The following is a 71,698-nucleotide window of genomic DNA, read 5'->3' as shown; positions in this document are numbered from 1 at the left end:
ACGAGCAAAATCGGCCCCAGAGCAAAAGCCACAGACGCCCGTCGACAGCCAGCGGGATCGAGGGCTACCGGCCGGCACCCGTCTCCACACTTTGCCATAACTATCAGCACCTAGTGCTCTGCATCCCTGTAAGCAGCTACGCAAATGCACAGGCCTCGAGGCCTCTCCAGATCCAGAGGTAGCGATGCGCACCGAGAGGGATCCATGGCTGTGCATGCGGTGCCCCGGCGATCGGTAGGCAAATCGACGCTCGGCAAGGCCCGTCGGCGTGAAAAACGGTCCGTGTCGATGGGCTGCGGCGCCTCCCGAGAGCCCCAGAGCAAAAGCTAGGCATGCCTGCGGAGAAGCAGCCGATTTCCCGCCTCTCGACAGGGTTCGATATCGATAATCGATATCGAACCCTGTCGATAGGTCTGGAATCGGACAGGCATCGATGCCGCTCAATATGCAGAGCGCTCGATGTCCATCCCCTGCCAGGGTTGCCACGAGCAAAATCGGCCCCAGAGCAAAAGCCACAGACGCCCGTCGACAGCCAGCGGGATCGAGGGCTACCGGCCAGCACCCGTCTCCACACTTTGCCATAACTATCAGCACCTAGTGCTCTGCATCCCTGTAAGCAGCTACGCAAATGCACAGGCCTCGAGGCCTCTCCAGATCCAGAGGTAGCGATGCGCACCGAGAGGGATCCATGGCTGTGCATGCGGTGCCCCGGCGATCGGTAGGCAAATCAACGCTCGGCAAGGCCCGTCGGCGTGAAAAACGGTCCGTGTCGATGGGCTGCGGCACCTCCCGAGAGCCCCCGAGAGCCCCAGAGCAAAAGCTAGGCATGCCTGCGGAGAAGCAGCGGATTTCCCGCCTCTCGACAGGGTTCGATATCGATAATCGATATCGAACCCTGTCGATAGGTCTGGAATCGGACAGGCATCGATGCCGCTCAATATGCAGAGCGCTCGATGTCGATCCCCTGCCAGGGTTGCCACGAGCAAAATCGGCCCCAGAGCAAAAGCCACAGACGCCCGTCGACAGCCAGCGGGATCGAGGGCTACCGGCCGGCACCCGTCTCCACACTTTGCCATAACTATCAGCACCTAGTGCTCTGCATCCCTGTAAGCAGCTACGCAAATGCACAGGCCTCGAGGCCTCTCCAGATCCAGAGGTAGCGATGCGCACCGAGAGGGATCCATGGCTGTGCATGCGGTGCCCCGGCGATCGGTAGGCAAATCGACGCTCGGCAAGGCCCATCGGCGTGAAAAACGGTCCGTGTCGATGGGCTGCGGCGCCTCCCGAGAGCCCCAGAGCAAAAGCTAGGCATGCCTGCGGAGAAGCAGCCGATTTCCCGCCTCTCGACAGGGTTCGATATCGATAATCGATATCGAACCCTGTCGATAGGTCTGGAATCGGACAGGCATCGATGCCGCTCAATATGCAGAGCGCTCGATGTCCATCCCCTGCCAGGGTTGCCACGAGCAAAATCGGCCCCAGAGCAAAAGCCACAGACGCCCGTCGACAGCCAGCGGCATCGAGGGCTACCGGCCGGCACCCGTCTCCACACTTTGCCATAACTATCAGCACCTAGTGCTCTGCATCCCTGTAAGCAGCTACGCAAATGCACAGGCCTCGAGGCCTCTCCAGATCCAGAGGTAGCGATGCGCACCGAGAGGGATCCATGGCTGTGCATGCGGTGCCCCGGCGATCGGTAGGCAAATCGACGCTCGGCAAGGCCCGTCGGCGTGAAAAACGGTCCGTGTCGATGGGCTGCGGCGCCTCCCGAGAGCCCCCGAGAGCCCCAGAGCAAAAGCTAGGCATGCCTGCGGAGAAGCAGCCGATTTCCCGCCTCTCGACAGGGTTCGATATCGATAATCGATATCGAACCCTGTCGATAGGTCTGGAATCGGACAGGCATCGATGCTGCTCAATATGCAGAACGCTCGATGTCCATCCCCTGCCATGGCTGCCACGAGCAAAATCGGCCCCAGAGCAAAAGCCACAGACGCCCGTCGACAGCCAGCGGGATCGAGGGCTACCGGCCGGCACCCGTCTCCACACTTTGCCATAACTATCAGCACCTAGTGCTCTGCATCCCTGTAAGCAGCTACGCAAATGCACAGGCCTCGAGGCCTCTCCAGATCCAGAGGTAGCGATGCGCACCGAGAGGGATCCATGGCTGTGCATGCGGTGCCCCGGCGATCGGTAGGCAAATCGACGCTCGGCAAGGCCCGTCGGCGTGAAAAACGGTCCGTGTCGATGGGCTGCGGCGCCTCCCGAGAGCCCCAGAGCAAAAGCTAGGCATGCCTGCGGAGAAGCAGCCGATTTCCCGCCTCTCGACAGGGTTCGATATCGATAATCGATATCGAACCCTGTCGATAGGTCTGGAATCGGACAGGCATCGATGCCGCTCAATATGCAGAGCGCTCGATGTCCATCCCCTGCCAGGGTTGCCACGAGCAAAATCGGCCCCAGAGCAAAAGCCACAGACGCCCGTCGACAGCCAGCGGGATCGAGGGCTACCGGCCAGCACCCGTCTCCACACTTTGCCATAACTATCAGCACCTAGTGCTCTGCATCCCTGTAAGCAGCTACGCAAATGCACAGGCCTCGAGGCCTCTCCAGATCCAGAGGTAGCGATGCGCACCGAGAGGGATCCATGGCTGTGCATGCGGTGCCCCGGCGATCGGTAGGCAAATCAACGCTCGGCAAGGCCCGTCGGCGTGAAAAACGGTCCGTGTCGATGGGCTGCGGCACCTCCCGAGAGCCCCCGAGAGCCCCAGAGCAAAAGCTAGGCATGCCTGCGGAGAAGCAGCGGATTTCCCGCCTCTCGACAGGGTTCGATATCGATAATCGATATCGAACCCTGTCGATAGGTCTGGAATCGGACAGGCATCGATGCCGCTCAATATGCAGAGCGCTCGATGTCGATCCCCTGCCAGGGTTGCCACGAGCAAAATCGGCCCCAGAGCAAAAGCCACAGACGCCCGTCGACAGCCAGCGGGATCGAGGGCTACCGGCCGGCACCCGTCTCCACACTTTGCCATAACTATCAGCACCTAGTGCTCTGCATCCCTGTAAGCAGCTACGCAAATGCACAGGCCTCGAGGCCTCTCCAGATCCAGAGGTAGCGATGCGCACCGAGAGGGATCCATGGCTGTGCATGCGGTGCCCCGGCGATCGGTAGGCAAATCGGCGCTCGGCAAGGCCCGTTGGCGTGAAAAACGGTCCGTGTCGATGGGCTGCGGCGCCTCCCGAGAGCCCCCGAGAGCCCCAGAGCAAAAGCTAGGCATGCCTGCGGAGAAGCAGCGGATTTCCCGCCTCTCGACAGGGTTCGATATCGATAATCGATATCGAACCCTGTCGATAGGTCTGGAATCGGACAGGCATCGATGCTGCTCAATATGGAGAGCGCTCGATGTCGATCCCCTGCCAGGGTTGCCACGAGCAAAATCGGCCCCAGAGCAAAAGCCACAGACGCCCGTCGACAGCCAGCCGTATCGAGGGCTACCGGCCGGCACCCGTCTCCACACTTTGCCATAACTATCAGCACCTAGTGCTCTGCATCCCTGTAAGCAGCTACGCAAATGCACAGGCCTCGAGGCCTCTCCAGATCCAGAGGTAGCGATGCGCACCGAGAGGGATCCATGGCTGTGCATGCGGTGCCCCGGCGATCGGTAGGCAAATCGACGCTCGGCAAGGCCCGTCGGCGTGAAAAACGGTCCGTGTCGATGGCCTGCGGCGCCTCCCGAGAGCCCCCGAGAGCCCCAGAGCAAAAGCTAGGCATGCCTGCGGAGAAGCAGCGGATTTCCCGCCTCTCGACAGGGTTCGATATCGATAATCGATATCGAACCCTGTCGATAGGTCTGGAATCGGACAGGCATCGATGCCGCTCAATATGCAGAGCGCTCGATGTCGATCCCCTGCCATGGCTGCCATGAGCAAAATCGGCCCCAGAGCAAAAGCCACAGACGCCCGTCGACAGCCAGCGGGATCGAGGGCTACCGGCCGGCACCCGTCTCCACACTTTGCCATAACTATCAGCACCTAGCGCTCTGCATCCCTGTAAGCAGCTACGCAAATGCACAGGCCTCGAGGCCTCTCCAGATCCAGAGGTAGCGATGCGCACCGAGAGGGATCCATGGCTGTGCATGCGGTGCCCCGGCGATCGGTAGGCAAATCGACGCTCGGCAAGGCCCGTCGGCGTGAAAAACGGTCCGTGTCGATGGGCTGCGGCGCCTCCCGAGAGCCCCCGAGAGCCCCAGAGCAAAAGCTAGGCATGCCTGCGGAGAAGCAGCCGATTTCCCGCCTCTCGACAGGGTTCGATATCGATAATCGATATCGAACCCTGTCGATAGGTCTGGAATCGGACAGGCATCGATGCCGCTCAATATGCAGAGCGCTCGATGTCGATCCCCTGCCATGGCTGCCACGAGCAAAATCGGCCCCAGAGCAAAAGCCACAGACGCCCGTCGACAGCCAGCGGCATCGAGGGCTACCGGCCGGCACCCGTCTCCACACTTTGCCATAACTATCAGCACCTAGTGCTCTGCATCCCTGTAAGCAGCTACGCAAATGCACAGGCCTCGAGGCCTCTCCAGATCCAGAGGTAGCGATGCGCACCGAGAGGGATCCATGGCTGTGCATGCGGTGCCCCGGCGATCGGTAGGCAAATCGACGCTCGGCAAGGCCCGTCGGCGTGAAAAACGGTCCGTGTCGATGGGCTGCGGCGCCTCCCGAGAGCCCCCGAGAGCCCCAGAGCAAAAGCTAGGCATGCCTGCGGAGAAGCAGCCGATTTCCCGCCTCTCGACAGGGTTCGATATCGATAATCGATATCGAACCCTGTCGATAGGTCTGGAATCGGACAGGCATCGATGCCGCTCAATATGCAGAGCGCTCGATGTCCATCCCCTGCCATGGCTGCCACGAGCAAAATCGGCCCCAGAGCAAAAGCCACAGACGCCCGTCGACAGCCAGCGGCATCGAGGGCTACCGGCCGGCACCCGTCTCCACACTTTGCCATAACTATCAGCACCTAGCGCTCTGCATCCCTGTAAGCAGCTACGCAAATGCACAGGCCTCGAGGCCTCTCCAGATCCAGAGGTAGCGATGCGCACCGAGAGGGATCCATGGCTGTGCATGCGGTGCCCCGGCGATCGGTAGGCAAATCGACGCTCGGCAAGGCCCGTCGGCGTGAAAAACGGTCCGTGTCGATGGGCTGCGGCGCCTCCCGAGAGCCCCAGAGCAAAAGCTAGGCATGCCTGCGGAGAAGCAGCCGATTTCCCGCCTCTCGACAGGGTTCGATATCGATAATCGATATCGAACCCTGTCGATAGGTCTGGAATCGGACAGGCATCGATGCCGCTCAATATGCAGAGCGCTCGATGTCCATCCCCTGCCAGGGTTGCCACGAGCAAAATCGGCCCCAGAGCAAAAGCCACAGACGCCCGTCGACAGCCAGCGGCATCGAGGGCTACCGGCCGGCACCCGTCTCCACACTTTGCCATAACTATCAGCACCTAGTGCTCTGCATCCCTGTAAGCAGCTACGCAAATGCACAGGCCTCGAGGCCTCTCCAGATCCAGAGGTAGCGATGCGCACCGAGAGGGATCCATGGCTGTGCATGTGGTGCCCCGGCGATCGGTAGGCAAATCGACGCTCGGCAAGGCCCGTCGGCGTGAAAAACGGTCCGTGTCGATGGGCTGCGGCGCCTCCCGAGAGCCCCCGAGAGCCCCAGAGCAAAAGCTAGGCATGCCTGCGGAGAAGCAGCCGATTTCCCGCCTCTCGACAGGGTTCGATATCGATAATCGATATCGAACCCTGTCGATAGGTCTGGAATCGGACAGGCATCGATGCTGCTCAATATGCAGAACGCTCGATGTCCATCCCCTGCCATGGCTGCCACGAGCAAAATCGGCCCCAGAGCAAAAGCCACAGACGCCCGTCGACAGCCAGCGGCATCGAGGGCTACCGGCCGGCACCCGTCTCCACACTTTGCCATAACTATCAGCACCTAGTGCTCTGCATCCCTGTAAGCAGCTACGCAAATGCACAGGCCTCGAGGCCTCTCCAGATCCAGAGGTAGCGATGCGCACCGAGAGGGATCCATGGCTGTGCATGCGGTGCCCCGGCGATCGGTAGGCAAATCGACGCTCGGCAAGGCCCGTCGGCGTGAAAAACGGTCCGTGTCGATGGGCTGCGGCGCCTCCCGAGAGCCCCAGAGCAAAAGCTAGGCATGCCTGCGGAGAAGCAGCGGATTTCCCGCCTCTCGACAGGGTTCGATATCGATAATCGATATCGAACCCTGTCGATAGGTCTGGAATCGGACAGGCATCGATGCCGCTCAATATGCAGAGCGCTCGATGTCCATCCCCTGCCAGGGTTGCCACGAGCAAAATCGGCCCCAGAGCAAAAGCCACAGACGCCCGTCGACAGCCAGCGGGATCGAGGGCTACCGGCCGGCACCCGTCTCCACACTTTGCCATAACTATCAGCACCTAGTGCTCTGCATCCCTGTAAGCAGCTACGCAAATGCACAGGCCTCGAGGCCTCTCCAGATCCAGAGGTAGCGATGCGCACCGAGAGGGATCCATGGCTGTGCATGCGGTGCCCCGGCGATCGGTAGGCAAATCAACGCTCGGCAAGGCCCGTCGGCGTGAAAAACGGTCCGTGTCGATGGGCTGCGGCACCTCCCGAGAGCCCCCGAGAGCCCCAGAGCAAAAGCTAGGCATGCCTGCGGAGAAGCAGCCGATTTCCCGCCTCTCGACAGGGTTCGATATCGATAATCGATATCGAACCCTGTCGATAGGTCTGGAATCGGACAGGCATCGATGCCGCTCAATATGCAGAGCGCTCGATGTCCATCCCCTGCCAGGGTTGCCACGAGCAAAATCGGCCCCAGAGCAAAAGCCACAGACGCCCGTCGACAGCCAGCGGGATCGAGGGCTACCGGCCGGCACCCGTCTCCACACTTTGCCATAACTATCAGCACCTAGTGCTCTGCATCCCTGTAAGCAGCTACGCAAATGCACAGGCCTCGAGGCCTCTCCAGATCCAGAGGTAGCGATGCGCACCGAGAGGGATCCATCGCTGTGCATGTGGTGCCCCGGCGATCGGTAGGCAAATCGATGCTCGGCAAGGCCCGTCGGCGTGAAAAACGGTCCGTGTCGATGGGCTGCGGCACCTCCCGAGAGCCCCCGAGAGCCCCAGAGCAAAAGCTAGGCATGCCTGCGGAGAAGCAGCGGATTTCCCGCCTCTCGACAGGGTTCGATATCGATAATCGATATCGAACCCTGTCGATAGGTCTGGAATCGGACAGGCATCGATGCCGCTCAATATGCAGAGCGCTCGATGTCCATCCCCTGCCATGGCTGCCACGAGCAAAATCGGCCCCAGAGCAAAAGCCACAGACGCCCGTCGACAGCCAGCGGGATCGAGGGCTACCGGCCGGCACCCGTCTCCACACTTTGCCATAACTATCAGCACCTAGTGCTCTGCATCCCTGTAAGCAGCTACGCAAATGCACAGGCCTCGAGGCCTCTCCAGATCCAGAGGTAGCGATGCGCACCGAGAGGGATCCATGGCTGTGCATGCGGTGCCCCGGCGATCGGTAGGCAAATCGACGCTCGGCAAGGCCCATCGGCGTGAAAAACGGTCCGTGTCGATGGGCTGCGGCGCCTCCCGAGAGCCCCAGAGCAAAAGCTAGGCATGCCTGCGGAGAAGCAGCCGATTTCCCGCCTCTCGACAGGGTTCGATATCGATAATCGATATCGAACCCTGTCGATAGGTCTGGAATCGGACAGGCATCGATGCCGCTCAATATGCAGAGCGCTCGATGTCCATCCCCTGCCAGGGTTGCCACGAGCAAAATCGGCCCCAGAGCAAAAGCCACAGACGCCCGTCGACAGCCAGCGGCATCGAGGGCTACCGGCCGGCACCCGTCTCCACACTTTGCCATAACTATCAGCACCTAGTGCTCTGCATCCCTGTAAGCAGCTACGCAAATGCACAGGCCTCGAGGCCTCTCCAGATCCAGAGGTAGCGATGCGCACCGAGAGGGATCCATGGCTGTGCATGTGGTGCCCCGGCGATCGGTAGGCAAATCGACGCTCGGCAAGGCCCGTCGGCGTGAAAAACGGTCCGTGTCGATGGGCTGCGGCGCCTCCCGAGAGCCCCCGAGAGCCCCAGAGCAAAAGCTAGGCATGCCTGCGGAGAAGCAGCCGATTTCCCGCCTCTCGACAGGGTTCGATATCGATAATCGATATCGAACCCTGTCGATAGGTCTGGAATCGGACAGGCATCGATGCTGCTCAATATGCAGAACGCTCGATGTCCATCCCCTGCCATGGCTGCCACGAGCAAAATCGGCCCCAGAGCAAAAGCCACAGACGCCCGTCGACAGCCAGCGGGATCGAGGGCTACCGGCCGGCACCCGTCTCCACACTTTGCCATAACTATCAGCACCTAGTGCTCTGCATCCCTGTAAGCAGCTACGCAAATGCACAGGCCTCGAGGCCTCTCCAGATCCAGAGGTAGCGATGCGCACCGAGAGGGATCCATGGCTGTGCATGCGGTGCCCCGGCGATCGGTAGGCAAATCGACGCTCGGCAAGGCCCGTCGGCGTGAAAAACGGTCCGTGTCGATGGGCTGCGGCGCCTCCCGAGAGCCCCAGAGCAAAAGCTAGGCATGCCTGCGGAGAAGCAGCCGATTTCCCGCCTCTCGACAGGGTTCGATATCGATAATCGATATCGAACCCTGTCGATAGGTCTGGAATCGGACAGGCATCGATGCCGCTCAATATGCAGAGCGCTCGATGTCCATCCCCTGCCAGGGTTGCCACGAGCAAAATCGGCCCCAGAGCAAAAGCCACAGACGCCCGTCGACAGCCAGCGGGATCGAGGGCTACCGGCCAGCACCCGTCTCCACACTTTGCCATAACTATCAGCACCTAGTGCTCTGCATCCCTGTAAGCAGCTACGCAAATGCACAGGCCTCGAGGCCTCTCCAGATCCAGAGGTAGCGATGCGCACCGAGAGGGATCCATGGCTGTGCATGCGGTGCCCCGGCGATCGGTAGGCAAATCAACGCTCGGCAAGGCCCGTCGGCGTGAAAAACGGTCCGTGTCGATGGGCTGCGGCACCTCCCGAGAGCCCCCGAGAGCCCCAGAGCAAAAGCTAGGCATGCCTGCGGAGAAGCAGCGGATTTCCCGCCTCTCGACAGGGTTCGATATCGATAATCGATATCGAACCCTGTCGATAGGTCTGGAATCGGACAGGCATCGATGCCGCTCAATATGCAGAGCGCTCGATGTCGATCCCCTGCCAGGGTTGCCACGAGCAAAATCGGCCCCAGAGCAAAAGCCACAGACGCCCGTCGACAGCCAGCGGGATCGAGGGCTACCGGCCGGCACCCGTCTCCACACTTTGCCATAACTATCAGCACCTAGTGCTCTGCATCCCTGTAAGCAGCTACGCAAATGCACAGGCCTCGAGGCCTCTCCAGATCCAGAGGTAGCGATGCGCACCGAGAGGGATCCATGGCTGTGCATGCGGTGCCCCGGCGATCGGTAGGCAAATCGACGCTCGGCAAGGCCCATCGGCGTGAAAAACGGTCCGTGTCGATGGGCTGCGGCGCCTCCCGAGAGCCCCAGAGCAAAAGCTAGGCATGCCTGCGGAGAAGCAGCCGATTTCCCGCCTCTCGACAGGGTTCGATATCGATAATCGATATCGAACCCTGTCGATAGGTCTGGAATCGGACAGGCATCGATGCCGCTCAATATGCAGAGCGCTCGATGTCCATCCCCTGCCAGGGTTGCCACGAGCAAAATCGGCCCCAGAGCAAAAGCCACAGACGCCCGTCGACAGCCAGCGGCATCGAGGGCTACCGGCCGGCACCCGTCTCCACACTTTGCCATAACTATCAGCACCTAGTGCTCTGCATCCCTGTAAGCAGCTACGCAAATGCACAGGCCTCGAGGCCTCTCCAGATCCAGAGGTAGCGATGCGCACCGAGAGGGATCCATGGCTGTGCATGTGGTGCCCCGGCGATCGGTAGGCAAATCGACGCTCGGCAAGGCCCGTCGGCGTGAAAAACGGTCCGTGTCGATGGGCTGCGGCGCCTCCCGAGAGCCCCCGAGAGCCCCAGAGCAAAAGCTAGGCATGCCTGCGGAGAAGCAGCCGATTTCCCGCCTCTCGACAGGGTTCGATATCGATAATCGATATCGAACCCTGTCGATAGGTCTGGAATCGGACAGGCATCGATGCTGCTCAATATGCAGAACGCTCGATGTCCATCCCCTGCCATGGCTGCCACGAGCAAAATCGGCCCCAGAGCAAAAGCCACAGACGCCCGTCGACAGCCAGCGGGATCGAGGGCTACCGGCCGGCACCCGTCTCCACACTTTGCCATAACTATCAGCACCTAGTGCTCTGCATCCCTGTAAGCAGCTACGCAAATGCACAGGCCTCGAGGCCTCTCCAGATCCAGAGGTAGCGATGCGCACCGAGAGGGATCCATGGCTGTGCATGCGGTGCCCCGGCGATCGGTAGGCAAATCGACGCTCGGCAAGGCCCGTCGGCGTGAAAAACGGTCCGTGTCGATGGGCTGCGGCGCCTCCCGAGAGCCCCAGAGCAAAAGCTAGGCATGCCTGCGGAGAAGCAGCCGATTTCCCGCCTCTCGACAGGGTTCGATATCGATAATCGATATCGAACCCTGTCGATAGGTCTGGAATCGGACAGGCATCGATGCCGCTCAATATGCAGAGCGCTCGATGTCCATCCCCTGCCAGGGTTGCCACGAGCAAAATCGGCCCCAGAGCAAAAGCCACAGACGCCCGTCGACAGCCAGCGGGATCGAGGGCTACCGGCCAGCACCCGTCTCCACACTTTGCCATAACTATCAGCACCTAGTGCTCTGCATCCCTGTAAGCAGCTACGCAAATGCACAGGCCTCGAGGCCTCTCCAGATCCAGAGGTAGCGATGCGCACCGAGAGGGATCCATGGCTGTGCATGCGGTGCCCCGGCGATCGGTAGGCAAATCAACGCTCGGCAAGGCCCGTCGGCGTGAAAAACGGTCCGTGTCGATGGGCTGCGGCACCTCCCGAGAGCCCCCGAGAGCCCCAGAGCAAAAGCTAGGCATGCCTGCGGAGAAGCAGCGGATTTCCCGCCTCTCGACAGGGTTCGATATCGATAATCGATATCGAACCCTGTCGATAGGTCTGGAATCGGACAGGCATCGATGCCGCTCAATATGCAGAGCGCTCGATGTCGATCCCCTGCCAGGGTTGCCACGAGCAAAATCGGCCCCAGAGCAAAAGCCACAGACGCCCGTCGACAGCCAGCGGCATCGAGGGCTACCGGCCGGCACCCGTCTCCACACTTTGCCATAACTATCAGCACCTAGTGCTCTGCATCCCTGTAAGCAGCTACGCAAATGCACAGGCCTCGAGGCCTCTCCAGATCCAGAGGTAGCGATGCGCACCGAGAGGGATCCATGGCTGTGCATGCGGTGCCCCGGCGATCGGTAGGCAAATCGGCGCTCGGCAAGGCCCGTCGGCGTGAAAAACGGTCCGTGTCGATGGGCTGCGGCGCCTCCCGAGAGCCCCCGAGAGCCCCAGAGCAAAAGCTAGGCATGCCTGCGGAGAAGCAGCGGATTTCCCGCCTCTCGACAGGGTTCGATATCGATAATCGATATCGAACCCTGTCGATAGGTCTGGAATCGGACAGGCATCGATGCTGCTCAATATGGAGAGCGCTCGATGTCGATCCCCTGCCAGGGTTGCCACGAGCAAAATCGGCCCCAGAGCAAAAGCCACAGACGCCCGTCGACAGCCAGCCGTATCGAGGGCTACCGGCCGGCACCCGTCTCCACACTTTGCCATAACTATCAGCACCTAGTGCTCTGCATCCCTGTAAGCAGCTACGCAAATGCACAGGCCTCGAGGCCTCTCCAGATCCAGAGGTAGCGATGCGCACCGAGAGGGATCCATGGCTGTGCATGCGGTGCCCCGGCGATCGGTAGGCAAATCGACGCTCGGCAAGGCCCGTCGGCGTGAAAAACGGTCCGTGTCGATGGCCTGCGGCGCCTCCCGAGAGCCCCCGAGAGCCCCAGAGCAAAAGCTAGGCATGCCTGCGGAGAAGCAGCGGATTTCCCGCCTCTCGACAGGGTTCGATATCGATAATCGATATCGAACCCTGTCGATAGGTCTGGAATCGGACAGGCATCGATGCCGCTCAATATGCAGAGCGCTCGATGTCCATCCCCTGCCATGGCTGCCATGAGCAAAATCGGCCCCAGAGCAAAAGCCACAGACGCCCGTCGACAGCCAGCGGGATCGAGGGCTACCGGCCGGCACCCGTCTCCACACTTTGCCATAACTATCAGCACCTAGCGCTCTGCATCCCTGTAAGCAGCTACGCAAATGCACAGGCCTCGAGGCCTCTCCAGATCCAGAGGTAGCGATGCGCACCGAGAGGGATCCATGGCTGTGCATGCGGTGCCCCGGCGATCGGTAGGCAAATCGACGCTCGGCAAGGCCCGTCGGCGTGAAAAACGGTCCGTGTCGATGGGCTGCGGCGCCTCCCGAGAGCCCCCGAGAGCCCCAGAGCAAAAGCTAGGCATGCCTGCGGAGAAGCAGCCGATTTCCCGCCTCTCGACAGGGTTCGATATCGATAATCGATATCGAACCCTGTCGATAGGTCTGGAATCGGACAGGCATCGATGCCGCTCAATATGCAGAGCGCTCGATGTCGATCCCCTGCCATGGCTGCCACGAGCAAAATCGGCCCCAGAGCAAAAGCCACAGACGCCCGTCGACAGCCAGCGGCATCGAGGGCTACCGGCCGGCACCCGTCTCCACACTTTGCCATAACTATCAGCACCTAGTGCTCTGCATCCCTGTAAGCAGCTACGCAAATGCACAGGCCTCGAGGCCTCTCCAGATCCAGAGGTAGCGATGCGCACCGAGAGGGATCCATGGCTGTGCATGCGGTGCCCCGGCGATCGGTAGGCAAATCGGCGCTCGGCAAGGCCCGTCGGCGTGAAAAACGGTCCGTGTCGATGGGCTGCGGCGCCTCCCGAGAGCCCCCGAGAGCCCCAGAGCAAAAGCTAGGCATGCCTGCGGAGAAGCAGCCGATTTCCCGCCTCTCGACAGGGTTCGATATCGATAATCGATATCGAACCCTGTCGATAGGTCTGGAATCGGACAGGCATCGATGCCGCTCAATATGCAGAGCGCTCGATGTCGATCCCCTGCCATGGCTGCCACCAGCAAAATCGGCCCCAGAGCAAAAGCCACAGACGCCTGTCGACAGCCAGCGGCATCGAGGGCTACCGGCCGGCACCCATCTCCACACTTTGCCATAACTATCAGCACCTAGTGCTCTGCATCCCTGTAAGCAGCTACGCAAATGCACAGGCCTCGAGGCCTCTCCAGATCCAGAGGTAGCGATGCGCACCGAGAGGGATCCATGGCTGTGCATGCGGTGCCCCGGCGACCGGTAGGCAAATCGACGCTCGGCAAGGCCCGTCGGCGTGAAAAACGGTCCGTGTCGATGGGCTGCGGCGCCTCCCGAGAGCCCCCGAGAGCCCCAGAGCAAAAGCTAGGCATGCCTGCGGAGAAGCAGCCGATTTCCCGCCTCTCGACAGGGTTCGATATCGATAATTGATATCGAACCCTGTCGATAGGTCTGGAATCGGACAGGCATCGATGCCGCTCAATATGCAGAGCGCTCGATGTCCATCCCCTGCCATGGCTGCCACCAGCAAAATCGGCCCCAGAGCAAAAGCCACAGACGCCCGTCGACAGCCAGCGGCATTGAGGGCTACCGGCCGGCACCCGTCTCCACACTTTGCCATAACTATCAGCACCTAGTGCTCTGCATCCCTGTAAGCAGCTACGCAAATGCACAGGCCTCGAGGCCTCTCCAGATCCAGAGGTAGCGATGCGCACCGAGAGGGATCCATGGCTGTGCATGCGGTGCCCCGGCGATCGGTAGGCAAATCGACGCTCGGCAAGGCCCGTCGGCGTGAAAAACGGTCCGTGTCGATGGCCTGCGGCGCCTCCCGAGAGCCCCCGAGAGCCCCAGAGCAAAAGCTAGGCATGCCTGCGGAGAAGCAGCCGATTTCCCGCCTCTCGACAGGGTTCGATATCGATAATCGATATCGAACCCTGTCGATAGGTCTGGAATCGGACAGGCATCGATGCCGCTCAATATGCAGAGCGCTCGATGTCCATCCCCTGCCATGGCTGCCACGAGCAAAATCGGCCCCAGAGCAAAAGCCACAGATGCCTGTCGACAGCCAGCGGGATCGAGGGCTACCGGCCGGCACCCATCTCCACACTTTGCCATAACTATCAGCACCTAGTGCTCTGCATCCCTGTAAGCAGCTACGCAAATGCACAGGCCTCGAGGCCTCTCCAGATCCAGAGGTAGCGATGCGCACCGAGAGGGATCCATGGCTGTGCATGCGGTGCCCCGGCGATCGGTAGGCAAATCGACGCTCGGCAAGGCCCGTCGGCGTGAAAAACGGTCCGTGTCGATGGGCTGCGGCGCCTCCCGAGAGCCCCCGAGAGCCCCAGAGCAAAAGCTAGGCATGCCTGCGGAGAAGCAGCCGATTTCCCGCCTCTCGACAGGGTTCGATATCGATAATCGATATCGAACCCTGTCGATAGGTCTGGAATCGGACAGGCATCGATGCCGCTCAATATGCAGAGCGCTCGATGTCCATCCCCTGCCAGGGTTGCCACGAGCAAAATCGGCCCCAGAGCAAAAGCCACAGACGCCCGTCGACAGCCAGCGGGATCGAGGGCTACCGGCCGGCACCCGTCTCCACACTTTGCCATAACTATCAGCACCTAGTGCTCTGCATCCCTGTAAGCAGCTACGCAAATGCACAGGCCTCGAGGCCTCTCCAGATCCAGAGGTAGCGATGCGCACCGAGAGGGATCCATGGCTGTGCATGCGGTGCCCCGGCGATTGGTAGGCAAATCGACGCTCGGCAAGGCCCGTCGGCGTGAAAAACGGTCCGTGTCGATGGCCTGCGGCGCCTCCCGAGAGCCCCCGAGAGCCCCAGAGCAAAAGCTAGGCATGCCTGCGGAGAAGCAGCCGATTTCCCGCCTCTCGACACGGTTCGATATCGATAATCGATATCGAACCCTGTCGATAGGTCTGGAATCGGACAGGCATCGATGCCGCTCAATATGCAGAGTGCTCGATGTCCATCCCCTGCCATGGCTGCCACCAGCAAAATCGGCCCCAGAGCAAAAGCCACAGACGCCCGTCGACAGCCAGCGGGATCGAGGGCTACCGGCCGGCACCCATCTCCACACTTTGCCGTAACTATCAGCACCTAGTGCTCTGCATCCCTGTAAGCAGCTACGCAAATGCACAGGCCTCGAGGCCTCTCCAGATCCAGAGGTAGCGATGCGCACCGAGAGGGATCCATGGCTGTGCATGCGGTGCCCCGGCGATCGGTAGGCAAATCGACGCTCGGCAAGGCCCGTCGGCGTGAAAAACGGTCCGTGTCGATGGGCTGCGGCGCCTCCCGAGAGCCCCAGAGCAAAAGCTAGGCATGCCTGCGGAGAAGCAGCCGATTTCCCGCCTCTCGACAGGGTTCGATATCGATAATCGATATCGAACCCTGTCGATAGGTCTGGAATCGGACAGGCATCGATGCCGCTCAATATGCAGAGCGCTCGATGTCCATCCCCTGCCATGGCTGCCACGAGCAAAATCGGCCCCAGAGCAAAAGCCACAGACGCCCGTCGACAGCCAGCGGGATCGAGGGCTACCGGCCGGCACCCATCTCCACACTTTGCCATAACTATCAGCACCTAGTGCTCTGCATCCCTGTAAGCAGCTACGCAAATGCACAGGCCTCGAGGCCTCTCCAGATCCAGAGGTAGCGATGCGCACCGAGAGGGATCCATGGCTGTGCATGCAGTGCCCAGGCGATCGGCAGGCAAATCGGCGCTCGGCAAGGCCCGTCGGCGTGAAAAACGGTCCGTGTCGATGGGCTGCGGCGCCTCCCCAGAGCCCCCGAGAGCCCCAGAGCAAAAGCTAGGCATGCCTGCGGAGAAGCAGCCGATTTCCCGCCTCTCGACAGGGTTCGATATCGATAATCGATATCGAACCCTGTCGATAGGTCTGGAATCGGACAGGCATCGATGCCGCTCAATATGCAGAGCGCTCGATGTCCATCCCCTGCCATGGCTGCCACGAGCAAAATCGGCCCCAGAGCAAAAGCCACAGACGCCTGTCGACAGCCAGCGGGATCGAGGGCTACCGGCCGGCACCCGTCTCCACACTTTGCCATAACTATCAGCACCTAGTGCTCTGCATCCCTGTAAGCAGCTACGCAAATGCACAGGCCTCGAGGCCTCTCCAGATCCAGAGGTAGCGATGCGCACCGAGAGGGATCCATGGCTGTGCATGCGGTGCCCCGGCGATCGGTAGGCAAATCGACGCTCGGCAAGGCCCGTCGGCGTGAAAAACGGTCCGTGTCGATGGGCTGCGGCGCCTCCCGAGAGCCCCCGAGAGCCCCAGAGCAAAAGCTAGGCATGCCTGCGGAGAAGCAGCCGATTTCCCGCCTCTCGACAGGGTTCGATATCGATAATCGACATCGAACCCTGTCGATAGGTCTGGAATCGGACAGGCATCGATGCCGCTCAATATGCAGAGCGCTCGATGTCCATCCCCTGCCATGGCTGCCACGAGCAAAATCGGCCCCAGAGCAAAAGCCACAGACGCCCGTCGACAGCCAGCGGGATCGAGGGCTACCGGCCGGCACCCGTCTCCACACTTTGCCATAACTATCAGCACCTAGTGCTCTGCATCCCTGTAAGCAGCTACGCAAATGCACAGGCCTCGAGGCCTCTCCAGATCCAGAGGTAGCGATGCGCACCGAGAGGGATCCATGGCTGTGCATGCGGTGCCCCGGCGATCGGTAGGCAAATCGACGCTCGGCAAGGCCCGTCGGCGTGAAAAACGGTCCGTGTCGATGGGCTGCGGCGCCTCCCGAGAGCCCCAGAGCAAAAGCTAGGCATGCCTGCGGAGAAGCAGCCGATTTCCCGCCTCTCGACAGGGTTCGATATCGATAATCGATATCGAACCCTGTCGATAGGTCTGGAATCGGACAGGCATCGATGCCGCTCAATATGCAGAGCGCTCGATGTCCATCCCCTGCCATGGCTGCCACGAGCAAAATCGGCCCCAGAGCAAAAGCCACAGACGCCCGTCGACAGCCAGCGGGATCGAGGGCTACCGGCCGGCACCCATCTCCACACTTTGCCATAACTATCAGCACCTAGTGCTCTGCATCCCTGTAAGCAGCTACGCAAATGCACAGGCCTCGAGGCCTCTCCAGATCCAGAGGTAGCGATGCGCACCGAGAGGGATCCATGGCTGTGCATGCAGTGCCCAGGCGATCGGCAGGCAAATCGACGCTCGGCAAGGCCCGTCGGCGTGAAAAACGGTCCGTGTCGATGGCCTGCGGCGCCTCCCGAGAGCCCCCGAGAGCCCCAGAGCAAAAGCTAGGCATGCCTGCGGAGAAGCAGCCGATTTCCCGCCTCTCGACAGGGTTCGATATCGATAATCGATATCGAACCCTGTCGATAGGTCTGGAATCGGACAGGCATCGATGCCGCTCAATATGCAGAGCGCTCGATGTCCATCCCCTGCCATGGCTGCCACGAGCAAAATCGGCCCCAGAGCAAAAGCCACAGACGCCCGTCGACAGCCAGCGGGATCGAGGGCTACCGGCCGGCACCCATCTCCACACTTTGCCATAACTATCAGCACCTAGTGCTCTGCATCCCTGTAAGCAGCTACGCAAATGCACAGGCCTCGAGGCCTCTCCAGATCCAGAGGTAGCGATGCGCACCGAGAGGGATCCATGGCTGTGCATGCGGTGCCCCGGCGATCGGTAGGCAAATGGACGCTCGGCAAGGCCCGTCGGCGTGAAAAACGGTCCGTGTCGATGGGCTGCGGCGCCTCCCGAGAGCCCCCGAGAGCCCCAGAGCAAAAGCTAGGCATGCCTGCGGAGAAGCAGCCGATTTCCTGCCTCTCGACAGGGTTCGATATCGATAATCGATATCGAACCCTGTCGATAGGTCTGGAATCGGACAGGCATCGATGCCGCTCAATATGGAGAGCGCTCGATGTCGATCCCCTGCCATGGCTGCCACGAGCAAAATCGGCCCCAGAGCAAAAGCCACAGACGCCCGTCGACAGCCAGCGGCATCGAGGGCTACCGGCCGGCACCCGTCTCCACACTTTGCCATAACTATCAGCACCTAGTGCTCTGCATCCCTGTAAGCAGCTACGCAAATGCACAGGCCTCGAGGCCTCTCCAGATCCAGAGGTAGCGATGCGCACCGAGAGGGATCCATGGCTGTGCATGCGGTGCCCCGGCGATCGGTAGGCAAATCGACGCTCGGCAAGGCCCGTCGGCGTGAAAAACGGTCCGTGTCGATGGCCTGCGGCGCCTCCCGAGAGCCCCCGAGAGCCCCAGAGCAAAAGCTAGGCATGCCTGCGGAGAAGCAGCGGATTTCCCGCCTCTCGACAGGGTTCGATATCGATAATCGATATCGAACCCTGTCGATAGGTCTGGAATCGGACAGGCATCGATGCCGCTCAATATGCAGAGCGCTCGATGTCCATGCCCTGCCATGGCTGCCACGAGCAAAATCGGCCCCAGAGCAAAAGCCACAGACGCCTGTCGACAGCCAGCGGGATCGAGGGCTACCGGCCGGCACCCGTCTCCACACTTTGCCATAACTATCAGCACCTAGTGCTCTGCATCCCTGTAAGCAGCTACGCAAATGCACAGGCCTCGAGGCCTCTCCAGATCCAGAGGTAGCGATGCACACCGAGAGGGATCCATGGCTGTGCATGCGGTGCCCCGGCGATCAGTAGGCAAATCGACGCTCGGCAAGGCCCGTCGGCGTGAAAAACGGTCCGTGTCGATGGGCTGCGGCGCCTCCCGAGAGCCCCCGAGAGCCCCAGAGCAAAAGCTAGGCATGCCTGCGGAGAAGCAGCAGATTTCCCGCCTCTCGACAGGGTTCGATATCGATAATCGATATCGAACCCTGTCGATAGGTCTGGAATCGGACAGGCATCGATGCCGCTCAATATGCAGAGCGCTCGATGTTGATCCCCTGCCATGGCTGCCACGAGCAAAATCGGCCCCAGAGCAAAAGCCACAGACGCCCGTCGACAGCCAGCGGGATCGAGGGCTACCGGCCGGCACCCATCTCCACACTTTGCCATAACTATCAGCACCTAGTGCTCTGCATCCCTGTAAGCAGCTACGCAAATGCACAGGCCTCGAGGCCTCTCCAGATCCAGAGGTAGCGATGCGCACCGAGAGGGATCCATGGCTGTGCATGCGGTGCCCCGGCGATCGGTAGGCAAATCGACGCTCGGCAAGGCCCGTCGGCGTGAAAAACGGTCCGTGTCGATGGGCTGCGGCGCCTCCCGAGAGCCCCCGAGAGCCCCCGAGCAAAAGCTAGGCATGCCTGCGGAGAAGCAGCCGATTTCCCGCCTCTCGACAGGGTTCGATATCGATAATCGATATCGAACCCTGTCGATAGGTCTGGAATCGGACAGGCATCGATGCCGCTCAATATGCAGAGCGCTCGATGTCCATCCCCTGCCATGGCTGCCACGAGCAAAATCGGCCCCAGAGCAAAAGCCACAGACGCCCGTCGACAGCCAGCGGGATCGAGGGCTACCGGCCGGCACTCGTCTCCACACTTTGCCATAACTATCAGCACCTAGTGCTCTGCATCCCTGTAAGCAGCTACGCAAATGCACAGGCCTCGAGGCCTCTCCAGATCCAGAGGTAGCGATGCGCACCGAGAGGGATCCATGGCTGTGCATGCGGTGCCCCGGCGATCGGTAGGCAAATGGACGCTCGGCAAGGCCCGTCGGCGTGAAAAACGGTCCGTGTCTATGGGCTGCGGCGCCTCCCGAGAGCCCCCGAGAGCCCCAGAGCAAAAGCTAGGCATGCCTGCGGAGAAGCAGCCGATTTCCCGCCTCTCGACAGGGTTCGATATCGATAATCGATATCGAACCCTGTCGATAGGTCTGGAATCGGACAGGCATCGATGCCGCTCAATATGCAGAGCGCTCGATGTCCATCCCCTGCCAGGGTTGCCACGAGCAAAATCGGCCCCAGAGCAAAAGCCACAGACGCCCGTCGACAGCCAGCCATATCGAGGGCTACCGGCTGGCACCCATCTCCACACTTTGCCATAACTATCAGCACCTAGTGCTCTGCATCCCTGTAAGCAGCTACGCAAATGCACAGGCCTCGAGGCCTCTCCAGATCCAGAGGTAGCGATGCGCACCGAGAGGGATCCATGGCTGTGCATGCGGTGCCCCGGCGATCGGTAGGCAAATCGACGCTCGGCAAGGCCCGTCGGCGTGAAAAACGGTCCGTGTCGATGGGCTGCGGCGCCTCCCGAGAGCCCCCGAGAGCCCCAGAGCAAAAGCTAGGCATGCCTGCGGAGAAGCAGCCGATTTCCCGCCTCTCGACAGGGTTCGATATCGATAATCGATATCGAACCCTGTCGATAGGTCTGGAATCGGACAGGCATCGATGCCGCTCAATATGCAGAGCGTTCGATGTCCATCCCCTGCCATGGCTGCCACGAGCAAAATCGGCCCCAGAGCAAAAGCCACAGACGCCCGTCGACAGCCAGCGGGATCGAGGGCTACCGGCCGGCACCCGTCTCCACACTTTGCCATAACTATCAGCACCTAGTGCTCTCCATCCCTGTAAGCAGCTACGCAAATGCACAGGCCTCGAGGCCTCTCCAGATCCAGAGGTAGCGATGCGCACCGAGAGGGATCCATGGCTGTGCATGCGGTGCCCCGGCGATCGGTAGGCAAATCGACGCTCGGCAAGGCCCGTCGGCGTGAAAAACGGTCCGTGTCGATGGGCTGCGGCGCCTCCCGAGAGCCCCCGAGAGCCCCAGAGCAAAAGCTAGGCATGCCTGCGGAGAAGCAGCGGATTTCCCGCCTCTCGACAGGGTTCGATATCGATAATCGATATCGAACCCTGTCGATAGGTCTGGAATCAGACAGGCATCGATGCCGCTCAATATGCAGAGCGCTCGATGTCCATCCCCTGCCAGGGTTGCCACGAGCAAAATCGGCCCCAGAGCAAAAGCCACAGACGCCCGTCGACAGCCAGCCGTATCGAGGGCTACCGGCCGGCACCCGTCTCCACACTTTGCCATAACTATCAGCACCTAGTGCTCTGCATCCCTGTAAGCAGCTACGCAAATGCACAGGCCTCGAGGCCTCTCCAGATCCAGAGGTAGCGATGCGCACCGAGAGGGATCCATGGCTGTGCATGCGGTGCCCCGGCGATCGGTAGGCAAATCGACGCTCGGCAAGGCCCGTCGGCGTGAAAAACGGTCCGTGTCGATGGCCTGCGGCGCCTCCCGAGAGCCCCCGAGAGCCCCAGAGCAAAAGCTAGGCATGCCTGCGGAGAAGCAGCGGATTTCCTGCCTCTCGACAGGGTTCGATATCGATAATCGATATCGAACCCTGTCGATAGGTCTGGAATCGGACAGGCATCGATGCCGCTCAATATGCAGAGCGCTCGATGTCCATCCCCTGCCATGGCTGCCACGAGCAAAATCGGCCCCAGAGCAAAAGCCACAGACGCCCGTCGACAGCCAGCCGTATCGAGGGCTACCGGCCGGCACCCGTCTCCACACTTTGCCATAACTATCAGCACCTAGTGCTCTGCATCCCTGTAAGCAGCTACGCAAATGCACAGGCCTCGAGGCCTCTCCAGATCCAGAGGTAGCGATGCGCACCGAGAGGGATCCATGGCTGTGCATGCGGTGCCCCGGCGATCGGTAGGCAAATCGGCGCTCGGCAAGGCCCGTCGGCGTGAAAAACGGTCCGTGTCGATGGGCTGCGGCGCCTCCCGAGAGTCCCCGAGAGCCCCAGAGCAAAAGCTAGGCATGCCTGCGGAGAAGCAGCCGATTTCCCGCCTCTCGACAGGGTTCGATATCGATAATCGACATCGAACCCTGTCGATAGGTCTGGAATCGGACAGGCATCGATGCCGCTCAATATGCAGAGCGCTCGATGTCCATCCCCTGCCATGGCTGCCACGAGCAAAATCGGCCCCAGAGCAAAAGCCACAGACGCCCGTCGACAGCCAGCGGGATCGAGGGCTACCGGCCGGCACCCGTCTCCACACTTTGCCATAACTATCAGCACCTAGTGCTCTGCATCCCTGTAAGCAGCTACGCAAATGCACAGGCCTCGAGGCCTCTCCAGATCCAGAGGTAGCGATGCGCACCGAGAGGGATCCATGGCTGTGCATGCGGTGCCCCGGCGATCGGTAGGCAAATCGACGCTCGGCAAGGCCCGTCGGCGTGAAAAACGGTCCGTGTCGATGGGCTGCGGCGCCTCCCGAGAGCCCCAGAGCAAAAGCTAGGCATGCCTGCGGAGAAGCAGCGGATTTCCCGCCTCTCGACAGGGTTCGATATCGATAATCGATATCGAACCCTGTCGATAGGTCTGGAATCGGACAGGCATCGATGCCGCTCAATATGCAGAGCGCTCGATGTCCATCCCCTGCCATGGCTGCCACGAGCAAAATCGGCCCCAGAGCAAAAGCCACAGACGCCCGTCGACAGCCAGCGGGATCGAGGGCTACCGGCCGGCACCCATCTCCACACTTTGCCATAACTATCAGCACCTAGTGCTCTGCATCCCTGTAAGCAGCTACGCAAATGCACAGGCCTCGAGGCCTCTCCAGATCCAGAGGTAGCGATGCGCACCGAGAGGGATCCATGGCTGTGCATGCAGTGCCCAGGCGATCGGCAGGCAAATCGGCGCTCGGCAAGGCCCGTCGGCGTGAAAAACGGTCCGTGTCGATGGGCTGCGGCGCCTCCCCAGAGCCCCCGAGAGCCCCAGAGCAAAAGCTAGGCATGCCTGCGGAGAAGCAGCCGATTTCCCGCCTCTCGACAGGGTTCGATATCGATAATCGATATCGAACCCTGTCGATAGGTCTGGAATCGGACAGGCATCGATGCCGCTCAATATGCAGAGCGCTCGATGTCCATCCCCTGCCATGGCTGCCACGAGCAAAATCGGCCCCAGAGCAAAAGCCACAGACGCCTGTCGACAGCCAGCGGGATCGAGGGCTACCGGCCGGCACCCGTCTCCACACTTTGCCATAACTATCAGCACCTAGTGCTCTGCATCCCTGTAAGCAGCTACGCAAATGCACAGGCCTCGAGGCCTCTCCAGATCCAGAGGTAGCGATGCGCACCGAGAGGGATCCATGGCTGTGCATGCGGTGCCCCGGCGATCGGTAGGCAAATCGACGCTCGGCAAGGCCCGTCGGCGTGAAAAACGGTCCGTGTCGATGGGCTGCGGCGCCTCCCGAGAGCCCCAGAGCAAAAGCTAGGCATGCCTGCGGAGAAGCAGCGGATTTCCCGCCTCTCGACAGGGTTCGATATCGATAATCGATATCGAACCCTGTCGATAGGTCTGGAATCGGACAGGCATCGATGCCGCTCAATATGCAGAGCGCTCGATGTCCATCCCCTGCCATGGCTGCCACGAGCAAAATCGGCCCCAGAGCAAAAGCCACAGACGCCCGTCGACAGCCAGCGGGATCGAGGGCTACCGGCCGGCACCCATCTCCACACTTTGCCATAACTATCAGCACCTAGTGCTCTGCATCCCTGTAAGCAGCTACGCAAATGCACAGGCCTCGAGGCCTCTCCAGATCCAGAGGTAGCGATGCGCACCGAGAGGGATCCATGGCTGTGCATGCGGTGCCCCGGCGATCGGTAGGCAAATCGACGCTCGGCAAGGCCCGTCGGCGTGAAAAACGGTCCGTGTCGATGGGCTGCGGCGCCTCCCGAGAGCCCCCGAGAGCCCCAGAGCAAAAGCTAGGCATGCCTGCGGAGAAGCAGCCGATTTCCCGCCTCTCGACAGGGTTCGATATCGATAATCGATATCGAACCCTGTCGATAGGTCTGGAATCGGACAGGCATCGATGCCGCTCAATATGCAGAGCGCTCGATGTCCATCCCCTGCCATGGCTGCCACGAGCAAAATCGGCCCCAGAGCAAAAGCCACAGACGCCCGTCGACAGCCAGCCGTATCGAGGGCTACCGGCCGGCACCCGTCTCCACACTTTGCCATAACTATCAGCACCTAGTGCTCTGCATCCCTGTAAGCAGCTATGCAAATGCACAGGCCTCGAGGCCTCTCCAGATCCAGAGGTAGCGATGCGCACCGAGAGGGATCCATGGCTGTGCATGCGGTGCCCCGGCGATCGGTAGGCAAATCGGCGCTCGGCAAGGCCCGTCGGCGTGAAAAACGGTCCGTGTCGATGGGCTGCGGCGCTTCCCGAGAGCCCCCGAGAGCCCCAGAGCAAAAGCTAGGCATGCCTGCGGAGAAGCAGCGGATTTCCTGCCTCTCGACAGGGTTCGATATCGATAATCGATATCGAACCCTGTCGATAGGTCTGGAATCGGACAGGCATCGATGCCGCTCAATATGCAGAGCGCTCGATGTCGATCCCCTGCCATGGCTGCCACCAGCAAAATCGGCCCCAGAGCAAAAGCCACAGACGCCCGTCGACAGCCAGCCGTATCGAGGGCTACCGGCCGGCACCCGTCTCCACACTTTGCCATAACTATCAGCACCTAGTGCTCTGCATCCCTGTAAGCAGCTACGCAAATGCACAGGCCTCGAGGCCTCTCCAGATCCAGAGGTAGCGATGCGCACCGAGAGGGATCCATGGCTGTGCATGCGGTGCCCCGGCGATCGGTAGGCAAATCGACGCTCGGCAAGGCCCGTCGGCGTGAAAAACGGTCCGTGTCGATGGGCTGCGGCGCCTCCCGAGAGCCCCCGAGAGCCCCAGAGCAAAAGCTAGGCATGCCTGCGGAGAAGCAGCGGATTTCCCGCCTCTCGACAGGGTTCGATATCGATAATCGATATCGAACCCTGTCGATAGGTCTGGAATCGGACAGGCATCGATGCCGCTCAATATGCAGAGCGCTCGATGTCCATCCCCTGCCATGGCTGCCACCAGCAAAATCGGCCCCAGAGCAAAAGCCACAGACGCCCGTCGACAGCCAGCGGGATCGAGGGCTACCGGCCGGCACCCGTCTCCACACTTTGCCATAACTATCAGCACCTAGTGCTCTGCATCCCTGTAAGCAGCTACGCAAATGCACAGGCCTCGAGGCCTCTCCAGATCCAGAGGTAGCGATGCGCACCGAGAGGGATCCATGGCTGTGCATGCGGTGCCCCGGCGATCGGTAGGCAAATCGACGCTCGGCAAGGCCCGTCGGCGTGAAAAACGGTCCGTGTCGATGGGCTGCGGCGCCTCCCGAGAGCCCCCGAGAGCCCCAGAGCAAAAGCTAGGCATGCCTGCGGAGAAGCAGCCGATTTCCCGCCTCTCGACAGGGTTCGATATCGATAATCGATATCGAACCCTGTCGATAGGTCTGGAATCGGACAGGCATCGATGCCGCTCAACATGCAGAGCGCTCGATGTCCATCCCCTGCCATGGCTGCCACGAGCAAAATCGGCCCCAGAGCAAAAGCCACAGACGCCCGTCGACAGCCAGCCGTATCGAGGGCTACCGGCCGGCACCCGTCTCCACACTTTGCCATAACTATCAGCACCTAGTGCTCTGCATCCCTGTAAGCAGCTACGCAAATGCACAGGCCTCGAGGCCTCTCCAGATCCAGAGGTAGCGATGCGCACCGAGAGGGATCCATGGCTGTGCATGCGGTGCCCCGGCGATCGGTAGGCAAATGGACGCTCGGCAAGGCCCGTCGGCGTGAAAAACGGTCCGTGTCGATGGGCTGCGGCGCCTCCCGAGAGCCCCCGAGAGCCCCAGAGCAAAAGCTAGGCATGCCTGCGGAGAAGCAGCGGATTTCCCGCCTCTCGACAGGGTTCGATATCGATAATCGATATCGAACCCTGTCGATAGGTCTGGAATCGGACAGGCATCGATGCCGCTCAATATGCAGAGCGCTCGATGTCCATCCCCTGCCAGGGTTGCCACGAGCAAAATCGGCCCCAGAGCAAAAGCCACAGACGCCCGTTGACAGCCAGCGGGATCGAGGGCTACCGGCCGGCACCCGTCTCCACACTTTGCCATAACTATCAGCACCTAGTGCTCTGCATCCCTGTAAGCAGCTACGCAAATGCACAGGCCTCGAGGCCTCTCCAGATCCAGAGGTAGCGATGCGCACCGAGAGGGATCCATGGCTGTGCATGCGGTGCCCCGGCGATCGGTAGGCAAATCGACGCTCGGCAAGGCCCGTCGGCGTGAAAAACGGTCCGTGTCGATGGGCTGCGGCGCCTCCCGAGAGCCCCAGAGCAAAAGCTAGGCATGCCTGCGGAGAAGCAGCCGATTTCCCGCCTCTCGACAGGGTTCGATATCGATAATCGATATCGAACCCTGTCGATAGGTCTGGAATCGGACAGGCATCGATGCCGCTCAATATGCAGAGCGCTCGATGTCCATCCCCTGCCAGGGTTGCCACGAGCAAAATCGGCCCCAGAGCAAAAGCCACAGACGCCCGTCGACAGCCAGCGGGATCGAGGGCTACCGGCCGGCACCCATCTCCACACTTTGCCATAACTATCAGCACCTAGTGCTCTGCATCCCTGTAAGCAGCTACGCAAATGCACAGGCCTCGAGGCCTCTCCAGATCCAGAGGTAGCGATGCGCACCGAGAGGGATCCATGGCTGTGCATGCGGTGCCCCGGCGATCGGTAGGCAAATCGACGCTCGGCAAGGCCCGTCGGCGTGAAAAACGGTCCGTGTCGATGGGCTGCGGCGCCTCCCGAGAGCCCCCGAGAGCCCCAGAGCAAAAGCTAGGCATGCCTGCGGAGAAGCAGCCGATTTCCCGCCTCTCGACAGGGTTCGATATCGATAATCGATATCGAACCCTGTCGATAGGTCTGGAATCGGACAGGCATCGATGCCGCTCAACATGCAGAGCGCTCGATGTCCATCCCCTGCCATGGCTGCCACGAGCAAAATCGGCCCCAGAGCAAAAGCCACAGACGCCCGTCGACAGCCAGCCGTATCGAGGGCTACCGGCCGGCACCCGTCTCCACACTTTGCCATAACTATCAGCACCTAGTGCTCTGCATCCCTGTAAGCAGCTACGCAAATGCACAGGCCTCGAGGCCTCTCCAGATCCAGAGGTAGCGATGCGCACCGAGAGGGATCCATGGCTGTGCATGCGGTGCCCCGGCGATCGGTAGGCAAATGGACGCTCGGCAAGGCCCGTCGGCGTGAAAAACGGTCCGTGTCGATGGGCTGCGGCGCCTCCCGAGAGCCCCCGAGAGCCCCAGAGCAAAAGCTAGGCATGCCTGCGGAGAAGCAGCGGATTTCCCGCCTCTCGACAGGGTTCGATATCGATAATCGATATCGAACCCTGTCGATAGGTCTGGAATCGGACAGGCATCGATGCCGCTCAATATGCAGAGCGCTCGATGTCCATCCCCTGCCAGGGTTGCCACGAGCAAAATCGGCCCCAGAGCAAAAGCCACAGACGCCCGTTGACAGCCAGCGGGATCGAGGGCTACCGGCCGGCACCCGTCTCCACACTTTGCCATAACTATCAGCACCTAGTGCTCTGCATCCCTGTAAGCAGCTACGCAAATGCACAGGCCTCGAGGCCTCTCCAGATCCAGAGGTAGCGATGCGCACCGAGAGGGATCCATGGCTGTGCATGCGGTGCCCCGGCGATCGGTAGGCAAATCGACGCTCGGCAAGGCCCGTCGGCGTGAAAAACGGTCCGTGTCGATGGGCTGCGGCGCCTCCCGAGAGCCCCAGAGCAAAAGCTAGGCATGCCTGCGGAGAAGCAGCCGATTTCCCGCCTCTCGACAGGGTTCGATATCGATAATCGATATCGAACCCTGTCGATAGGTCTGGAATCGGACAGGCATCGATGCCGCTCAATATGCAGAGCGCTCGATGTCCATCCCCTGCCATGGCTGCCACGAGCAAAATCGGCCCCAGAGCAAAAGCCACAGACGCCCGTCGACAGCCAGCGGGATCGAGGGCTACCGGCCGGCACCCGTCTCCACACTTTGCCATAACTATCAGCACCTAGTGCTCTGCATCCCTGTAAGCAGCTACGCAAATGCACAGGCCTCGAGGCCTCTCCAGATCCAGAGGTAGCGATGCGCACCGAGAGGGATCCATGGCTGTGCATGCGGTGCCCCGGCGATCGGTAGGCAAATCGGCGCTCGGCAAGGCCCGTCGGCGTGAAAAACGGTCCGTGTCGATGGGCTGCGGCGCCTCCCGAGAGCCCCCGAGAGCCCCAGAGCAAAAGCTAGGCATGCCTGCGGAGAAGCAGCCGATTTCCCGCCTCTCGACAGGGTTCGATATCGATAATCGATATCGAACCCTGTCGATAGGTCTGGAATCGGACAGGCATCGATGCCGCTCAATATGCAGAGCGCTCGATGTCCATCCCCTGCCATGGCTGCCACGAGCAAAATCGGCCCCAGAGCAAAAGCCACAGACGCCCGTCGACAGCCAGCCGTATCGAGGGCTACCGGCCGGCACCCGTTTCCACACTTTGCCATAACTATCAGCACCTAGTGCTCTGCATCCCTGTAAGCAGCTACGCAAATGCACAGGCCTCGAGGCCTCTCCAGATCCAGAGGTAGCGATGCGCACCGAGAGGGATCCATGGCTGTGCATGCGGTGCCCCGGCGATCGGTAGGCAAATCGACGCTCGGCAAGGCCCGTCGGCGTGAAAAACGGTCCATGTCGATGGGCTGCGGCGCCTCCCGAGAGCCCCAGAGCAAAAGCTAGGCATGCCTGCGGAGAAGCAGCCGATTTCCCGCCTCTCGACAGGGTTCGATATCGATAATCGATATCGAACCCTGTCGATAGGTCTGGAATCGGACAGGCATCGATGCCGCTCAATATGCAGAGCGCTCGATGTCCATCCCCTGCCATGGCTGCCACGAGCAAAATCGGCCCCAGAGCAAAAGCCACAGACGCCCGTCGACAGCCAGCGGCATCGAGGGCTACCGGCCGGCACCCATCTCCACACTTTGCCATAACTATCAGCACCTAGTGCTCTGCATCCCTGTAAGCAGCTACGCAAATGCACAGGCCTCGAGGCCTCTCCAGATCCAGAGGTAGCGATGCGCACCGAGAGGGATCCATGGCTGTGCATGCGGTGCCCCGGCGATCGGTAGGCAAATCGACGCTCGGCAAGGCCCGTCGGCGTGAAAAACGGTCCGTGTCGATGGGCTGCGGCGCCTCCCCAGAGCCCCAGAGCAAAAGCTAGGCATGCCTGCGGAGAAGCAGCGGATTTCCCGCCTCTCGACAGGGTTCGATATCGATAATCGATATCGAACCCTGTCGATAGGTCTGGAATCGGACAGGCATCGATGCCGCTCAATATGCAGAGCGCTCGATGTCCATCCCCTGCCATGGCTGCCACCAGCAAAATCGGCCCCAGAGCAAAAGCCACAGACGCCCGTCGACAGCCAGCGGGATCGAGGGCTACCGGCCGGCACCCGTCTCCACACTTTGCCATAACTATCAGCACCTAGTGCTCTGCATCCCTGTAAGCAGCTACGCAAATGCACAGGCCTCGAGGCCTCTCCAGATCCAGAGGTAGCGATGCGCACCGAGAGGGATCCATGGCTGTGCATGCAGTGCCCCGGCGATCGGCAGGCAAATCGGCGCTCGGCAAGGCCCGTCGGCGTGAAAAACGGTCCGTGTCGATGGGCTGCGGCGCCTCCCGAGAGCCCCCGAGAGCCCCAGAGCAAAAGCTAGGCATGCCTGCGGAGAAGCAGCCGATTTCCCGCCTCTCGACAGGGTTCGATATCGATAATCGATATCGAACCCTGTCGATAGGTCTGGAATCGGACAGGCATCGATGCCGCTCAATATGCAGAGCGCTCGATGTCCATCCCCTGCCATGGCTGCCACGAGCAAAATCGGCCCCAGAGCAAAAGCCACAGACGCCTGTCGACAGCCAGCGGGATCGAGGGCTACCGGCCGGCACCCGTCTCCACACTTTGCCATAACTATCAGCACCTAGTGCTCTGCATCCCTGTAAGCAGCTACGCAAATGCACAGGCCTCGAGGCCTCTCCAGATCCAGAGGTAGCGATGCGCACCGAGAGGGATCCATGGCTGTGCATGCGGTGCCCCGGCGATCGGTAGGCAAATCGACGCTCGGCAAGGCCCGTCGGCGTGAAAAACGGTCCGTGTCGATGGGCTGCGGCGCCTCCCGAGAGCCCCAGAGCAAAAGCTAGGCATGCCTGCGGAGAAGCAGCCGATTTCCCGCCTCTCGACAGGGTTCGATATCGATAATCGATATCGAACCCTGTCGATAGGTCTGGAATCGGACAGGCATCGATGCCGCTCAATATGCAGAGCGCTCGATGTCCATCCCCTGCCATGGCTGCCACGAGCAAAATCGGCCCCAGAGCAAAAGCCACAGACGCCTGTCGACAGCCAGCGGGATCGAGGGCTACCGGCCGGCACCCGTCTCCACACTTTGCCATAACTATCAGCACCTAGTGCTCTGCATCCCTGTAAGCAGCTACGCAAATGCACAGGCCTCGAGGCCTCTCCAGATCCAGAGGTAGCGATGCGCACCGAGAGGGATCCATGGCTGTGCATGCAGTGCCCCGGCGATCGGCAGGCAAATCGGCGCTCGGCAAGGCCCGTCGGCGTGAAAAACGGTCCGTGTCGATGGGCTGCGGCGCCTCCCGAGAGCCCCCGAGAGCCCCAGAGCAAAAGCTAGGCATGCCTGCGGAGAAGCAGCGGATTTCCCGCCTCTCGACAGGGTTCGATATCGATAATCGATATCGAACCCTGTCGATAGGTCTGGAATCGGACAGGCATCGATGCCGCTCAATATGCAGAGCGCTCGATGTCCATCCCCTGCCATGGCTGCCACGAGCAAAATCGGCCCCAGAGCAAAAGCCACAGACGCCCGTCGACAGCCAGCGGCATCGAGGGCTACCGGCCGGCACCCGTCTCCACACTTTGCCATAACTATCAGCACCTAGTGCTCTGCATCCCTGTAAGCAGCTACGCAAATGCACAGGCCTCGAGGCCTCTCCAGATCCAGAGGTAGCGATGCGCACCGAGAGGGATCCATGGCTGTGCATGCAGTGCCCCGGCGATCGGCAGGCAAATCGACGCTCGGCAAGGCCCGTCGGCATGAAAAACGGTCCGTGTCGATGGGCTGCGGCGCCTCCTGAGAGCCCCCGAGCAAAAGCTAGGCATGCCTGCGGAGAAGCAGCCGATTTCCCGCCTCTCGACAGGGTTCAATATCGATAATCGATATCGAACCCTGTCGATAGGTCTGGAATCGGACAGGCATCGATGCCGCTCAATATGCAGAGCGCTCGATGTCCATCCCCTGCCATGGCTGCCACGAGCAAAATCGGCCCCAGAGCAAAAGCCACAGACGCCCGTCGACAGCCAGCGGCATCGAGGGCTACCGGCCGGCACCCGTCTCCACACTTTGCCATAACTATCAGCACCTAGTGCTCTGCATCCCTGTAAGCAGCTACGCAAATGCACAGGCCTCGAGGCCTCTCCAGATCCAGAGGTAGCGATGCGCACCGAGAGGGATCCATGGCTGTGCATGCGGTGCCCCGGCGATCGGCAGGCAAATCGGCGCTCGGCAAGGCCCGTCGGCGTGAAAAACGGTCCGTGTCGATGGGCTGCGGCGCCTCCCGAGAGCCCCCGAGAGCCCCAGAGCAAAAGCTAGGCATGCCTGCGGAGAAGCAGCGGATTTCCCGCCTCTCGACAGGGTTCGATATCGATAATCGATATCGAACCCTGTCGATAGGTCTGGAATCGGACAGGCATCGATGCCGCTCAATATGCAGAGCGCTCGATGTCCATCCCCTGCCATGGCTACGATGAGCACTTATGAGTGTGAATGCATGGCTGAACTGTGGCCTCGTGGCATGTTCAGGCAAAGCCCTCTTCAAGTAGTTCCTTAAGGTAGAACCATCTGAAGTGATTGAGGCTGTTATTTTTTTAGATTGTATATGAGCTAGAGCTCGTAAAGTTGGCTTCAATCAAGGGAAGAGGTAGAAGAAACCTTACTGAGCCCAGGGAGTGATTCTGACAGAGAGGCATCGTTAGCACATCTTTTGGCCAGTTAAAAAGTCATACCTCTCTTTCAAATTACACTGATTTTTCAAAGATTTCACCTAAGTCCAGCTGATGTAGGATGAAGTTTTTCTCTTGATCCCATTTTTGGTTTAAAAACTCATTTCTAGTCTAGTGACTATTAAGAAAATCTGAAACTTATTCAGAAATATACTCATTAATTGAAGAGTTATGTTTAATCTAAACTAGTCTCATGATCTTGTTCACATGAGTCATCATTTTTTTTAAGGACTGCAGATGGACACTGCAGTGTCCCGATCCAATATTGGGAAGGTTTCGTTACGATCCCAAGGACAAGATTAAGAGCCTAAAACTGGCCAAATATCATACAACCTTTTAACTTTATTATCAGCACAGTGGGGAGAAAAGGTGGGGAAAGGCAAAGTGGAGAGGGGAACAAGGGTGAGGGGAACAGACAGAGAATGTCGGAAAAGGAGAAAAGAAACTAGCTACCGCCACTCTGAGTCCGATGATGTTCCACTGATCCCTCCGGAAACCTCCAGTCCTTGCAAGCCAGCCCTCCTATGCCCGCTGTCTGCAGTTTTTATAGGTTCTTGCCCCGCCTCTGGGCGGTGCTTCCTCGCTCCCCATGCAGATTAGCTGTCATGCTCAGTCCGCCCTCTCGGAACCTTCCAGAAACGGGCTAGGGGCCTCTGGGGGTCTCCTGCTCATGCGCAGATCGCAAATGTGTACGTGTGGTTCGTGCCAGACGTGCTGCTCCCCTAGAAGCCGCCTTCTGCCCTTTTCGGGCCTTTTTTCCCTGTGGAGGCGCATGGGGCTGTTTACCTCGCAGACGGCTCCCGGGGGCACCGGCGCGGCATTGCCCGGCACGTCTCAGCAGCGGCAGCTCGGCGGCAGCAATGTCGAGACAAAACTGCATTTAGTACCGGTTCTCTACATGCAGTTAATGTTGTGTTAGCAATAGTTGGTGCTCTAGACCACATCTGTGAGTAAAAGGTGATGGTGGGGATGGGTGTTTGGTGTTGCTTTCCAAAGGCCCGATCATTTAGTTATCTAATTTGGGAAGCAAGAATATCTGTGACTCACTCTTTTCATCCTTTCAGCAAGGCAGATAGCAGCCAAGGTATTACTCACCATTACCCCATAGATATCTGGTTTCTGAGTATGTGTCATTAAATGCGGCAGCCAAAACAATGAAATCTCTCAGCACCCAGCAAACAGAGGTGGGTTCAGCCTGCAGCCCTGTGGGGAAAGAGGTGGTTTGACTTGTTCTCCATGGCTCAGCATTGCCTTTCTGGGGGATGCACAAGAGCTTCTTCCGCACAGCATGTGCGGGTTGCTCTCATGAGGGCTGCCATCTCTCAGATGGACATGCTGGCCGTGTGGTAGGCTTTGCTGCAAGCAGGACAAGTTCTCTGTGGAGCTGGGGAAAGGGTTGGTGGGATGTTTCAGTGCCCCACAAGCCTGCAAGTGTGAGTGAGCAAGTCTCACCTTGTCACCTCCGGTGGAGGCTGGGAGAGCTTCATCAGAACTGAATTAGCCACTTCTCTTGAAGATTAAAGTGTGTGTCAGAACTCTGCTACAGATGTCCCCTGACTTGTGTGACTTGCTGAATCTGAAATAATAAGGGAAAGTTGACTATAGTTGAAAGAGCAAAAAAAAAAAAAATCTTTCTTTATCTGTTGCTGTCTTCTCCCTGACAGCCAGTTATGAGGCACCAGGAGGGATTTAACCTCTCACTAGCACTTTGCGGTTTTATCTTCCACATAGGGCTTGAATGTGCTTAGCTGGTGAGGATAGTTGTTATTCTCACTTTGTAGACAGAAAATGGAGCCACACAATTTAGAACTGCTAACAGCATCTCACTGAAAATCCAGCCTTGCTGGCTCTGTATTGCTCAGTGAGTTAGTGATATAGTTCAGGATGCAGCCTGGGTTGTGCTGGAGTTGTACAGATTTCCTTCTCAGTATGTTCATATGTGCTGGACTTTGAGTCTAACAAGCAGTGAAGAAAAAGACGGGATGGTGGAGGTGGAAAAAGTCTGCTGTTAACTCCGATAGAGCTGTCTTAAGTACAAGGCTCCAGCACCCTCTCTACCATGATGCTGGACTTGCTGGGGATGCGATAGATACGTAAAACACACAGAACGCTAGCTCCTGGTTCCATTTAAAATGGGGTTCATGCTTTAACGTGTGAAGATGAAGAAGGGTCGGTAGTGTTTGATTGTCTATAAATGGTCTTCTGACTCTTAAAACAAACAAACAAAAACCCAACTCCAAAATCATTTGTCAAGTTCTTCCCGTGCCATCTGATCGGCCTTATGTAACCCTCTGGATTTTCAGGTCTATTTGCTTATGGAGGAATGTGGTGTGGAAAAGAGCAAAAGTAGACATTGTAGAGGTCAGAGTACATGGAGTGAGATAGGTTGGTTTGGTAGGAAGGGCTGCTGAAGGTTGTTCCTACTTTCTCATCATGTGATTTGTAATGTAAACTATACTAATCAATGCTACTGTGGGAAGCAGCTGTGCCCCATTCGATCAGATTAAATTGGTCAAAACTGGCCTATGAAGTGGGAACCTACTCATTTGTGTGTATGTGGTGGGGAGCAGACAGAAAGGAAGTAATATGCAGTTGCAGCAGTCAAGAAGGATCAAAGACTAGCAATTTTCATCAGGAAAAAGAGTAAGTGATGTTGAACTTTTTCTAGCCTGATTCCCATAGAATATAAAACATTTTTTAACCTCTTAATCCTCACTCCTGAATCATAGCTTAGGCATTTAGGGCTTTGTGGCTTTTTGGAGATTCTCTCCTGTGTGCAAATTCAGTCTCAAGCAAATAGTAAAGCACCTTTGACTTTTGCATAGTGAGTGTTGAATGTTGAGCTAGCAATGCTAATCTTGCAAGTGTTTTAGTTGTTTCCCCTCATGGTCAGTAAGGGAGGCAATTCATAGGAATCCTTACCAAGAAAGAAGAAAAGACAAAGTGACTGTGGATGTAATAATATCTCATTTCCAAGTTCAGTCCATGGAAGCTGTACCCAATCTTGCCTCACCCTTCCAGGGAGACTCCTAACCTCCCTTTACTGTCTTCAAGGAAGCTATTCCTTGGCTCTCTTCTATAATCCTGCCTTAGCCATTCACTTATTTCCTCACCAAATGTTAAATGTTCCACCATGCTTACTACTATGTGAATTCTGGTGACTATTCATATTTATTGGTTGTAGATTTGAATGCACTCTTTCATTTTGCACCTTGTCTGTATTGTTTTTGGTCTATATATTTGGGTCTGACACAAAACCCAGTGGAGAGACTCCCATTTAGTAAAGGCCATTTCTACATTCATTGCAGACAAGCATGGTGCTCAAGGGAGACTGTTGGTATTCCAGGCTTTGCCAGTGATTCATTTCTGGATGTGGCCTGACTGATTCCCCCGGGCCTCAGTTTCCTGTTCTGTAGAATGAAGATAATACCCCTTTATGGCACAGCACTGCTTTGAAGCCTTTACAAAATACTCTAATGTGTTTGGATGAAAGTTTCTATAAACCAGATTTTGAAAAGCATGCAGATTTTTTTGAGGGGCTTGTATGAAGTGATCAGGATTTCAGAATTACTCCCCAGGATGAATGTGTCTGTGTTGAACACACTGAAACTCCGAGACAATGCTGAACGCTGAAACAATATTGGCATAATTTTTATAAAAGCCTCCACTGTGGCTGCCCATGGCTGGGTTTGCTGTTATTCATTCTTTTTATTTATTTTATGTAAATCCTTTTTTCTTCTCTTTGAAAACATAAACAAAAAAGGGATGACAAAAAATAAAGGAAGCCCTATAAAATTGATTCATCCTGAAGAACTTTTTAACAGTGCCAACCCTCTGCCTGTCTGTCTGATTTTAAAAGAAACTCTCCTCATTCTCCTGACTGTCATATTATGGGGGGGAAATGTGAAAGAAGAAATGAAAGAGATGTAGAATTTTTCTCTCCTTGCTTTTCTTGCTGCAGTCCCTTTATGTTTGCTCTCCCACCTCCCCCTCCTCCATCTCCCTCCCTCCTGCTCTGCCTCAGTTCCCATTGAAATGTCAAATACAGCAGTTGTCTGCAAGTGAAAGAGTGGCTCCCTGGTGGGAACAGACTGCCCTTCTAACCTGAAGGCCTCCGCTGTTCTCTTCTCGCTTTTTGGTGTTTCCCATCCCACTTTCTCAGCAGATGTTGTGTGGGGCAGCACAGGCTGTAAAGGAATGAGTTTCTTTTCACCTGGCCGTGTGAATGGGTTGGCACAGAAATGCTCACTTATTCTCTCAGAATCTGGCAACAGCTTACACAGAAAGAGATTGTTTCTAATGTTTCTAAGAGCACGCGCGCATTCTCTCTCTCTCCCTCTCCCTCTCTCTCTCTCTCCTTTCTTTTTTTTTTTTTTTACTACAAGATAGGGAGAGAAAAAAGCAGACAGATGCTGGCTGTATTTTAAGCTTCCTCCTTGGGTGCCAAAGGAGTCCTTAGAGTTTTGTCAGTGCTACTTTTGTTTGTTCCTTTTATAGTTTCAATTCAAGCTCCAGGCTTTCAGCTCCCCTTTGTTTTAGCCCCAGTTTTCCCAAGCAGTTGACATGACAATCATTTCAGCAAGATGGTAGAAGCTCATCTAGGAATGTTTCCCCTGGTTTAATCCATGGCTGTAGTTTCTGACCATTTCAGTAGCTGGCTTTTGGAAGTTTGCAAGAGTGGCATTTCACAAGTTTTCTGCTGGAAAAATATTTCATTTCTTAACAGTTCTGCCTGAAAATATTGTGACAATGCAATGCAAAAATGCTCGATGCGCCTAATGTTGCTCTTTGTCAATCCATTATTTGAGATATGGGAGGCACATAAAAAGAAGAAATAAGGGAGGTTGAGTCTTCACCCTCTCTCCCTTTTTCTTAGCTGACTTTATGTTGCTGGTTGCCTCCTGTAGCTTTGGCATCTAAGGGTGGTCAGCTGAATTGCAGTTGAGAAATATCTAACAAAGGCAGTCATCTCCCCTGAACTGATGGGTTTTTTTGGCACTTCCAAGCACTTTGATTTATCAAGCCCTCTTTCAGCTGTGTCTTTTTGCTCAGAGCTCATTTCACTGAGTCTCAGTCTATATTCAAGAGCAAACTACATACCTGGGACTACGGATTATTTGATCTGCTTGCCCCGGTGATAGAAATGCACATGATGATTAAAGTGGAGTTGTTGTTTCCAGTTTGTTAATGAGTAAATAATCAGCTATTCTGAAATACTGTAGGGATAGTATACCAGTACTTCTCTTTGGGTATTTATGCATATTTTACTCCAGTTGCTTTTTGTTGTGTGTGTGTGGTTTTTTAAAAATCTGAAGTTTATTTTTACAGTGGTGCTTGGAAGGCTGTAAATGATCCACAAGGAATTAACAGACAAAAGTCCCTGGCTCTGCTCCACCTTATTGAAGTCAATGGAAAAACCTCTGACTTCAGTGGAAGCAACAACTAGGGCCTGAGAGTGAAAAATAAATTGCTTTTTATAATCAGGATATCTTATTGATTCTTGAGTTTAATGCTTTATGTGACTGAAGCGCTAGCTGCTTGTACTACAAAGAAAAAGGGCATAAACAAATTCACAAGCATCTTCTCAGATGAAATACTGACTAGTGAAGGTGAAATTTCTAAATTTGAAAGCTGTGGGTAGGCTTCACCATTCAAGTAATATTTTGGGAACCTGCACTCAAATTCCGTTAACAAAAATACACTACATGAGTTTGATAGGTTGAACTGACTGTCCATCCATCATTTAGCCAGTAAGTGTCTGAGACCATTTCACATTTCCTGTTGGTAAAAAGTGTCATTTATAGAGATGCAGGGCTAGAAGACTCAGCAAATTCAACCTCCTGCCTTGACAAGTGTTTGCATCACATTCTTTTCAAAAACTAACCAGGAGAAGGTCCACTGCAAGCCAGAAATCCTGCATTTGCTGTGTTTGCAGTTACTAGAAGTTGGCAGAAACGTCTTTCAGTGCGTCTGTTCCAGAACATCTACCAGTGTTGAAATTATTCTGTTAAATAATAGGATGGGTGTAAATAACTCAGAGATATAGTTCTTATCCTGTTCTGTCAGTGGACTCCAAAGCATTTTATGAGAGAAGAAAGTATTATCCACATTTTACAACAGGGCAATCTGAGTCTCTATGACATAGGCAAATACTCAAGGACTGAGTTTAGCCCTTTCCTAAGTCCTAGATGAACATCTTATCAACTGTCTTTTAGAAGCTTTATCCCCAAAACGTGTCTTGAGCTAAGGGCTCTGTATGGTAAAGTTTTCCTATTGATTCCTTCCCTGGAGTTTATGCCTTTTGGAGGAGATGGGGCATTGCTAATCGCTTCAGCTGTTCTTGACTGTAACAGAGCGTTTAAACATGCAGGCTACACAGTTCTGTTTGTGCTTTGTAAAATAATCCTTTGGTCCTACAGAAGGGAAGGATTGATAAAGTTAGCCTTTTTGATTTTATTTTGCATTATTCTGTACACCATATTCATCTATGGCACAGTATATCTGAAGGTAAGGCAAGGTTGTCACTAGATTAGCTGAAGACTGTTGTGGAAATAAAGCACTGTTGTCATTCTTCAAGCAATGGCACTGTCTGAAATAAAAGACATTCTGGGTAGGAAATAGCAGGCTGCTTCCAGGGAGCATCCATGGTGTACCTCATATTGCCATGAATACTAGCCCTGCTAGGCAACCAGCAAAAGGAGCTGCAGGCAGCTGTACGCCAGGCCAGAGAGAGAGAAAAAGAAAAAAGGGTAACCCTGAGAAAAAGCAGTGTGTTCTTCCTAATCATGCTCTGGACTGGAAGTCTTTTTATTCTCATCTTTGCATTTCCCCCTTCCTTTTCACACCCCAGCAGCAGGCAGTGGGTCTTAGCGCTGGAGAGCCTTAGTTGGTCATACCCCACCCCTGCTGTGCCGAACCCGAAGTGGGCTTGGGCTAGCTGTAGGAGAGCTACAGTGCATTTAAAGGGTGGGCTGTGGCGTATAGTATGCAGCCCTATGAACAAGATAAGACTGTGATGTTGACCGTGACTCTTGGAAAGGGAAGGTGAAATATGTAAATGAAGCACAGCTCCAAACATGAGAGGCCAAGCTACCATGAACCCAGTGTATCATGCTATTAATAGCAAGGGGGCCTCAATTAAATAAGCTCTTAACAGGTGATGCAAAAGCATCAGAAGAAATTTGTGGTGCATGTAAAGAAGAGGCTTATGGCACTATATTTAATTGCTAGAATAATTATTTTCTGCTATGCAAATTACCGGGAGCAAATTCACTGCAGTACATTTATGTGTATTTAATTATCATCAAGAGCTGGAGTTAAGGGGCTAGATTTAATGTTCTTAATGAAATAGCCAGAATTTGTGTATGTGTGTGCAGAGAACTCGTTATTTTTACCACAGCTGGATTTGTTTATTTTAACTCATTATGGCAGATACAGTTTCTGCATGTTTGCCCGTTTGCCAATTTATCATAAAAACTGTGGTTTCAGTTACATGGGTGGTTTCTATCAAATGCACATTACCCCTCTTGCTTGCAAGCTATATGTTTCTGTATGTTTTAAGGAGCAGTTCACTGTAAAGAAAAGAAATTAGTTAATCTGTGAACAAAGCATAGAGGAGTAGGAAGAATGGGATGGCCATCTGCAGAAAGGAAGCTTGGATGGGTTAAGGTTTTGTAATGGGTCGTGGGTCTTCATACTTACAGGCTGACAATTTTAAGTCCAGCTTCACCCGTTTGTAAGCTAAAGCTGTTACTGCTTGATGGTTATTTGGTGGCATATATAAGCCAAGTTAGTGCTTTTGGCCAAGTTTCTAGTGGATATTTTATATATTCTCAATATAACAAAAAGCAACAAGACTTGTTTCCTGTGGACATGAGATGCAGGATTACCACTTCTGACCTTAAAATGGTTCTTCCATCTTAGGCTTCAGTTTTGTTGGACATGTAATTTACTGAAGATTCTGGGATATGAATTCAAGATTAAAGTTATAAGAAAATATTTAAAATGAGAAGAAATACTTTTGTCATTGACAAACTTCATGTTTCGGTTGTTGTCTGATAATGGACCTCTCAAAGAAACATCTGAGTGTTATCGCAGTAAGAGGCAAGATCTGCACGGAATTCGGCTATTTTTCTTGGGAGAGATTATTTATTGTTTGGTCTAGAGACCTCAAGTGACTGAAATTCTGCCTTTTGGTAGAATCTCACATGCTCCTCAGGCAGTCACTGTAACTACGTTACTGAATGCCTTGACAACACCTCATGTGCATGGAAAGTGCATTCAAGTGCCACCAGGAAGTGAGGAGGAGGTGATGTTTTAGACTGGAATACTATTTCTACAGGTCAAGGTAGGTAGCTGTTCACCCAAGAAAAATGGTGCTTTGTAGTCCCCAGGAATGTTTTGTGGGGCCTAGTCCTGTTGAAAACCAGATATCCACATATCTGGAGATGCTGCTCCATACCAGTCCAAGCGAAGGCCATGAAAGCTGATCATTGAAGGACACATTTATTTCCTGGGGTTCCAAAGCAAAGGGGTTCCAAGGCAAAGCCTTGTAGCTTTGCTTACCTTGGCCTAGAAGCAGTTGGCTTCCAGCTAACCCCCAACTGTTGTTTGTGGTCACTGTTTAGTTTCAGAAATAAGGAGAGAAGCTCCAAAATCGAGTGGGTCACTGTGTGCACAGTGCCAGGTAAAAATGCGGTTGCAATGCAATTAGCAACACAAGCCATTGGCAAGTGCTGCTTTCTGTTTCTTTGTTTCCTCTCAGGGATTTCAACATAAGTTGCAAAACACAATAGACCGGGGGTAACTAAGGGACACAAAGGTAGTGTGCTGTGTCATGAGCGGTGGGACAGGGCCAGCTTCTGATAACGCCAGCCTAACTGCAAGGGTGCCCGCAGGACCTTGATTCACAGTGTCCCTGTGCCGCATTGTGTATAATGGATGGGTCCTCCAAGGCTCTGCCTCCCCCTCCCCCCAAGCATGTCCTTTTCTGTGTTAGTTTATTTTTTTAAAAATTAACCGACTTTGTGACTGCCTGTCTATTTGTCCCCCTGGAATTTCTCTCCAGCTGTTCTCATCCATCGCCACAGCCCCTCCCTTTCCTCTGCAACACTTTTTTCTTTTCCTTTCAGTGTATCTTAAAGGGATGTCTGTTTTAAATTCACTGCGCAGTGAAATCTCAGGGCACTTTTTGAATCAGGTTCTTTACTGCTGTCTGGTATCCTGTAATCTTCCTTTCCCTCCCAGACACACACACCATGCTCCTGACAAAGAAACTATTTCAATCTGAGTAATTCAGTGCAGGGTAATTCTTGTCTAATGGTCACCTTTGCAGTCTTCCCTCTCTCCAAACTGATTTTATAAACTTCCTGTCCCTGTATGATACAGTTAGTTCAATTGACAGTGGACCAAGAGCTCCATTCCCACCCTCAGGTTTTCCCTTCCTGCTTATCTTCTCTGTGGCCAGCGTGTTCAAAACGGCTGACAGCTGCAGTTAGCTGTGGTCTGGCTGGCATGTGAGCGGGTAAAGCTGTTGCAGGCATGAAGTTATTGGATCAACCCAGCCTGTGCATTGTTAAGCTGTTGGTAGCAAGGACAAAAGCCCATTCCTTCCTTCCTTTCCAGTAAATCCACCTTGCTATGGGACTGGCAATGGTACCAGCAGTAAGAGAAGCTTTACCAGATCTTCCTGGTGTTGAGAATATCAGCTGTTCAAGGTACTGGCTCCTTTCTGCTGCCACATAGGCCAATGTTCCCAGACTGGCTGATTCCATGAGGAAAGTCTTACAGACAGAAGAGAGGCCCCAAAGTGCAGTAGAGCTGTTGGAGACATTTGCTCCTTGGTTAATGCCTTATATAAATGACTAGCAGCTATAGCAGCAACAGTGGATATTGTGGCCCAGGTAGAAATGCTGATTTCTGTGTAAGAAGGCAGGATTCTAGGGAAACGGTGGTTTCTGGGCATGTGTTTGGGACTGAGAGAAGCTAGGACTAGGCTTGTTGAACCCAGGCCTCTTCTGTTTGTCAATTGAAGACTTTGTTGGATTGATCCTTTTCCACCTTGTATGTGGACTATATACCTGTTTTAGTAATTTTATAAATACCAACCTTATTTCCAGTCTTTACTTGCCTTGGCTTGCTGCTCTCCAGATCCAGATTTTAATTGACACACAGCTTGTGGCATGGCCAGAGGCTATGCCAATAATGCACATATTCATAGCATGGCAGGCAGTCAGGCCTTTCTGGGCCCCCTCCCTCGGACACCATCATTCAAAGCAAACATCAGACAAGCAGCCGACTTTGATGTGGATCGTGGGTTTGCATCCTCAAAAGAGGGATATTTGGAGCCCTGTTTACACTATTGCTTGAGGCAGACATTTCAGCAATGTCGTAAAGGCCCAGTAACTGTCCTCTGCGCCCTGTTGCTGGTGAGCGCTGGAAGTATTTTCAATTTCTCAGCAGATGCAATTGCTCCAGAGAGTAATTGAGAGGAACCTGGGCCTTGCAGGGACACATGTTGTGAAAAAAAAATCAGGGATGGGGAGCGGGGCAGGGAGGGGTGGATGATAAGGCTATTGAAGGGGGCCATCTGAGGCACTTGTCAGAGGATGTTAGCCCTGCAATTAGGAGAAGCTGAAGAATAGGGAAGGGAAGACAGCGAAATGCTGGTGTGGGGAGGGTTTTGTGTCAGCACACAAAGCTCTCTTCCTCAGCGGGGCTGCTGGGATTTGCTCAGGTCTCCTCCCAGACAAATTAAGCTAATACAACACCTGCTCCTTTAATATGGTCATGCTTACTGTACCTCAGACCTGGGGCTTTCCTTCTCTTTTATGACATAGAAGCAGCCTGCGAAATCCCTTTTGTCATTCCCCCCACTGCCTTTCCTCATAGCTGGTGAGATTGTGTCCCCTAGAAGCATAAGTGGAAAAAACAGTTGAAAGATTTAGAACAAAACCTCACCAAAAAAAAAAAAAAAAAAAAAAAAAGGCACAAGCTGGCAAGAGACGAAGGGTATGTAATTGCTATTCCTTACGCAGTCCACTAAAGCTGCATGTTTTAACCATCTGAGGACAGCAGGGAATTTTCTCTTCCAAGAGAGTCAAATGTGGGGTTTGCATTTTCTTTCTTTTCAGGAGGAGTGCAGGGAGAAATAAGTGGACTTCATTTTCATTGGGATTAACTAAAGCTCCTTCTACTTTTATGTTGGCAACATGAGGTTTCGTCAGACCTCTGATCCCACACTGAATAAAAATATAGCATTACCATCAAACTGTAAAACGGAGGGCTTGAACCTAACTGGATTAAAGTGCATTCGAGACAGCATTCTTCACTTAACGGGGGGGATAGCGTGGGGAGGCTGGTGCTGCAGTGCACAAAGCAGCCCACATCAGTGTCTGCAGAGTACAGGGGGTGCTGCTCTCTGCTGCTCACCAGAGGACCTCTTACTGAATTTTCTTACAGGATTCTGGTCTTGATGCTCAGATATCCTATCACTGCAGCTATGTGGATTTATTCTTGAGAATGCACCACTGGCAACAGGCTGATTAATCAGGAGGGTGCGCCTCATTTTCAGAGATCTGTGCACAAGCTTTAATCACAAATAAATGCGCCGAGCCCTATTTGCTTATAGTTTGGCATTTCTTTCCTACATGAATAAACATTTGTGTCTGTGCGTCTTTGTCCTCCGTGCACTTTGGCAGCACTTTTGCAGCCTGTTTGCCACTGTTGGCTCCAGGTTTGCCCTTTGGACACCTTTCCTTCCAGATTTTGGAAGCTTTTCCCCCTCTCCTGGATGGAGACAGGCTTTTTCTGACCTCCACTGATAGTCCAAAGTATTGTGAGTTTAATGCTATGTTGCCTAATAGGGCTGAGACCTGGGAGAAGCCACTCCTGCCATATTGTGCATTGCACCTCCCATCTCCATGAGTGTCTACATGCTCAGATGTATCCCCATATGTCCAGTAATGAGCTTGGGCTAATTGCCTAGGCAGATAGAAAAATAGATAGGTAATTTGTAGCTACTTAATTTTACATTAGGCAGAGCGATGTAGGGGCAGAGGCTAATGTTGTTGGCATTTCTTTTCAGGATTGTTAACCAGATATGCTGCCTCTGGGGCATAACAATGCCTCCCTCGGTAGAGCTCTCTAATACTTTTATTACATTCTTATTAATTTAGCAATGGCCTAAGTCTGTGAGGCACCTTCCGATGCATGATCCCTGCCCTGAGGACCTTACAGACTAATTCCGAGGCATGATACAACTGGGGATTACTCAGTGAGAGCAAGGGCCTAATGGAGTAAGAAATGGTTTGTATTAGATAAATGGATAAGAATGAATCAGTAGAAGAGTTAATCATGTAGTTCCTTGTAGGCATTCAGGGATAAGTGTCTCCTTAGGAGGTCTGTAGCATGGTAGAGCAGCTTAGCAAGGTCATTTCAAGCGCAGAGTGTTAGATGAAGGTTGTCTCTTCTCTCCCAGCTCTGTTTTGCACCAGCTCCATATGGATGGCTGCTCTGAATACACTGGAAAGCAACGTGTTCCAAGCGCAAAAAAGCTCCATAAATAAATGGTCAGGTCAATCAAAATGCTGGGCTGTAACTTCCAAAAGGGGACAGGTTCTGCCCCCCAAGAGACAAAAACAACAACTCTTGCCCCATTGCCCCTCTTAGCAACACCAGCATGTAGTGCTTAATTATAAGTGGAGGTCTGGGGCAGTTGTTTGATTTGAGGTGAAATTGCAAAGCTGTGCCTTTTTGCCAGTGGTTTCTGTTCCCTGGAAGTCACAAAACTGAAGGTACCAAACAAAAGAACTATACATGAGGCTAGCAAAAAAAAAAGGCCTGAGGGAAGGTGGGGGATGTAAAAGGGCTTTTGCGTAGGGGTGGCCAAAGGAAACCCGCTGCACCCCCAGCACCTGTCCTCCTTGTTTGAAGCCTGTAAGCTGACCAGTGCAGCCAGCAGTTTGCAGGACAAATGGGACTGCTGGGCAGGAACAGCTGAGGGAGTGAGGGGCAGGAGGGATGAAAGCGAGACGGCAAGCCCTGCCCTGCCTTGGCAGCCTGCACTTGTGTGAGTTGTTTGGGAACATTTGGTGTCCATGTGGCATCTGGGAGCAGAGTTTTCTTCTTTGGCATTTCCTTTGGTGAAAGGAAGAGCAAAGCAATTTGCTTCTAAACATCTGCTCCTCTTTGCTGAGAGATAACAGCCTCATCCTTTTCCCTGCCCCTTCCCTTAAGCAGGGTGTTATAACGCAGCCTAAAGTAATGCCCCAAATACCAGGTAAACATCCTTTGCCATGCTTACTCCCTGGGCTTTTTTTTACTCCCGAGAGAAGAAAACTCTCTACATCACTTACTTTTAAAACTAGTTGCTGTGGCAACTGGATGCAGGGTTTAAAGTGGAAGGCTCAGTCTTCTTGACATCATTGTTTAACTTTCAGTTGCTGGAGCAACAGATCACTGGAAAGAGCCAGCGAGGTCGAGATTTCTCTTTCTTTCTTCCTCCACGTTGCTTTTCTTTGGGGCCTCAGAATGCCAGTGATGGTTTGCCTTTCACTGAAGACACATACTGTTAACATATGATGGGAAGATGTCAGGCAGTATTAGAAGAAATAGAGGTTAGGTCAAAGGCTCATTACAATGGGAGAATTCCTAGAAAAATGGAGGGGAGAAAAAAAGTTGTAATGACTGAGCCATTTTATTTCCCAAGATCAGAGGGTCAGGGAAGATACGGCTCCAGCACTCTTAGACATTTACAGCATAGCAGTTTTCTATCATTTTTGTGAACCCTAGTTTTTTCCAAAGCAGAGACGTTGCTGGGATGATAAGCAGGGAATATAAAATGCATTAAATATAACTATGAGTTATTACTATTGCACAGTTCCTCAATTTCCTCTTAATCAAACATTTAACTTCCTTCTGCAAAGTTTGTATTTCTGTCAATATCGTTGCTAGCTATGGACCAGCTGTTTCCTTAATCCCAGGAAGATTCCCTTTGAGTGGTGTATGGAAGGATGTATGGGACAGCATCTTACCTAATTGTTGCTTTCTGAAAATAAGACATCCTCTATGCTGATCATCTATGACTCTGGCTATAGCCAAAAGAAAGAGGATGGTGAGAGAATGATACCCATCTTAGGTGCACTAATGTCGCCTTTCACCAGGAACGCAGAGGGACTGTGCTGTTACAGAGCAGCCCGCTCAGAGACGTGCTGGGACTAAACGATTCTGAAGATGATGTACTGAGACTTCAGCAAGTCAAATACTGACCTCTATGAAAGTGCTTATGGCCAGGAATGCTTAACTATATTTTCCTGGACTGGGAATTTCTCCTTTGTCTTTTTGAACTGTTTTGAGACTAACAGGGTCCTGGTTCTGGCTGAGGTTTTTGGGTGAACAAATATAGTGTTCCTGCACAGAAGTCTTTGTGAGATCTGCCTGATTTTCCTCAGGGATTAGTGTTAAAAGAGCTGAAAGTGACAGCAGTTATTAGCTGTTGTTCTGATGCTGAATCTTCAGTTCTCTGGTTTTGAGTTTTTGAGTACTTCCTGGCATGAGGTTGACCAGCCATGGTGTAAAGCCCAGAACAAGGGGGAGGCGAAAGGTAGGATGATGCATGCACTGGAATACATTTTTGGAATACATATTACTAAATTACTAACAAGTGAAATGTCAAAGTAGGGGCTGTTTTTCGGCACACATTTTATGCTTAAACCCTGAATGATAAACTACTGCTTTTTCAGGAGGTTAAACATGTTCTCGATGCCTGACAAAATATCCATAGGATTTCATTTTGTATCAGTAAATCAGGCGTGGCCTTAAGTGATGCTGTTGGATGGAATAGGATAAGTAAAATGTAAAATACAGCTTTTAATGTAAATGTAACCAGAAGTTAAAGATGAACTTTGAAAATAAAATTGGAAAAAAAAAAAAAAAAAGCTGTTGGTGTCAGGTTAATGGAAATCATCATTAAAAGGTACTTAAAAGTCTGAGCTTTTCTTGTTCTGAGAATTCCTGCTAATGTATCTGACTGTCCAGATCTTCCAGGTTTCCCTACATACATAAAGTACATACTTTTCACAATGAAGTTATGGTTTCAGTGTTACACCCTTATTGCCCACAAAATACACAGAATTCAAATTAATAAATATACATGCCTCAAAGTCTACACAATGTCAGCCACAAATATGCATGCAAGAATGCTGGTTGCTAGAGTTCGGAGTTAGCTAATAGCGAACATTTGTATGGTGTTCACATAATTTGTTCTTAAATGCCACACACGTACCGCATGGTTCAGATGTGGTTAGGCGAGCTGTAAAATGGGATTTCAAACTGGTTCTGTCCCTACTCTTAAACCTATAGCTCAATTAGGGCTGAGATATATCTTAGCCATGGGACTGGAGTCCTGAATTCTGCGGTATTCTGACTAGCTGGGTATTGTGGGGGCTAAAAGGCATGGATGCAGCAGCTTATTAGTGAATACCTGCACGTGCCAGTCTGCAGTGAAATGTACTTGAAATAACCTATCCTATATGCCTCTATGAGTATGATGGCCCTGATGATTTAGCTATTTCAGTTCTAGCTTGAATTATTCATGTGTTTGAAAACACTCATGAATTATTTGTGTTTTCACTAAATATATAATTTAAAAACCAAAATCTTTCCCACAAAATATAAAAAAAATAATTTATTTTGCTGCTCTGAGCTGCTGCCCCCCTTGAAACATCCCTTCAGTGCATCGACTTATGGAGAACTGCAATATTATGGCACGGTAAGGTCTCAGACACCTACATGACAACAGGGAATCAGTCCCTGGTTCAGTAAGTAAAGGAAGCAACTTATAAAACTGGGATCTAACTCCAGCTTGTTTACTTAGCTTCTGGGTGCTGGGTTGCAAAGAGTGGTGACTCCTTCTTGCACGTGTGGGTAGGATTTAGAGTCTGCATTCAAGGCCTCTGTTCCATGAGATGGTGCATCTGGATTTAAGGTGCCAAGCAGCAGATCAAAAAAACTTGGTCCCTGTGATGCAAAGTCCTGATCTGGTGCAAATGCACAAGCTAGTTCAAATGCATTCAACCATTCTGGATATGTAAGTTTATCCTGGCAGACTCTATACCAAGTCCAGAACTGTCAATCTTCTTGCAGCTGACATAGCGTAGGCGACTAACTTAAAGCTGGAGCACATCATATCATGTGCTCGGCTAACACAATAGAATTGTGTTTGTGCTTGATCCAGATCAAATTTGTCCTGCCATGAAATCTGGGAGTATGCAGATGTGATATTAATAGATGTGGAACCACAGCCTAAGTCTCTTCCCCTCCCCAAACATGTGTGGCAGAAGGAGAGATGGCAGGCTCTGGGAGGAGGCATCCTGTAGGGACAGAGATTCTGCTCTTATTTAGCTGTGATCTTTGGAGAGCTCCCATTACTTTGAAAGAAAGTACTTTGGCACAGCTAACATTAATCTGGTCTCTCTACCTCAAGGGATTAGTTTCTTCCAGGGGAAGTTTGAATAGCTGCACTCTAATGAAAGAACTTAACATAGGATGTAGTTTTTCTCCTATTTTTCCTCAATACTCTTTCACTGCAGTAGAACCCCTTTATCTGTAGCTTTTTAACCTCTTTTGGCTTTGGATTACCTCAAAGATCTAGTTTGCCAAGAGGCCTTGCTTTGATCTGGATGTAATATTACTATCAAGTCCATGTCCTGAACTGCTCAGTGGTGCTACTAAACTCTGTTAAAGTTGTTCCTTCCATTTCATTGCTTCTATGAGACCAAGACCTGTAGCTGTTCCTGGTAAAAAAAAATGCCTCTTTTAGTTTCCTTTTCCTTTCTCTCTTGTATTAACTTAGCTATGTTCCACTAGAAGTCTTCCAATTTTGTGGCTTTTGTCATAAGTTAGATTGACCTCTCTGTATAACTGATTAATGTGCTTTCATTTTGTCTAAAGTACCAAGTGCTTATGCTAACTGCATGGCGAGTGTGTGCGTGTGTGCACGCGCCTGTGGGTATTCAACAAAAGACTTTGCTTGCTTCATCTCTGTATTCTGGGACTGAGGCCAAGTTGTGATTGTAATAATGTAATCTCTTCTGAATACTTGAAGTGATGGGAAAAAAAGAGATTTTGAAAATGAAATAGATTAATCTATACAGCCGAGGGGGGAAATCATGCATTTTAATTAGCTCTTGAGAGTAATTTTCCTTGAAGTAGTGCAAGCCAGGTGCACAAAAGTATTCTCCTACCTTGAGAGTCTTGCATCTCCTTCTGGAGTCCTTGGAAAAGATTGTGACAAGTGACAAGTTCATTCTGGATGTTTCTGTTGAAGGGATTTGACATAAGGAAACTGGATGGGGCCTGATTTTTCTGAGGTTGCACTTAAAGCATTATCTGAAAATCAACTCCTGTTCTCCTTAAAATGCATCCAAAACTGAAGCAACTGCTCACTGCGGTGTGCGGTAGGACTCTGTTTCTTTGTGCTTGTGCACACAGGGGAATGGTGATTTATCAGGTTATTTTATTTAACTTTCAGTCAGGATGAAATCATTGCCTAAAAGGTGTTCGCAGTTTATTACCTTGCTGACTGGGGCTGCTAATCATGCTGTATGTATGAGAGTACAGAAAGATAACGACACCTACTTTTCATTGGCCAGGGGTACAGAGCTTGTGTGCGATGAGGAAAGTTACTGCCTGTCAGCTGCCCCTTGGTAACTCATCATATGTCTGCTTGTACGCTGCTTCATTGTGAAATGAAGCTTCTTAGCTTAAGTCATCAACACAGTGATTGTGTCTGATCTCACAACCGGCCTGCACCAGGAGAATGCACCCGCTTAGTTACCATTGCTCAGCTGATGAACACCACTTATTACGCCAGTATAACTTGATGGGTTTTGATTGCATGCCAGTACTCTTAGAAAACCCTTCGCAGTTTTGAAGCCACCTAAAACTCACCCTCATTCCCTTTTTCCGTGGGGAAGATGTGGGAAGGCAGTTTTCAGATTTTATAGGAAATAAAATGTATTCAGTGGGACTGGAAAAGTGTTTCGTTCCTTGAAATAGATGTTTATTTACTGATTATATGGGTCTTGTCTTTGACAGTGCCTCCCTTGCTTCCCTAGTGCTAGGTGCATAACAAAAAGCTCTTGCCCTGTAACGCTTAGTCTCTTCAGCCTCCTCTTTTGGACCTGATCTATGACCCATTGCAAAGCACACATATTCATAATTTCATTGAATGTTTTCCTTTACCTTAGTTTGAGTTTCTATCCAAGCCAGCCATACTGACATTTTTTAAACTTCCTTTTCAGTCAGTCTCTTTGGCATCATAATGGCTTGGATTGCTCATTTCTTGAGTCTGTTTTAATTCTTTACCTTTGTATTTTAGCACCAAGTTGCCTTGAATTTACAGTTCCTGTTGAATTCCTCTAAGAATAGCACCTAGGTTTCCTACTCTGCAGCTGCAAACAAGGTTTAAAAGCTTTTGGGATTTCTTGGCAGCTAATAACTCCCAGACTTCAGCATAGTTCATTTTCGAAATGTTTCTCATGCTTCAATCTGGACAGCGTTATGCAGGTCAGGGAATCCTGTCAGACTAGGGGCCAGGGGAGGATGTTCTATCAAAAGCTTTTTTGGCAAATTAAAAAAAAAATCTTCCAAAAGGACCTTTAGGAATACTGCTTAATATCCTTTCCATCCAAAATAGGAAAAGCACCTGCAGCTGATGCCAAGCACAGGACAAAATAAATAAAAAAAATCCCCAAGTAAAGACCTCTAAATGGAAATATTTCCTGAATGATCTCACTGAGAATCCCGTAAGTGGTTGGATCAGCTTTAGGGCAAGGGGAATACAGGCTTGAATTCCATACTAAAAGACAAGAAAAAGCTTCAGGAAAAAAAATAAGCCAAACCCAGATGCAAGCTGTTATAGCTGCTAGGATTTTTTTCATTCTTGATTGGGGCCTTTTGACATTTTACATGGAAAATGTCATAGGGACAGAGCAAGACTTGAGGTGAGGATACAGGTCCAAAAAGTATCAGAAAATAATACATGTAGCTTTCATTCTGTACGCACCCTGATAGGGCTGAGCAGGGGCAGAGCAAAGGGGCAGGCAAATGTTGTCTTCATAGACCTGGTATTATTAGTACGTGAGAGATGTGGCATATCAGTGAAGTGACCAGCAGATGACTTGTTTGATGTCATCCTAGACTTAAGCAATGCATTCAGCTGTGCTAGTAGCAGCAGCACAGTAAATGTGTATGTGTTCAGTGTGTTACTCCACAGAGATGGTACAGTTTTAAACTTTTGCCATCACAAAGATTTCAGGCTCCATTTTTATACAGGCTTGCATTATTAGCAAGAACAACCTGCAAGATTTTGGTCCCATCGAACTCATCACCAGCTCGAGATTTGTGTTTAACTATAAAGCTTGGATCTTTGCCTACATCTGACCTAGATTCATATACTGTCTCCCCCTCTTAATGATGTGTCTGCAATTAGTATTTATTTTAGATTTAATCAGTCAGTGCATGTCAGCTAATACCTCAATAATTATGATCTTGCTGTCAGGGAGGAAGGAAATTAAACCTCAGGAGGTCATGTCAAAACTGTGAATGTGATCTCAGTATAACAGGGGTCTTAGCCAGGATTGATTGTAATAATGAGAGGTAGATGTTTAAGAGGTTCAGAGGCATGATTGTTCAGAGAAAAACCTCACAAGATTTCTCTGCATAGCTGGGCCTAGACTAAGTCACTGTGATACATATTTGGATGTGGTATTTTTGCTTAGCAAAAACACCTGTTCAAATCTGCAGACCTGTTGTAAAGAATTTCTGTGATTTGAGCTTTGGTTCACTTCTACTGTTCTTAATTTAATCCCTTTGAAGAGCTTAAACTAAGTATTTTAAGAAGAGAAATCCAGTAACCTTTGCTTCCATCTGGACTGAAAATATTCAGCAACATTTTTCCTGATATATTTCTTGTCGGGGTTAAGAAATGTAAAAGCAACTGCACCACATAGATCAAATGTTTTTAACCTGTAAATGGCAAATGAAATTTAAAGTAGTCCCTCCTATTTTAATTGCCAGCAAAGACAGTCTTGAAATCTTTTCCATTGCAACATAGGATCATGAGATAGAAAAGACTGAGACCTGCCAAAATAAATCCTCATTGAAAGCTTGCTTAGAGTATGAGGAAAAGGTTTGAAGAACTTATCTAAATTGAATTAATTTGACTAATCATAGTGATAATTTGGCTAAAGATGTTCACTCCACCTCAGATGCACTGCAGCCTGTGTGTTGTAATACTTAGACACAGACTGAATAAGAACAGAGAGTCTCAGTGGACTTCCATACTACCCTCTGAATACCTTCAACTTGACAGACTGATGCATTTCATCAAAGTGAACTTTTCTGTTACAATATAATAACTGAATGCAAGGTATGAGCTTCCAACTGCAAGTCTACTCAGAAGAGGAAGTAATGCACATGCCATATATTAGAAACTGATGTCTGGGAATAGATATTTCATATATTCCAAAAACATCATTTTCTCCAAATGAAAATTCATACACTTTAACTCTTTTTTAACGTACAGCTTTTATTTTAAGCCAAGGTCTTGGAAAATTCAGCTTCTCAAGGAATGTCTCTGCTTTCTGTAAGATCGCATTCGTACTGAGTACTATATCCTTCCTCAGTAAATGCTATCTGTGGTCTCAGCTTCACGTTGCCCTTCATCCGCAGTCCCTTGCAGGGAGTGCTGCGTGGTGTTGACAGGTTTTAATGAGCTGCAGAATTCTGGGGCAGAGGGGGTTGCTTTCAAGGGTGGGTAAAGTTATCTCTGTATTTACAGTGTAGAAAATACTCTGGGCTCCTGGGAGATGAAGGACTTGTGCAAGTAAATGTAAAAGACAATTATAGTGGAGTTACTGGCAAGCGAAGTTGATTGAAAAACTGTTACAGAACCATCTCCTGACAAAACTCTAGCTGGAGAATATCACTCTGTCCCAGCCTCAGTGCACTCCAGGACTCTGCCCATTTCTTTGAATGCTTTTTTAGAAGAAACAGAGGAAAGAGGTTCCAGCATTATTACAGTGGTTCAATATTTCAGTGGTTTTGAAATTTAATGGTCTGATGTTTCCTTTAAAAAAATTTTTTATTTTAAAACTTTTTTTTGACTGTATATTCTCATATATACTGTTTCAGTGAGTCGAGAAGAGGGAACTAGTATTTAGATCTTGTCAAACTAGCATAAATGGAGCTGTCAATCTTAAAATTATTCACAGAAGGCTATTTTTGTTCACATGCAGCTTGCTGTATCAATAATAACAATACTTCTTTAGCCAGAATAAATATTCAGTTACAAAAAATTAAGCTACTTAAGCTCTTAAGAAAAAAGGAAGATTGGTAAATAATTACAGGGTGCAGGGGAAGGCAGAATCTTATCTTCAGGAGAGAAGCAATTTTTAGGCACTTGATAAAAAAGGGATTGCTAAGATTTCTCTGAATAAGTTAAGACTGGCTCAGCTCAGCAAAAGCTGCTCCCTCTTCTTGAGTGTCTTCAGTAAAAATCACCTCCAAATCCTCTTTATACATCATCCTTTAGGAACAAATATGGAAATACAGCTGTACCTGGGGTGGAAGATGGGTGATGTTGAAGACAGCACGGGTACTACTCAGCACCAAAACTTCTTGGGCTGGAAGTTAAGAAAAATACCATTTTTCCCCTGAAGCCCTGAGGGGTATGTAGAGTAACAGACTATACCTAGAGGGTAGTTTAGGAAGAATCACGCAAGTAGCAACACTGGACTTGTGCAAAGTGGCATAGCGTCTTCTCAGAGCTTCATGTGGTGCCTTCTCTAGAGGGAAGTATTCCCAGCTGCTCCCTCACCCCTCTGAGCTGATCCAGGAGAAGAGCACCAACTACTGAACCCCTGACCCAGCACAATTTCCATTTACAGAAAGCATTTTCTATACAATCAGGGAAAGAGACAAACTCATCTGGCAAGAGAACTCCCACTGAATATATACATACATATGCATATGTATAAATACACATGCATGCCTACATATATACATGCATGCATATATATATATATATATTTATTTATTTATTTATTCTGGATGCTTTTATACTTTTCTCCCTGACATGTTTCCTGTTCTTCCTTACTGTATACCACACCGATCAACCTGCGTAACTTGAATAGCGTGTATGTGTGGAGATCTTGTGAGGAACTCTGGCCAAATTCAAAGGCATTTTAACAAGATAGAGCAGTATACTTCAATGTGCTGCTTGCTGGTGCCAAAAATTCACAGGTTCAGTTGCAGGGATGCGGTGGTGGTTTTATTTATTTGCTTTGGAATAGAGCCCACAGACAACCACCAGGGATCACAGTCCACTGTGCTAAAAGCTTTATGCACACATAATGAAAAGCTGTCTGCCCCCCAATATGTTAAATGTCTCTATAATGAGTCACCTCTGAGAGGTAGCATCTAGTCATGTGGAGAAGGGAACAGTCCGAGTGAAAGAGCTGAGAACTGGTCCTGACACTCAACTGTACTTGTCAGGCAAATCTTTCTGAGATTGCCCTTGGAGGTCTCCTTTCAGTTTATTGCTGGCTGCAGGCAAACATCTAGAGAGAGAGGACTCAACAAAATATTCAGAACCACCGCCCCAAAAACCACCAAAATACTTTTAGCCTGCTGTTTACCCCCGGCATGGCAATAGTCAGGATATTAGAATTGTGGTGCTTGTACTTCCTTCACACCCAATCTGTTTGCTCTCAGCTTAAGAGAAGATTAAAAAGGTGAAACATTTTCTCCTTCTGTGCATATGTATTTCTGAGAGCTCAGGATCAGTAGACTAAATGTCAGGAAGGTGAATGAGCTGGCTGTGCAGTGGAAGCCTAACAAATCAGGAAAGCGAATGCACTCCATTTTTATATCAGTCATGGGATAGTGGGTGGAACTGATCCAAGTAATTAAAGTCTTTTATCCACCGAGGGAGGGAACCATGTGGTTCAGACCCCCATGAGATAAGGTGACAAAAATTATATCGGGGGGGCACATCATAGGTTCAAAACAAGGGAACAAAAACAGAGCAGAGAAGTGCAGCCAATGTACTGGGAAAGACTCCAAGAAAATAGCAAAGCTGCCTCTCTGTGTGGATGAGGCATGTTATGGGCAATGGATTGAAGGAACACCAGCAAAAAAAGAAAGGCTCTTGGTTGCAGAGAATGACCTCATCCAGTGTCATCTTCTCCCTCCTGGACTGGTGCATGCACATTTTGGCTAGTGTCAAGAGAAGATGCAAAGGAGGTCTCGGGCCTTTGTGATGGCCCTGAAGACTGAAGCTCTCTGCTTATTATACATAAATTATGTGTAGCAACAGAGTAAGGTTTTTAAGTCTTCCTTTCCACCAGTTAATGAGACCCTGGATCTAGCAAAGAGAAAAAAATCCAGGGTATCATCCCATAGATTGTTTGGATGTTTTGCTGGAATGATGTTCATGATACAGAGACCCGGCCTTTTTCAAAGGTGTGAGGGAAGGAAGAACTTAAGAGGGAGGGGGAAGAAAGGAGGCTGCTGGTAAGGAGGAGAAAGCCTGCGTACTTTTTACCTTATGAGTACATAAGCAATCCACTGCTTGTTATATTAGATATTGATATTGGCTTGTCAATTTTAATATACTGAAAAGGTGCCCAGAGCAATGGAGGGTTCCTGTTACTGCAGACACGGTTTGTACAACTATAACTGGTAATAATAAATAGGTATGTAAATCTCCAGGAATCTTAAAGACAATTTTTAGCTGCTTAAGGAAGATGCTGTTAATTTAAACAATTTTATCCAATGACTATATTATCTCTTGGCAAAATAAGATCTCTAGAGAAGATGACTGTGAAGAGTATTCTGTATGGTTATGGAAAGGGAAGCAGACCCTTAGCCTAAATCTTTTAATTGGCCACTGAAAAAAAAAATTCTCTACAGCAAATGACATAGACACGGGCACAAAAATTGAGCTGCATGCCTGACATCTGTTAGTCTAGTGTGACAGAGCATTCCTTGATAATAGTTTTGATCAGAATAAGTTGGTACCTGCTGCAGTCAGAAGACACTAGCAAATCCCTTTGGGATTTGAGAACAAAGCCATCTTTGGTCTCTTTTACTCCTTTTTCCAGGCGGGCTCTTCTTCATCCTCAGTAATCTCACTCAATAAATGTAATCTGAAATGGGTACTAGTGGCCTGGCCTTACTTTGAGCCAGGCTGATTACCATATGCAGGGTCGAACACAGATACTTCTATACATGGGAAGATTTGGAAGGTGAAAGGGACCAAGGTATGTGCTTAAAAATTGTGTTGTGCTCTTATTCTCAATCCATGGGCCTGGGTTGAGATTAATATCTATCTTGCAGTGGCACAAAGAAGGGGAGCTTCCAGAGTTTGAAGTCTGCAGATGTACAGAGAAAGATGAGAGGACATCTGGTCTCACATGCACATTCTGTTGTTAACAGGCTGCAGTACCAGAGAGACAGTCTCTTGGCAGACTTTTCTAAAGTGGCTTCAAAGAGAGAGCAGGGAGGGGTTGCTGAGGATTATACGGCCTTATTCTTTAAAAAAGCAGGAGGGTCCTGGGGAGAAGGCTGCGTGAGAGCAGCAGCCATATGTGAAGAGATGCTCAGCAAGAGGAAAATATCCCAGTAGTGAATATGATTGTCTGAGAGAAGCTGTGCAGAGGTATTCCTGTGCAATGCTTTCATGTGGTTCTCCAGATTGTTCTGTCTTCGTCATTGCTCGTAGTAAGAAAAGATGTGGAGCTGGCTGTACCTTTCCCCATCCTCAACCCCCACAAAATGCACATATACAAGTTTTCTTTTCTTTTCCAGGTTCTTGTTATTTAAGAAAAGAATCATCTGCAATAAGGGCAAGCTATGATCAAGGTGTTCTTCAAGATTTTGGTGTGTGATAAACACAAATAGATATTGACTATCTAAAATTCAAAAAATATCCCCCTGAAGCCCCTGAGAAGCGCAAATCTCTCCCACACACAGAATTACCTAGGGTCAAATTCTCTCCTGGTGTAAACTGGCAGAGATCCATTGAATTCTCCCATAAATGAATTTAATTAAAAGCATCTTCTGATGTGTCTTTGTTTAGCAAAAATGTTCATTTGAGAAGGTGTTAGGCAGGAAACAAATCTCTTCTTTACCTCCCTCTACAAACCTTTTGGCTCAATCTTCCTATTTTAAAAAACATTTATTTTTTAAAACTGGAATAATAAATGTATTGTTCACCAAGAACCTTTTGTCCTGCCAATGCATTTGCTCAGAGGAATGCTTATCTGTTCTTGTACATAGGGGCAGGGAGGAGAGAAAGAGCCGGTGCAATTCACAGATATAAATTGTCCATATAGCTAACAAAGAGGAGTTAACATGATAAAATAAGACCACCTTCCCTACAAAACTATACCTGAAGCATTAAAAAAAAACTAATACTTTTCTGAAATTCTGAAATAATGTGATTTATTTTAAAAGTTTTTAAAAAAAAAAAAACTTTTCCACAAATCTGACTATTCCACTGGGACAACCCCCCTAGGCCCAATTCAGCAAGATGCTCCAGAGCTTAAATTCACCTCTGCTCAGCAAATCACTTAACCACATGCTTAACTTTAAGCAAGAGCTTAAGTTTCAGGCATTCAAACCATTCTTGTGTGATTTATTCCTGGCCTTTTGGAGAGCAGAAAGAATGCCACGTGGCCAATCCATAACAGATAAGGAAGCAAAATTGAAGTGACAGACTGAGGTGTTAGGAAATAGTTGCTCAACTCTGAACCTGTGTATTGGCTGGAAAGGGTTCAGACTGTTTTCTCAATCTTTGCAGGGGATCCTCATGGTTTCTCGGGTCTCCCTTTTCTAAAGTAGAGCATCCTCTTGCTTTTCACATGTGCTCTATCTAAGCCCCAGGTGATCTCCCCCAGCAGCTTGCAGCCTGACAGGACGCAGCAGACAGGCTTCAGGACTGCTTTGGGAGAAAGTCGGGACAGATGGCCAGTCTGTTAGATAACTTATGGTTGTCAAGGGTCAGGTCTCAAACAGGTCTCTCTCCCTCTCAGTATTCAATGCATGTGCTGTTCTGTGATTTTGGGTTACTCACACTGTATGAAATGTGTGTTCAGTGTTTTCTCGCTTTGCTGTCATATGGGGTCCCCCAAAAAACTTAGTGTGTAATGTCAGGTGTCACTATACCTGTCCTCATTTGTCCTGTGCTAGGATAGCCCTAAAAACAAGTCATGCTGGAGACTGTCAGTCCAGTCATTCTTTTAAGCATCATCATGATAATTTTATTTCCATTTTGAATCTCTTTCCTTAGGTGAAGGAGCCATCCTAAATGTGAACCAGACCAGTGCACTTAGACACCAGGTAAAAGTGTGTGTTCCTATGCAGCAAAATGATACCATATGTCTGGGTTGTCTTCTCTCCTTGTGTTAGTCCACCCTAAATCTCTTTCCCCACATCTCTCTGACCAGGGAGAAATTCTCAGTCGGTTACCCTTTCTCTTTGGAGGATCCTGAAGGTTCATGGCCCACTAGGCAAGCGAACACTATAACAAACAGTAGTATCCAAAGGTTTGCAGCAAAAAGAAAGTGTTTGCCCACAGGAGACTAAAGAAGAAACTTGGGGGCAAATACACACATGTAACTAGGAGATTAAAGATACAATGTGCTAATACAGGGACCTGGGAGTATAGGAGTAGGAGTAAAGGAGTATATAGCTTTAGCTCCTCTCAAGTTGGCTTTGGTGGTTGGGATCTAGCTTGCAGTTTATCCTCCTAGGTGGCTAAGGGCCTCGGTAAATACAAATGTGCGCTTCTTTCGTGCACGAAAAAGAGGGTGTGTAAGTGCTGCTATAGCGAGAACATTCACCTTCTACTGAAACTGCATGTTGCTTTATTGCATCCATTTTTCTCTGAAGTTTTACCGTCAGCTGTGTTGAGCTGATCAGACCTGCTCACCTCCTGAGATCTGTTTATAGCCTTTACTGAAGTATTTCATGGATGACTTAGTCTTTGGAGAGCAAGGATTTAAATTTTAGCCAGTATTAAGCAGGAATATGTTGGGGATAAACTAATATTTCTTACTTAAAAATTTTATTTCATTTGATCCAAATTACCTTGTTTTTCAGATTTAAACATTACTCTTGGATGTAATTTTAAATTTTGCACAACATTGAAGCCTAAGAATGATTCTGAATGCACCATACAAATGCATATGTCCTTTCTGGAATTGAAAGAGGAAAAAGAAATAGGGAGAAAAAAGAAAAAAATCTGCAGAAGCTAGAATAAAAAAAAGACAATCCCTTCATCACCTAAATAAAACCCACTAAGTGTTGAAATGAGGTCCAAAGATATTTGTTAAGACTGTGAAGTAAAAAGGCAGTAATTACTTCTTTGCAAAGTCTATTTTGAGGACTTAAGTAAAAGCCTGGAGGAGGCTGCCTCCAGCTAGAATGAATTGCCCCTGGCTTTACCGGGAGTGAAGGAAAGAAAGGAAGCAATTACCCAGTGAACAATGGTACACTAAGAACCTCCATTCTGTTTTCAAAATGAAGCTCCTTCTTTAGTGTGTTTTCCAGCTGGGTGAGCTGAGGAGATGGCCTCCTGGGGAGCCAGCAAGCCAAAGGCTGGGAGCTGTGCTCTGCTCTCCCACACAAAGGCCAGGGAAACCTGGGCAGGTGCTGGAGATAGAAGGAAGGAAAGTGGTGTGGGATCTCTGAGATTTGCCTCTTCCTTCAGTGCCGGGTGACTGGAGTAAATTTGTCGTATAGATGCAGCTTTGGCAAGCCTTCTGTCTTTCATTTTTCAATTCCTTCACTCCTTCTCCCCCGCACCCTGCTGACTCCCCTAGCTGCCCTTAACTGAAACTCATCTAGGAGCATCCTGCTCCCTCCTCACTTTCCCTGATCATTTATCAGTTGGCCTAAGCATCTAGAGCTCTAGGTGGTTTTGCCATGTCCCCTTCTCCGCTCCATTCCCTTTGCACAGGAGCAAGGGTGAGAATGCCCAGCTGCCTTGTGAAACCAGCTGTAAATCTCTTCAACTCAGAAGAGATAGAAGGAAGATAGGATGGGTATGAAGCTATAGCTTCACATGGATTCAACTCTCAGGCCTACGAGTTCGCTGACGAAGAGACATCCTTTTGACTAGAGACAGGGGTTGGAGAAATAAATCCTCCAAAGCTGGGGCTGAACAACTGTACAGCCCAGTCCGGCAAGGCGCTGGATTCCCCCCTGTCCGGTGGAAGTTAGTGGGAGTTGGGGAGGATCAGCCAAATATCTTTATGAGGCAATCCTCAGCCCATTTGACATAAGAGCATTTTAATTAAAACGCAAATCAAACCAGCGCATGCCCCCCTGCTCCGGCCCCAACTCTGCTTTGCTGCCGGAGTGAATTGCACATATCTTGCATGTAGCAGAAGGTTGCCTTTTTCTAACGCACTGCTATAGCATTGTCCCTCATGAGGTAAAATAAATCAGCAGCACACACAGCCCCATGTAAAGGTCAGTGAGAGGCGTTAAAAACAAGAGGCCTTTCCAGCCTCAAAACCAGATTCCAAGGCAGGCAGTCGAGGGAGGGGACTGGACCATTAACCACCCACTTGGGAGCACTAATACAGTTTCAACATATGCATTCTCTGCCTCAGCCGCTGCACTGCTTGTTCGCCTTCCAAGAGCAGGGAATTCACCCATTTACACTGTATTTGAATATTTGGCTTTACAGGAAATACCATGGACCTTGGTGTGTCACGCTGAGTCCTGGGAACAGCCAGAGCCCAATCCCTTTTATGAGGCCTATAAAGCTATTGTACTTGTTGGCAGCCCTTTCTGCAGATTTGCTGCCCCTCCTCTCCCGCTCCAGCCCCATGTCCACCTACTCCCTCAGTCATGCACCCAGCCTTGGCCTCCGGCCCCATGACTGTACACAGCTGGACAGTATTTTTGGGCTGCCTGCAATAGTCTATTCCCAACGTCCTGCTCGGCCAGACTTGTTTCTCTTTAAATATAACCTTAAAACCTTCCTGTTTCCATTGAGGCCTCTCAGATGCTAAGCTTCCAGTTGTCTGCCCTGTTCCACTGCTTCTAAAACCCATATTCAGGGTGATCTATCCCCTCCACACTTTGCCTGATCTCCAAGTGCTGTCTCTTTCTTTAACCACAGTGACACCTGCCTTCCCTGTCTTCCTTATCCCCAGTCCTTCCCCTTTGTTCCCTTACTCTAACACTTGGTCTTTGCTGACCCATTTCTGTGCTTCCCTTCTTCCTGTTCTTCTGTAACTAGGTCAGAGGGACACTTTCCCATCTTCCCCATCTCTTGGACACTTATTTCATCTGAGAGTAGTTTTTCACTTCCTCCCTCATGAGTCTCTCCCTAGCTCTGTGTCTCTGCCAAGGTTGTATGAAGCTGCGTAAGCAGACATTTCTGTGGCTGAGGGTTGATTTGCAGGCTGAGTGACTGGAGAGGATTGCTTCCTTATCTTGGTAGAAACCACCTCAATGCCTCAGAGAGAGAGAGAGAGTGTGTGTGTGTTCCCTCTACATCTGTCAGGCTTCCAAAAGCTGTTGCCTCATTCACTTTTGTGCTGTGTCATGTGTGTTCAAGGGCATTTTTCCCTTTCCTTCTTCCTCTGGATATTGCTGACTTCAAAGTGGTTTTGTTCTCCATATCTGCAGGTCAAAACACTTGAGCGCATGATTTGAACAGGCCTGACCCCAGTAACGACAGCAGGTCACAAGGTCAGTGAGGTGACGGATTTTGTTCTGTGGTCAAAGGGAACTCGCTGCAGCCTCTCTTGAGGCAGTCTCTGCAGGAAAAGGTATGATGGGAATACCAGTCAAGGTAGAACTGAAGTGCCCCCAGGGACTTCAGTGTCCATCCAGGCTAAAAGAACTTGATGGCAGAAACGTGGACTCATCTAATGATCTGACCTTGATGCTCCCTTAAACTGAATGAATGCTTCTAGACAACCTGACTAGTTGCATGCATGCAGCAACTGTTGAACATGTGTGTTACAAGTCTGTGATGTTCCTAGATTCAGTACTATAGCGTGGCTATGCATCCATGAAACAGTGGGTCAAAGCTGCTCCCAGGAGCAGGACACCCCCCTTCAAGCCTGAATCTTGCACTAATTGCCACCTCAGCCCAAGCTTTGGCATTAGCTGGAGGGAGAGGACCTGAAGACAGTGCGGATTTTGTCCTGGGTCTGGTAAGAGTGGAAGCAGGGCCAAGTGCTCCAAAGGTAAGCCCACTAGCAGGTGTCCTGAATGTAGCTCCTCTCTGCCAGTGCAATGAGGAGCTGATAGACAGCAGGGTGGGTGGAAATAATGAAAGTTATGGAGCTCAGCTGTTGCTGAGTTGATTCCTCCCCTGCCCAGACAGTACATATACCCACCAAGGCAGCCTGGGAAGGTTTTGTTTCTTTTGCTGAGTCAAGTGGGTGATAGAAGTCCTGGTTCATTCTCCATCAGTTCATCAAGGTAGGACTAGTGGTGTGGTTTTGCTAGTAGGTTGCTTCCTTTTAAGTTGAGGATAGACCTGTTGCTCTGTTCTTCTCTTGCACCCTGCTTGTGGCAGGGAATAAATAGTATAGCCTGTATACAGTCCTGTGCCACTCCCCTCTGAATGCTCTTTTGCCTTGCAATCTGTACTCCTGGTAAAGCACCATCTGGGCTGAAAGTGTGTGAATACCCAATATGACAGCACCTCAAATTCCTAGTTTGTGCTTATTAATAACAAGCTGTAAAAATAGCAGGCAGACAAGATGAGATCATAACACTGATGGTGAAATGCCATATGCTGTCTATTTTACTGAACAAGCCTCACGGAGAGGAGACTTGTGCTCCCTTACCAGAGCACAATGGGACTGGGGGCAGTGAGGGGGAAGCATAGGCCCTGTCCCATCTGTGAAAGTCTGTGGGAGCAGGAAGGCAGTGATGATAGCTGCTGAAAAATACTAGAAGTAGTAACTCTGTGAACAGGGCTCATTTACCACAGCTTTTGGATAGCTTTATCTGGCCATGCTTCCAGCTAGTCTGTACTGTTATGGTATGTGCTGTAAGTGGAGACCTTCTAGAGCAGTCTGTCTCTTTTGGGTGCTGGCCCTTAACAGAAGTCAAAGATTTTTGCTCTCCTTTTTTGCTTATGTTTACAGTAAAATTAAGAGTTAAAAAAAAGCCCTGATGAGAAAATGCTGGGCCCATTCACATTTGTATGTGCTTCAAAAAGATGATGTAGATTTTGGCCAGTAGTGGAACAGCAACATTTTCTGTACTTGAGGAAAGAATGATATTTCCAGCACCTAGCAAGGTTGTATTTGTCTTTCACAGTCCTGTGGCCAAGAAATATAATTCTAGATTAGGGCTCTTCAGACTTTGATAGCTCATGGACAACTGTGCTGTGTCAGTAAAATGTAAAGGGCAAGGTCAGAATCTGCACTCTGATAACCTGGGCCAGAGTGTTAGTGGCTTTTAATCAGGAGATTTGTCTGTGTTGCTGCACCTGTGCCTTGCCTTGGTTCCTGGTAAATAGCAGAACAAACTTTCTGAATCTTTTACTTGCTGCTCACCCTCAGTTTAAGGAATTCACTTTCTAATATATATTATGGTTTACTTGGTAATGTGAAAAGGACTGCAAAGCTACATATTCAAATCCCCCTCAGACCATTTGTCTGACTCCCCTTGTTGGTGTGTTGCTGCCTTGCCAGAGGGGCTATTTTCAGGGGGTGAGTGTAATACCCAAAGCAGTCCCCTGTTCCTGAAAGAGACTCAGGTGCAAATTAAAGCTTGCACAATCAAGAGAAAGTGGGACCTTTGGTAATATCCCTTCTCAATACCACAGGTTCTGCTGTCCCAGGATGTGTGTATGAGTCATTGTCTGGAAATCCAAATGGCCAGATGTCCGCCAGATACTGCTGAACTCGTCTAGTTGCTAACTTCAGCAGAAAGGGCAAGGGAAACATGGCTATTTCTTCCCCACCGAGATACTGGGCAGGTGAGGAGCTTAACACATCCCTGTGGGCACCAGGATGGGAAGCTAGCACTTGTGGGGCCTGCCCCCAGGGAGGTATCTGTAGGCAGCTGGGTCCATCTCCCTGTGCCCCCCACTTGGGATGGGACGGGAGGTTGTTTTAACAGCTGCCCTAAAGCACTCAGCCTCCAGCTGCTTTTGGCTTGAGTGGTGGTGGCTTGCAAGGAGCAGTAAGAGGGACCCCTGCAGGCCCCTGCTCTAAACAGCTGGGGAAATGCTTTTTTTGGGCTTTGCTGGTGCCAAAGGCTTTTATTTCTTAACGCTGCAGTAATCTGAGGGCTTTGCCTGTCAGTGCTCCCTTCCAATTCCTGGACTGCAGTCTTCACACAAAGTGCAAGCAGACAATGTCTGTTCTCATTGCCATAGTGTTTGTGTAGGGAGTTTCTGGTGTGAGGCAGAGTCCTAGCTCAGGCTTGCCCCAGGGGCTTTCCTGCAAAGACAATACTCTTTTAAAGAAAAGATTGTTTTAATTTTCAGTTTCTTTCTGTATTGCTGAAAATCCTGGTGGCAATACTTAGGTAGAGATATTCTATTGTTTGTCAGCCTAGATAGTGGCGCATGAGATTTTTGTGAAATAACTAGTGCTGAGGTTACCAAACTCTTTAAAATGTTGTGAAACAGCAGACAGTCCCATTTTGAGAAGAAAGGTCATTGTCTCTACAGAAGAAAAGCACAGCTTTCCAAGGAAAAATGTGTGACTAGATCTAGGAGATAACTTGTTGGCCAAGTCTGGCAGTCTATCTTCTATCAGATCCACCTCCAGCCTGCCTTGTAGCTCTGGGCTCTGTTGTATTGTCACCAGCTGGGGGACAGCTGAGTCCCATCAGCCTTCACAGGCATTTGGTCAGGCATTGTCCCCCTTCTTGGAAAGGTGAAACCAGCCAAAGCCCTCAGGCTCTGTGCTGGGTTGTGGATAGGGCACTGCAAGAAGAGGCTCTGCTTCAGAGAAGACATCTTATCAGTACTATTCTTCTATGGGCATTCAACATTCATATGTGTGCCCACCTTGGGGGACGTACAGACTGGGACTTAATAATGTACTGCTGTGCTTTATGAGCACAGCAGAAAAAGCCCTTTTTGTATCGGGCCCTGGAGGAGTCTTGCTGGAAGGTGAGTCAGGGCAACATCTCTGCAGGAGTTTGTTGTAATTGCCAGATTTAGGATGCTGGGGTCTGAATAAATCTCTCTGTTTTTACTTTGCTGGGATAATTCAAGCTTGAAAGCTGAAGTGACAGTTTATATACAGGCTTTTCAGTTTGACTTGTCTAAGACTGTGTATGTGGGTAAAAGCAAATAAGCTGCTCTCAGAACAAACACTCACAACTTCTGAACTTATCTGCATGTGCTGATGTGACTGACGACCCCATAAATTACCTTTTTCTTGCTCGGAGTGAAAGTGATATTGGCGCTGTAGTCCCTGACAGTAAGGAATGGCTCCATTTCTGGTTGGACAGGTTTGATTGCTACTAATTTACTTCTCTCATAATTCAGCACAGCTTTCTTGATACACTCTGCCAGCCCTCACCAATTTACTGCTAGGAGGATTTTCATGCAAGTGAATTGTGGATTCTAGTTAAAACACATACTGAGCACGCTTCTGCTTGATGGCTTTGCTCTTAGATGTCACAGGAAGAGACAGTGTTTTGTATAACTGCAAGAAAAATACCATGTTCTAATTAGTGTAATTTATAGTCCCTTGCAGGCTAAAACAACAGCTGATGAGTCATGAAAGTTCCTTTTTCTGACATTTGCTGAAAGAAATGTTATTTTAGCTCCCAAGACTTTTGGGAAGGTGGGAGGAACAGGGTGAGGAGGGAGCAGTTGGTCTAAGATGTCTCACCCCTTCTCCACTGCCTACCCCTTGCAATGTGTTTCCTGTTTAACAATTACTGGTGTGTTTTGCAGTGAGGAAACATTGATTATGGCTATGTCTAATTTTCAGTCATGGTGGGCCCCAGATTCAGTGTTCATATCTAGATTGGAGTTCTTGAGCCAACTGCAGGCTTTGGGATAGGAGGTTTCAGTAGCTTCAGGATGGTCATTGTTGACCTTGATGTAGCCAAGAAGGCAGAAGACCAGACGCTAAGATTTCCCATGTGCTGCAACTGTGCACTGGTGTGTTGCCCACTGTGGTCTGGTGAGGTGCTACATCATCTGAGCACAACATGGGGCCCTCAGCTTGGTCCTCACTTTCAAGGCTGGTCTAGTCTTACTACTGGCTTGTGACCTCTTCCCCCCAGCAATTCCAGAATTTCTTTCAAACTGGTCTCTGTGCAGATAAAGCATTTGATTAAAAGCAGAGTGTTTCCGGCCTGGTTTATTAATCCTGAATTCCTTGCTGGTGACTATGCAAATCTAGATAAATAGCTCAAGAGCTGCTCATTCCTAACAGGGACAGCAACAAATATAGTGGTGAGGATCCCTCTACCCTGCCCCAGAGTCTGTCTCTGGGTTTGTAAGTCTAGCTCCTACCATCAGAGGTCAGCAGTGGACCTGCCCAGCAGTCAGTATGTCTCCACAGAGCACATGTCTGCAGACCCCTCTCCATTTGAGTGTAAGGGATGCCATATGGACAGTTTTGTTCAACATATGTTGTCCATGCATGTGTTTGGAGTGGTTAATGACATAAAATAAGATTCCTTGGAATACTGCTGTCTACAGCAAGCAGTATGAAAGGCTTTGTGCCCACAGCAAAGCTGAAGATTGCTTTAATGAGTCTGCCTCCCCTCCCCCTGCCCCGGGGTGGCTTTTTCTTTGGCCACCATGAGATACAGGAATTTTTCAGTTTCTTTTGTTAGAAGACAGACTGTTTTCTGAGAATAAGTAAAAAGACACCAAAGTGATGGCCAACTTACCCTTGTTTATGCATTTCAAGAACTGATGGAGTCATTTAAAATTTTATGCTGGGGAAAGATGTTAAACAAATCTGGATCTTCCAGTTTGGGTGAAAACAGAGCTGCAGAAAGTACACCTAAGGATATGTCACCTCGCAATCCTAGAGGTGTCTTTTCTAATTCTGGTATTGTCCACACATTTGGTAAGTTTCTTAAACTCTGTGTTCATGGCACAAAAAACATTAATGTCTTAAGTCAGTTGACAGTCAGTGGCCAAGTGGAGAGTCAGTGGTTGGGAGAAGACAGTGATGGCTCTATGAAAATAATCGGGACAGAGTTTGGTGCTTGGTGAAGATGTGAGAACGATTAAGGAAAGGGACTCTTATGGTGGGGGAAGGGAGGAGAATGGGAAAGCAAGGAACTTTTGTAGAACTTCATGGGCAGGATTTCTTGGTGACCTCTGCATAGCTTGCTGTGTCTTGGGATATGTGTTACTTCATTTTCCAGGCTTATCAGGTTAAATAATAAAACAAAACCAAAAAAGCCCAAAGAAAATACTGCTTTGTATTCATACACAAAGACTCTCTAGAGTGCTCTATACCTGTGTGGCTGTACAGAAACAGAATAACTCTTGAGGCAAAAGAAGACCCCAGTTGAGAGGTGCCAGATAGCAGGATTTCTGGCAAGCAGATGCAACTATAAGGTGAATTTTCCATCTTTTTTTATGGCTTCTCATGAGACGGTATATAATCCTTTACTGGCACTTGCACTACAGAGTAACTTCAGAAAGATAGTGGAGGATTCAATAATTTCCAGAAGAGATAATTTCTCAGGGGAAAAATTCCTTTCTTAAGGACTGCACTTAACCTGAAAATCCCCAAATCCCCAGGCAAATTTATCAAACTGCTGGTTGTAAAAACATATTGGTTCAAACAGCTTTTGGGTGGATGGATCATTCACATGAGCCCAAACACCTTTTACTGAGGAAATGTCAGAAAAAAATAGCACTTGATTCAAATTAAACATTTAGCTGAATCTGCTGTTTACTGATGTATTCATTCTTCATATTCCCCAAGTGAAAACTGGGGAGCTGGTGGCTGAGGAGCTCTGACAAACAAGCCAAGCACACAGCAGCTGCTCTGTTGTTGGACCTGCTTATGCCGCTTGCTCATGGAAATGCTGAGCCTTTGGGCATTAAGTGAGCTAAGGGTGAAAGAAATAAGACAAGTAGCTCTTTCCCTCTTGGTACTAAGCAAAGGTCTTAAAAGCTTTAAAGCTTTGCATTGCCTACTTTGGTACCACACAGCAGCCTTGTTAGAGCATGTAGTGAGGGTATTTAAAACTGTAAGTGGTGTCTATGTGGTTATTCTATAGTGCTGCTGAGGAGCATGAAACAGTTTTCCTAGTTATTAGTTTACCTTTACCTTCCATCTTAACAAGAGGTCCAAAATCCTATGTTCAGATATTTGTAATGAAGCTTTAAGAGTTGCAAAAAGGAGGCATTTGAAAGGGGCATCCCTAATGCTTTATCAACTGTTTTGGGGACAGCCAGGCTGCTTTTCAATGCTTTAATAGAAGTTTTCAGGTAACTTTTAGCTCTTCCCTTCTATGACTTATTCTATCCATCAGCCTCTTCCTTCTCATCAGTCACTGCTGCAGGAATATTGTCTCAGTGCCCCCCAGGGTACCAAGTCAGTGCCTGAACATCCCCATGGAAAGCAAGCAAATGTTACTCTTCTATTTAAAGTTGTGCCTGTGGTTACAAACCTTACAGAATTGGAGCATTAGCAGAGATTTCTGGGGCATCAGTGGAGGACTTAATAGCTGGTTATAAGTATATTTTTCCTCTGGGCCTATATGTAACAGCTAAGATGATTTTCTGCAGCCCTGTATGGCAAATAGTTGCCATCATGAATGAAGACATTTTCCTTTGTGTGTTACATATGGAGGATAGTCTTGATGAAAAGCCTGACATTTGTGTCTCAGAGGTCATCCTTGTATGATAATGAAATGTTGTAATACAGTGTAGCTTTGCTGGAATGGCTGCTGGATTTCACAGGGCAGTGAGGTAGCTGTAAGCTGTTAGCCTTTTATTTGTGGCTCCTTTCCCAGAGCTGGTAACAGATGCATGAGTTGCCCTCTGTATCTTTCCTCCTACTCATATGTTAGATGACTTACCCTTCTTTCTCTTCAGAGACTTTCTTCTCTGACAGCAGCAGCAGCAGCAACTTGTTTCCTACCTTCCCATTTGAGAAGCATCTTGATCAGGGAGAGAAGAGGTCAAGAGCTGGAGGTATACAGGGTGATATTAAGCCAAGGGATCGGGCAAAGAACACTGTTCAAGTGCAGGCTGATGATCTGAAAGCCAGGGAATTTATGCTACAATGTACTCTGGGACAAGAGGCAACATGAGATTTGATCAAGGTCAGGCAGCAGTAATGAAATGCAAGCTGAAGATGGCATGAGGCAGGGATTAGTACTAAGTGGGGGGAAGACTTGGTCAGAAGATATAGGAGTGTAGCTGCAGCTAAATGGCACAGTGAATGGCCAAAAACAATACAAGGATGTCTTTTCAAGCAGGAGGTAGCATCAGTCACAGCCATTAACTGTTATTTATTTCTTTTTTTCACTTGTATAGTGTATGAGATCATCCATCATCAAGAAGGCTGGTGAGGTGTAGGCTCCTGCTCCTCAGCTTGGTTTCTCAGGTACAGCTTGGCCTAAACTAACACAACTCTAGACAAAATGGAGCTAACTGCTGAGGTTCTGGTGCTTCGTGAAATTCGTATTTGCCAGCATGTTATCTCCAGAGACTTGTAAGGGCTTTGTGGGGCATCTGTTTCTTAGGAGTCTCCAGTATGGGCAGTGAGATGGCCTCTGCCTTATGGAGGTGTCTGTAGTCCTTGAAAGCATCCTAGCCTTGATTATGGTGTTTGAGGAGTGGGTTTGTCTGGACATGTCAGTGGCTCCATTCATTCCTTCCCTCATGCATGTAGTAGAGGGAGAGGAGAGTTCAGTGGCTAGGACAGAGCCTGGAAATATGGATGGTATTTCTGCCTCTGAGGCAATTTCTTTGTGATTGCCTAGGTCACTCTTGACAGGTCCAAGTGTCTCAGTAGGATTTAAGTCCTCTATTGTAGGCAGCAAAGTCCAATGGAGTTGGTCCTCTGCATACAGCGCCTTTGTTTCTCTGAGTTAGTGGCACACAGCTACATGGCAGGGATGTTGAAAGGCTTACATCATGGATGGTGCCCTGAGTCCTGGGTCTTCAGGTAGAACTCGCTGTCCAAATGAAAAGATAAAATTCCTTGGAGAGCTTTAAAACTCAAAACTTTAGAGCATTCCTGAAATTGTTATGAAGTGATATTAAGTAAATGCCTAAAGCAGTGTTTAGATGAGGTAAGCAAAGATGGCCTGAAGATGTTGAGACTTGCTGGTTACCTTTTCAGTGTCTTCTAGAACACCCAAAAAGAACATTGCATTTTTGCAATAAGTGACTGTGCAAGATGCAAAATGCCTGGGTAACTCCAGCAATTTGCTGCTTAAATTGGAACCTTATGAATCATTTGTCAGTAGGCAGGCAATGTAGCCTTTCTCAAACCAGGACCTAAGCAAAAATGTACTTGCTACTCACTTCTAAATTGTTTTTCACCACCTGTCATATATCATCATTGTGGTTGGGGGAGGAAAGAGGGAAGGTCTCCTTTGTTCTCCTCCTTTGTGTTAGAGGAAAATCTCATCTGAAAAGCTTTAAGTCTTTTCAGAAAGGTGGCCCTTCATTTGAAAGGCTGAAATAAGCCTGGGCTTTGAAGCTGTAGGAAGCTAAGCCACTTTAAAATCCTCCATTAATAAACTGTGATGCTCCTGCATGGTCTTGTTCCACTAAGGGTATAATTTATACTGCACAGCATAGGGCACAGGGAGTGATGAGAAGTTCAGCAATTTGTAAGCACAGCTTGGGTTCCCCTCTCAGGGTGTTAAAAGGCATAACAAGTGCAAATTCCTTGTCTGCATCCTAATTTCTTCTTTTAAGAAGGGGTAAGGTCCTGGCTAACAGAAGCAGGTTGATACAGCAGTTGATTAGGGGTCTGTCCTTCTCTGGAAGTGTCTATGTGGTCCTGCTAGTCACTACATTTTGCAAGTCTATTCTGCAAAGTCCCCTCAAAACTGCTCAAGGAAGCCTCATCTTGTTGTGTGATCCATCAACACCCTGGCTTTCACTTCAGGAGAAACTGGGCTTGGTTTTAGCCAAAATGGACAACGCGTGCACATAAAAGGTATACTTGCTGTGACCTTCATTGCAGCCAAGGCAAGGTTCAGCAGTCAAATCGGGGACTGTCATGCTTGGAGTCAAGCAGGTCCAAGTCTTGTGTTAGTGCAATTCAGGAGTCATGTCTATTGTACTCAGTTATGCAGAGAATTAAGAGTTGTTCAGGTTCTTGTATTACAACACTATTTGAGAACCAGAGAAAGCTTCACTATGTCCTTACTCTGTTAGATGACTAGACCTTAGCCATTCTTTGCCACTGTCCTGAGCTGGAGTGTTCTAAATGAGATTTGTTTTCTACTTAGTATTGTTCTTACTCCTCTTTTGCTTTTCAGTCCTTCTATGATGATTGGTAA

The 71,698-nt window shown here is 51.0% G+C and overlaps 1 long non-coding RNA gene across 1 annotated transcript; it reads left to right on the top strand.

Annotated features, from left to right (window-relative positions):
* Nucleotides 1-34,694: 34,694 nt before the first annotated feature.
* Nucleotides 34,695-62,020, top strand: LOC135329385 (uncharacterized). Its single transcript, XR_010390845.1, has 3 exons — nt 34,695-34,819; nt 58,533-58,582; nt 61,889-62,020. It is a non-coding gene; the product is annotated as an uncharacterized LOC135329385 (long non-coding RNA).
* The last annotated feature ends 9,678 nt before the right edge of the window (nt 62,021-71,698 follow it).

The sequence above is a fragment of the Dromaius novaehollandiae genome, chromosome 10, assembly GCF_036370855.1.
Source record: "Dromaius novaehollandiae isolate bDroNov1 chromosome 10, bDroNov1.hap1, whole genome shotgun sequence".
Taxonomy (NCBI): Eukaryota; Metazoa; Chordata; class Aves; order Casuariiformes; family Dromaiidae; genus Dromaius; species Dromaius novaehollandiae.
This window is presented reverse-complemented; position numbering and strand designations above follow the sequence as displayed.